General features: G+C 37.4%; 1 protein-coding gene across 1 annotated transcript; it reads right to left on the reverse strand.

Moving 5' to 3' along the window:
• Positions 1-5,326: 5,326 nt before the first annotated feature.
• Positions 5,327-58,807, reverse strand: EFNB2 (ephrin B2). The gene is made up of 5 exons (XM_036757275.1): positions 57,523-58,807; positions 31,356-31,639; positions 11,668-11,760; positions 10,805-10,918; positions 5,327-9,135 (listed from the first exon to the last, which is right to left on the reverse strand). The coding sequence occupies exons 1-5, from the start codon at positions 57,642-57,644 to the stop codon at positions 8,747-8,749; spliced, it is 1,002 nt and encodes a 333-aa protein (XP_036613170.1). The 5' UTR covers positions 57,645-58,807; the 3' UTR covers positions 5,327-8,746.
• Between the last annotated feature and the right edge of the window lie 7,232 nt (positions 58,808-66,039).

Genomic DNA, 66,039 nt, shown 5'->3' on the forward strand with positions numbered 1-66,039 from the left:
AAATTGAATTTGTTTATGAAGTGCTTTCCTCTCAACAGCCCTGTGAGGAGAGTTGTATGAATATAATTCAGTTCAGTTAAATTCATTTCTCTCTAGCTCAACTCAGTTCAGTTTAGTTCCATTCAATTAACATACATTTATAAATCATCTGTAATCAGATCATTCAAGAAGGTCCTAGGGAAGATACCAAGTTTGGATGGGGGGCTAGTTTATTGATTTTTTTTTCAGTTTGTATACTATCGAGGTTTATGTACTCATCCTTATAAAAAATTAGTCTTAAACATAACTGTTAGTCAGCCTGCCTGGTTGAGAGTGACAAGACATAGGGATGGAATCTTTTTGAGTCTTGGGATATTAGCCCAGAACTAGCAAAGCCCAGATGTGCCTATGCCTACTTTGCCCTCTGACCTTTAACAGCTTTCCTCTATTAGGGGTTTCTGAGCTATAGACCTGATAGTTTTTGTTTTGGTTTGCTTTATGCCACTGGATTAAATGCATATCATTGAATTATACCTCAGGAATTCTTCCTGACCTATCCACATTGCAAATGGCTAGCTCAAGGCCCCTGAGTAGATCTGTGACTTGTCCTCCGTCATGCAATGAAAAGCTCCAGATTCAGGAAGCTGACCTATTTTATTGTATTTTCCCTCACAAAATGTAAACTATGCTTCATTTAAAATATGCAAAAGAAACCAAACAGCACTGACACGTTCAAGCTAAACAATAAAATTCTGATTTGTAGGTTTGGAGAACATATTGTTCCTTGAGTAAAACAGATTAAATATTGTTAAATAGAATGTTCAAGTAGCCAGTTGGTAAAGGGCTGGATAGGATTAAATATTTAGTGGGGTTGGATGAAAGGTGATGTTCATAGCAGATTCTTTTTTTTTTTTTTAGCTTTCATGAAAGAATGTATGACTTTATAACATACCTGGGTACTAATACTACTTAGGAAGGTATGAGGTTAGCTAGAGCATCAGACCTGGAATCAGGAAGACCTGGAGTTTGAATCTAGCCCAGACACTTAGCAGCTGTGTGACCCTGGACAAGTTCCTTAACCTCTATTTTGTCTCAGTTTCCTCATCTGTAAAATGGGAATTGCCCAGGGTTGCTATGACTGAAAAATGATATTTATAAAGAAGTGCTTTGCAAACCTCGAAGTACTAAGAGCTGTTATTGTATTTAAATATTTTTCCCTTCCTTAAAGATGGACAAATTAGGTGTGTAGGAACTGAGAACAAAATGAAACTGGGGCAGGAGCCTTGTTACTCTAAAAATCAACATTTTAAATCTTTTTTCCCCCTTGTAATGACAAGTATCTCAAGCTTTTTTTTTTTAGGATAAAATTTACAATTAAAAAACATTAACCTAGTTCACTTATATACAGTAACAGATATAGCCTGATGACGTTGACTGTTTTGTCAGAAACTATGTGATCAGGGGTTGAAATAATATAGGATGCATTCCAAGACATCAGATAAGGAGGTCATGTTATGAAAAATCATTAAGCACTGACTAAAATAACATTAAGTGTGCCAGAATACATAATATATATCTATCTATGAGTTTGGGGATAGAAGGAAGAAAGGGCAGAGACTGGATTAAGGTTATGGGAGTTTCATGTGTGCCCACGCAAGACAGGAGTATATAATATTTAGAGGGAGGGGACTCGATGGCAGGATGACTTTTGCTAAGTCAAGGTAGATTCCAAGTTCGGGAAGAAAATAGTAATGAGGTAATATAGGCTTTCCATTTCCAAGAGCTTCTAAAATTATACCTTGAGACAGATTAGGCAGGCCACTTTCCCAAGGGAGTAAGAGGCTGGATGGCACCTTAGAGATCAGCTAGTCTAAATGACCCCTTTATAGATCATTAAGCAGGAGTCCAAAGACAACTGTGACCAGAGAGAAGGCTGTCTGAGGGACAAATTATGGGCTTCTCCTATTAGGTTCCTTATATTAGATCTTGTGTCCTTGGTCCCCATGTAACTGATGCTTCTTGAAGTCCCTAGGAGAAAAGCTTTTTCATTTAACAGTTGGAGTATAGATTCTGAAGTGGGTATCTCAGTGGCTATTTAATTCAATCTGCATCTGACCCAAAAACAAAATCCCTTTTACAATGTGCCCAACAGGTGATCCCAAGCTGACAGCAGAATATTGGGTTGAAGCAACCACTCACGTTAGTCTGAATGATTTTCAATTAAAATCCATTCGATCAATCAACAAGCATAAATGACTGGTTAGTTATGCGGTCTACCCTGTTTGGATAGAGCTGGGGGTAAATACACATAAGATAGACACTTCAGCCAGCTGAATAAGGCGAAGCAGGGAGAGAAGTACGCTGGGGACAAAAGACAAAGTTTGCAGATTTCATCACTTTGCCTAAAGTATGAGCCTGTTAATCTTCAGCCAGGGTAGGCCAGGGCAAATAGAAGCTGTGCCCTGAGTAAGGTACTTTTGGCACCCAGCTGCAAAAGCAAGCAGCTTTGTTTTACAAGGTGTTTGGTTTGGTTTGGTTGGTTGTTGTTTTAAAATGAGGCTGACTTCACATAAAGGAGCTTTTTCCCCCCAGGGGGTTCATTAATTGAGGAATAGCTATACTGGAATAAGAAAATTCTGTAGCTAACTTATACCTGTAGCCTTTCAATTATAGTTAAATGTATTTGGTCATGTAAATAATAAATAAATAAAAAAAGACAACCAGAATGATTCTTCCATCTAAATGAGTGAAATAATGTATTATGAATAGATGCATTATTATTTTTTTTTTACCACAATTGGTGATGGAGAATCTAACTGGAATAAATGACTAGGGATAAGGAATAATGTATTACTTCTACAATCATATACTACAGATCTGGTTCTCAAGTGGAGTTTATAACAAGTTATTAAAGCAAATATCAGAAACAGAATTCCAAAAAATACTCTAAATTTTTCAGTAAGGTATATTTATATTGTGACTTCACATGAGCTTTTTGCAGGATTCAGAAGTTGAAAACATACCATAAAGCCAATGAACCACATACACATAGGGCTATTCTACTGACTTCCACTTTGACCCCACCCCTACTTCCCATTACTATGCTTAACCTCTTGCTGAGATTTTTTTAAAGCTTGAATGAACAACTGTTATGCCAAAAAAAAAATGTCACCATAGGGGTTTTGAAAAGTTGAATACACCTATGACTGACTAGCTGAAACAGATACAGTGTAGTGATATTTTTAAAAAGTTGGGCTGAATGGGATGGTGTTTCCTAAAGCTTCAGATAGAAGTATGAGCACTTTGTGATCCCTCCTCTGTGAGGAGGCACTTTTTTCTTATTATATGATCAGCTCTTACTACAAAATTTAAGCAGAAATCATCAATCCCTCAAGGGCTCGTGCTTTCACCACTTAGGAATCCCTTCTACTGAGGCAGATCAAAATTTATAACTCAATGTCTCAGAGTATTGCCTGAAGCTCAGGAGGACTAAATGACTTGCTTGTGGCCAGATAGATGGTGTCTGGAGGCAAAATTTGAACACGATTTTTCTGATTTTAATCCAGTAGCCTATTCACCATACTCTAACGGCTCATGTTTAGATGGACAACTGGAAATTTTATTTTTATTTCCTAGTTAATTAAACCCATCAACTTTAATTCATACTGGGAAACTTGGTTTCAAACTGAGTGTTGGAAGCATGGACTAGGTGGTGACACCTGGTATTTACAGTAAATAGCATTTTATGGCTTGTAATTGATAGGATCACTGAGGAAAGGAGCCTCTGAGGCCCAGTAATCCAACCCTTAGTTTTAGAGAAAAGGAAACTGAGGCTTAGGGAAGTTGCGATTTACCCAGGGTCCTACAGGTAGTATGTGTCAGTGATAGGGTTGGAACTCAGATCTTCTGACCCCAGAGTTGTTTGAACTATACCCCGTTCCCTTTTACACACACTGGTTCGTTCGATCCTCACGAGGACATGGTGAGGTAGGTGCTGTTATCCCCATTTAAAGAGATAAGGGAAGAGACACAGAGAAATTAGGTGACCCGCCAAGGGCTTTACAGCTAATATCAGTCAGGATATGAACCTAGATATTCCTAACTCAAAGCACAGCGCTTCATGCACTATCCCAAGCAATCCCTCATCCCAGCAAGGAAGTAAAACTAGAAAGCGCAGTCAATAGCAATACCCAGGTATTCTTCTTTTCCTTTTTCTTCCCCTGGGGAGCCAGAACTTGGAGACAAGAAGGGATCTCAGAGATCACCTAGTCCAACATCTATTTTCCATTAGAGTTCCAGGGAAGTTAAGTGATTGGTCCAAGGTCAACAGGCATATCGAGGTCCAGGGCCCAGGCCTCCAGACTCCCAAGGCAGCGTTCTTTCCGCCACACAATGCTGCCATTGTTCGGCCGCAGATGATAGCCATAAGCCAGAGCCAGCTGATTTGATTATGAGAGAAGCCTGAGAGAAAAAAAATGCAAATCCATCACCACTGCTGGAAAATCAACTAGAACATTCCCTCATAATGGCAATTGGGAGTATTTTCTCTAAATGCACCAGGCCTTGGGTTTATGGCCTACACCAAATGCAACTTAAGCAAACTAAAGAGGGTTACTTTTTGTAGTTACAAAATGGCTCTCCAGCAAGTAAGAAGGTGCTTTGGCTGCAGTGTGAGTAAAGCCGATTAAACTCACCGCCAGGCTCCAAGCTCACCTCAAGTCCCATACAAGTAAATGTGCCTCAACAACCCAGACTTCACCTATAGGTTTACTCTTTGCCAGCATGAACCTGTCAGTCATTCCTCTCTAGGTTATTCAGGGAAGACAAATGATTTGACAAATGGGAATTATACATCGAGGGCTGTGCTTAATAAGCTGCCTTCCTTTCCCAAGTGGAAACTAAGACAATTCAGAAGCAATCGTTAGGATGACTAAGGTATCTTTCCCCTCCTTTCCCACTACATTGCAATCCCCAGCACCACCACCAAAGTGCAGTGTCTTTGTGAATGATTATTCAGATGATGCACTTCTGATTAAACTATGGGACATTTTCTGAAATGGGTTTCAGAAAACTGAAGAAGATGTAAAATTATTTTTAAAACGTGTGGGTAGTTTTTCAGGAAATGGTTGTGCGTTCATGGCTGTGCAGTTGATATTGAGGGCAACATAATGTACATGCCCTACTTTGAAAAGTTTGTACATACATATCTCCAGAGAGAATGCTACAGATAAAAATGATTAGCAATTACAGAGGAACAGACTAGGGTAAAAGAAAAGAAAAGAACCAAAGAAAAGAAAAGGAAAAAAAGAGGAAAGGAAAATACTTTGAAGGCAATTTTTCCATAGGAAAAAAATATTTTATTTTTTAAGAACAAATTCAGTTTGAAACAGACGTGGAATGTGATTTTTCACGGATTTCATTTTCTGGGGGGGTGGGGGTGGGGGGGAGGACTAACTGCGATGTGGAACTAAAGCAGATTTAAAAACCTATGACAGGCTATTAAAAAAAAACAAAGAAAGAAAAAAATATTTATAACTCAAGCATAATACTGTGTTACTTACAAATTGGACAACAAAATTTTAAATAAATATTCATGGTACACAATTACGGCACAAATATGCAGCAATTTGGCAACCTTTTAAACCATTTTTTTTCCTCATTACAGTGCAAAGGGGAAAGACACTGCCTTTAAACAAGCTGTAGCTAAATACATTGCAAAATTCAAATTTTATACAAAACATCTTGCTTAGACTTTATAAAAAACCAACATTGCTCTATGTACACAATCTGGTTAAGAAAAGCCATTTCTGTCTTGTTTTCATGTGTATTTTATTAAAAAGGTGAATAAGGCTACTGTAACACCCCAAATCCATATACAGTATATCTGAACCTATTTACAGCATCTTCACTTAAACATGATGGTGCAAATTCCAAAGTCAGGTGACTAGGGATGATAATACAAGCAAGGCATTTACAGTAACTTTCCAAAGCTGAACCAACTTCAAATAAAGGAACAGTTGGTAGATTGTCATATTCTGCACCAGACACAAAACAGACACACAGTACACATTTTCAATTGGTTGCAGGTAACTCTTCATTGACTCATCTGATTTTTCACAGTTTAGTACATGACCAAAACGTAGCCAACTGATGATACATAAATTTGATTTCGTTAAAATCAGACTCACTATTCCCAGGTTCCCCCTTCTCTTCCCTCTCCCCACCCTGAAAACAAAATTTTAATGGCTTACAAGAAAATCTTGTATGGATTCACATAAAGAAGAAAAGGGTTGGGGGTGATGGAAAGAATTACATATGTACTGTGGTTAGTCACCATGGTAACATTCCACAGAACTATGATATAGATATATATAATATATATGGCAGATATATATTATACATATATGTACACACACGCCACACACCCATTCTCTCACACAAACACGCATTTTGGACCAACATCATTTTTCAGGTTCAGGAAATAGAGAGAATTATCATTTCTGTGACAGTTCATTTTTGCAGGTACTCACTGGAGGTTTGAGAACCTTAAAATGCTGTTGCTACATTTTTTTTTCTTCCAATTCAGAAAGCAAAGTGTTACCATAGTAACAGGACCATATTAAAGATGTCTATTTTGCATAGCACATAAAAAGTAGGTTTCATGTTTACTTTTTTTTTCTTTTTTTTCCTTCAGAAGGGAGGGCGGGGAGAAGGGGGAGGGGGGGGGGCCAAAAGCTAAACTTTTAACTGGAACCCCCTCAATGTGACTTGCTGGATTCTAGCGAACACTTCAGCCATAAGGCAAGGGAAAACACAACACAGAAAATAAATGCCGGAACATCTTGTCATTGTTAAATATATGATGCAGCAACATCGATTTCCTGGTATTTTGGGGCTTGTATTTCCTAGTCTACAGTTACGTGAGATGCCTTCACAGGACTTCTGTTATTTTTGTATTTGCCCTCATTATTGTTATTTTTGGAATGAAGTTGTTTTTCCCAGAAGTAGCTGTCCAATTAAAAAAAAAAATCTTTTTTTTTTTTTTTAAAGCACTGAGAGGTCAGACCATTTAACTGCCACGAATGAATTTCACATCTTCTGGTGTGCACTCTGTGCAATCTTAAAATATATATTAGTAATAATCTTTCATTTTATATCCCTTGTGTTCTATACACCTATTATAAATAAGTCATATCTTCCTCCTCCCCCTCGACATCATAATTTATTTCAGTCTTGTGGACTCTTAAGAGGTTTGCCATATGTGCTTTACTTTTAAACAGAGCACCGGGTGAACTGCTGTGTCAGTCACAGTACCTAGACTTCACCACGCAGCAGGGACAGCACCGCCATAAACCAAAGTGTCATAAGGCTCAATCTGGGTCTCTGTGTACGGGATGGGGGAGGGGGAGGGGGAGAGATCTGACCTACCTTTTATATATGAGAATTCTTTAATAATGTCAATGATGATGGAAATTACAGCCCATTTGACCTTTGGCTTTTGAACTTCTAGGTCAGATTTGGCTCTCTGCTATTCTCCTAAATGCTTTCCCTGTGTTTCATAAAATGTGATAAGTATAGCAGCTGAGTCTGCTTTAAAAACCATCCCAAAGCAGACTAAGACTTTCCTACAGCTTCATAGCTGTGTCTTTTATTGCCAGTACCACAACAGTCCTGCCCTAATATATCATCAGCGGCCTACTATTGTCTTTCCCTCCAAGCTTGTTCATTTACTAACAATACCCCCCTTTGTTCTACTGAACCAAAAGGTACTATTTTTTTTTCTCTCCGAACATTGCTATTTGATAACAGTGAATTCCTTCAAATGCAGCCCTAATCCACTGCGTGTGGTGTTGTGTCTCCTACCTGCCTCTTAAAACTTAGCAAACCAAAGTGCTGTGCTACCTAAAAAATGTGGTTTGTTTGTTTTTTTTTTTGTTTATTTCCAGCTTTCATGTTTCAGAGGCAGCAGCATTGAACTGCAAATGCAGTCAGCCCTTTCCCCCGCCCCCACCCCCATCCTAGTCTTATTCGGCGGATGGCCTAACTTCTGGCTGGAAGGCTCCTTATTAGCAAACACAATTTCTAGAAAATGTATTACCCATTCAACTATAGCTGCTGTAGCAAATGGAAGGAGCAAAGAACTCCCAACAACATTAATGTTCCATTAGTGATGCCGGATGTGGAGTGAAAGGAAATCTTGTGTGAAGAAGAATGGCAGGGCCCTGGATACAACAGGAGTGAGTGTAACAGTGATGGACTGAAAAGCAAGAGAACTTTTAAGAGTCTTACTTAGCCACAGAGGTCTGTGGGACACATCCAGTATTCGCTGAGAGAGAGAGATGCACACACCGAGTCAGGAGACTGTATTTCAAGCTCGAGATCCTAGAGCACCTTCCCAGCATGTCTACAACTATCATCGTCCACAAATCACTCCTTCTTCCCTTGGCTTTTTATACATGCCCGAATGCCTGCAGCATCACATGGCTTAGAGGATGATGAGTGTAACAAGAGTACAGCAATCAGAATGGGCATCTTCTATATAAAGTCTTCCAGCTTCTAGTGAATGTTTATTCACCAAGACAGAAATTCTACAGACTAGGTAAGGTGTCCAGCTCGAGAAGGCTCTCTGCGAAGGGGCTTGGTGCCTTTTCCCCCACTGTGCTCTAGTCAATCCTAATGCACAATGTGTCATTAAAAACCCTCAACTGAAAGCATCTGACCAGTAAGTTTCCTCTGGGAAATCAAATGGTACCACCAGAGAGTTCTTTCAGACCTTGTAGTAAATGTTTGCTGGACTCTGTGGAGGCATTTCTTGGACTATGTACACTGGATGCCCATAATCTCCGCTGACTTTTTCATAGTGAGGGCAGAAAACACTGTCTGCAGTCCTTAAGGGGATAATAATGTCACTGGGCTCAGAGCCGTTGTTGTTACCACTGCGCTTTGGGGTGGCTAACGTACTGAGGGACAGTGTCGTAGTGTGCTGGGGTGAATGCTTCCTATGTCTTCTCCGGTACTTTAGTAAAAGAACCACTAGGGTGATGATGATGACAATGAAGATGATGCATCCTGAAGCAATCCCTGCAAATAAGGCCACTTCGGAACCAAGGATATTGTTCCCCGAATGTCCAGCACTGTTGCCATCTGTGCTAGAACCTAGAGAGCATCAAAGACAGAAAGAGAAAAACAGAATTTATCACTGCCCTGGATGCCGACAGGCTATTTTTGCAGCCCTTAAAAAAAAATGTGAAAACTAAGCAGAACCAAAGAATTAACTGGCAGCTAAACTTTGACAAACCAATTACCCTGTTCGACAGCTGAATGCAAACAGCAGAAGTCAGCAATCAATAGGAAACAAGACTTGGTGTCTCTGGGTCTTACTTTTATGCTGCTTTCAAACCACATTGTTTTCTTTTTATACATCATCATCCATCAGCAGTAAGGACTGGCAGTGACAGCCAGCTCTTGATTCATGCCTCATCTTTTAACAGAGGTTAGCTAGCCTGAGGCAGCAACAAGGGGAGGAAGAAAAAGAAAATGGCCAGTTCTCAGCTCAGGTTTTACTGTCCACACTGAATTGCCCTGACGCCTTACTTTAAGGGTGGTGGTTTCATGGTTTTTTTTTCAAAATAGCTGGCTTCTAAGGAAATGCCCCGCCTACTGGTAGAACAGCCTCAGAATGGGAAAAGAATGACGAGAACCAGGAAAGCGCTCGTTCCGCTCGTAACCCATTTTTATTTTTTGATTTGCACTTAAAATACAGTTGGAAGGCAGGAGAAACTCTCACACTGAACAGACTGCCAACCCAAATGTTAAGAGCTAAAAAAATTGCCTGGCATCATTATATGATCCATTTATCAGTTTGTCACAAGAATTTGACACATCTTGTCATAGAAAGTTAGAAATAACAACTTCCCTCCTTGACGCTTGATAAGAGATAGAATATTGCTGCAGATGCTAAATTCACATGACTACCCACTAGGCGCACAGATCCCAGAGCTCAAAATTGCTGACGTCCGCTCAACAAGTGCTATATAAAAAAATTCATTAGCATGGCAACAAATATATAGCTATTGCTTGAAGAAGACTTGAGAAAATGAAGTCAAATGACAATCAGATTTGCCTGGCAGTATTCTAAATCTCTGTCAGTGATCTGTTTGATTTTTATGTAAATTTAAAATGCAAAATATTTTTTTTAAAGTGCTCTATTAAAAAAAAGACTGAGACTGGAAAGTAATCTTTTAAAAATCCAACTATCTGAAATGTACAAAAGGATCAATTAGGCTCTTTGTGGACTAGATATAATTAGATGAGAGATTAGAGCATTAATTATATATACATTAATGTAAGATTCAAAACCAGCTTGATAATGCATTAGGAAGGAAAAAAGTAAGACTGAAAATTACTCTGCTCTCCAGGCTAGTGTTATAGACTAGCTCTTATAGCAGCTAAATAAAACTATTTTGAGATGTGTATAGCCCAAACTTTCATGGAAAGAGATTTTATTCTTATTAGAAGCAATTAATTCTAAATTTAACCAGGTGGAGCAGGGTGGTGGAGGAGAGATTATTTGTTCGTTTCACTGCCTAGAGAACCTTTGATGGGGTGGGGGTAACAAAAATATTTTAACTTGGCTGTATTCCTAAAAGATTGCCTTCAGTTGACTACAGATGACAATATTTTTAATAAAAATAATCAGCCAAACAGAAAACCCAATAATCCTAAGGTAATGGGGGTGGGGTGGGGGTGGAGGTGGGGAGAGAAGTGACCAATTGGTCATTACACTAGAACGTACCACCCCCATAACAAAATCATGCTCATCTACCTGGATTTGGTTTTACAAAAGGACTTGTCGTTGAACTTCTTCCATTTGTGCCAGCTTCCAGTTCTGGACGTCTTGTTGGGTCATTATTCCTGGTTGACCCAGAAGAACTGGCATCTATGTGAAAAACAAATGATTAATTACGGCTTAGACATCTAATGATATTAAGCTTTATGAGCTGGATATAGATCTCATGAGGCATGAATAGCTCTGAACAGAAGATTCTTTATGCAAAATACTGTGAGATACAAGAATGTAATTTTCCTTTTAAAGCAAAATGGTTATACTAGTGATTTCGGAGGTTTAGATTGTGAGGCCATCTGTGGAAACTATAGGGATTCTTGCATTTGGCAAGCAAAGCTTTGCAGATGACATTTCAATTTAACTGAGCAAGTTGATTGACTACTATACCAATTTCTAATTAGAAGAATAATTCTTTCTTTCTGCACAATAGGTTATCTATATATGAAAAGACACAATGAACAAAAACCTCTTCTGTAGTCAGAATTCAGGAACGAGCAAAACTGTAGAAACATTAGTTTTCATTTTATATCATGTAATTTTGAACCGAGGAGATATTTTGCTTTTGAAGAAAGAAAACAAAAATATTGAAATGCTGGCTTCCTGGCTAGCCTTTTCTTTTAGAGAGATCTCCAATAAAAGATTCTTATTACATTGACTTGAGGAAATCTGTCAGTAGCTCATAGTACAGTAAAATAGGCTTTGCTTTCAAAACTCAGGGGAAGAATGAGTGAGCTAGACTCTGTTGGCACACACTGGTCCACCCTATTAAAAGAAGCCTGAACTCTAAGTGTGGGGACTGAAACAGATCAAAGGGATTTCATGAAGCAGCAGATGGTCTTTACCTTGTCCAACTTTCATGAGGATCTTCATGGCTTTTGTCTGGCACACCCCTCCCTCCTGGTTATCCAGGCCCTCCAAAGACCCATTTGATGTAGCTGATTAAAAATAAAATGAACAAAAAAATAAAGAAAGAAAAATCAGGAAATCAATAAGCCAAGTTTACATGAACATGAAATGTCTGAAAACAATTTTAAAAAATAAGAATTCGCTCTTAGTCAGTCAAGTTTTCCAAAAGGGTTTGTTCCCCAAAAGGCATGAAATGCTCAAAGTCAAAAAGCAAAAGAAAACAAAAGAAAACCAAAAAAACCACAAAAAATAAAAATAAAAATGAACAAATCGGCAGGTTGTATATTTTACATAAACAGTGGTGTATGTATGTTATTAGGCTTCATATTTACTTAAGCACTTTCTTCTTCCTTCACAATTGACTGTCTAAGTATTATTATACTAGATGAAAGGGACAGTGCCTTCCCAAAAAAGCCAACCAATCAACGGTTTCAGGGATAAGTTCCAAAGAGCAAGGTTCTTAATACAGTAATTTTTTAAAGTGACAATCACCAAACAACACCTGCTTCCTTCAGTATAGATTTCCTGTTGAAAGAACAATTAGCTTGATTCTCCTCCCTGCACCAGGGAATATAAGTTCTCTGAGAGAAATATAGAGAGGGGCCCTTTTTGTTCCTCCCCTCAACCTCTCCTTACCCTTTCTCTTCCCTGGCTTCTGTATTGTATCTCAAAAGCGATTTATTCTCCTGTAAGCATGGTTACAGGTCCTGACGTCATTCTTTAAATATAGACCTCTACTTTAAAAATAGAAAAAGGGGTTTCCTGCTAGTATGCTTTCAGAGATTCACAGCCTAGGCCTTATCTTTCACAATAAGAGTCAGGTCTTGGGAAACATTGCAATGGATGGTTCGCACCCACAACATTACCGGAAGGAACATGAAGTGACTTCTTTTTAAATGCAACATGCCTCATATTCATCAATCTGGTGCATAAGGGTTGAGAGACTTATTCAAAGCCCATGGTACAGGTAGGTAGGCTTCCTCATTGTAGTCCAGCCCCCAGCACTGATACTGTTCAAAGATGGGGGAAGGGGAGAGGATTCTTTTAACTCTGTTAAATTTTTCTGTTGTTAAATGCTTTGTTCTGGCCCTTGTAGCATGAGTCCAGATGAGCTCTGTAACTGAAGGTAAGTAATTAACAGACTGGCTAGTAGGGGAAGACTTTATTTAAATAACTGGATTAATAATATCAGTTCCAGCCTCAGAGGACTAGAAGCTGCCAGAAGTAAGAGGTTCAGAAGGAGAATGTATTTCTTTCCTCTAACTACAGAGGGCAAGGAATGGAGTGTTTCATATGACAGTGGATTTTTTTTGTAATTAAAAAAAAAAGTCTCTGAAAAGCAAGAGAACTTTACATAGAAAATAGCTTATGCACTTTTGTGCAGGTAAGGGAAGAGCAAGATTTTTCCTGGCATAAATGCAGAGAGCATTTTCCAGTGGGGATACAAGAGTATGTTCCCTAACTGTGATGTCCAAAAATTAATTTCTACCTGATCCCCATACGTGTACCTAGTCCTAAAACATTGAAAGCTGATACTTTTTATGCACCAGGAGACAGCATATTTACTACTCCTGCTTTCTCGAATTCGCAGGATTCATTCTGCTTTCTGCCTAAGAAAGTAAACAGGTGTTTCCCCTGTGTCCATATTGTTTTTTGCTTTTCCCAAAGCACATTTCCCCCTGCCCCCCAATTCGATAAACTCTAGTGGCTCCCTATTACTCTAGTGACTCCCTCTCTAGGTTCTTATATAAACTCTTCCGTCTGGCATATTAAGTATGTCACTTTTTTTTTTTAAATCTTTCGAGTATTCTTACATATTACTCCCTTCGGCACACCCTACTGTCCAGTGATACCAGTCCACTCGCTGTTCCTCACATACAGTGCTAAGCATCTAGCCTCTTAACCTTTGTCCTAAAGGACCACATGATTGGAATCCAGATCCTCTTCACTTCCAACTCTTAGAATCCCTGATTTACTTTGGGACTTGGCCCAAGTGACACCTCTAAAGCCTTTCCTAAGCCCCACAGCTTCTAATACCCTCCTTCCCAAACCTACTTTGCGTGCATTTTGTATATACTCTGCATATACTTATGTTATCCCTGCTAGAATGTAAGAACCTTGGGGACAAGAATAGTTTCACTTTTATCTTTGTAGCCCCTGGGCTTAACACATTATCTGGCATACAGCAAGCATTTAATAAATGCTTATTGATCAATCGATAGATGTTTATAATCCACCCTCCAGGTTTAGCCTTTCTGCTTTAGCTAGTATTGAAATTTTTTCATTTAACAGTCCTTTGCAAAACTAAGTTAAATTCTAAGCTTAGCATAACTTCACTATAACAGGTTCCTTCCACACAAAGCTCACATAAGACCATAGATGGAGAGCTGGGTAGGACCTGAGGTCGTATAATCCAAGAGATAAGGAGACTGAGACCTGGAGATGTTAAGATCAGGCAGGTAGTGAGTGGCAGAACTGGGATTTGAACTAAGGTTCTCTACTTAAAAAAAAAAAAAAAACACATTCTTACCCCTGTACAATATAAGAGTCTCTCAGCTTGAAGGCTCTACTATTAATACCACTAAGTGCATTATTTTAGTGATATACCTGGAATTACCACAAATTCTCAAGAAATAAGTAAATTAGTTGCCATATTACTTAACAGCAACAACCCAATACTTAACAGTTTGCATGAACCTAAGCAATAAACTGAATCTTCATAGCCTGCAAGAATCCAAGTTCACAGTGTTTCACTTGAATCCTTGGTTTTTCCCTTTTTCCTCTCCCTTCATCAAACTCAAACATAGATTTGAGATCTTCTCTATTTCTATTCCATCAGTCAGTTCATTCATTAAAAAAAAAAAGCAAACAAACTAGGAAACCATGCATTTCTCTAAGTGGACTCCCATCATCTCTGTATATAGATTTAATAAGGCCCTACCTACATGGTTCAGTTCTTTACCCAAAGCTTTTTCTTCTTTTTTGTCATTTTTTTTCAAATATAAGAGGTATCTGTACACTAAAGATAAAGTGGAGAACTGTGACTCATGCTTAGATGATGACCTCACTGATTTATGTGCATTCCTCAATGCTTTACAACTTACAATCATTGGATGGACTCTGATTTTTGTTCTTTTTTTCCTTTGCCCCATCTTACATTTGTACTTCTGCTATTAGCTAGTGTTTCAATATGTCTTATTCTCCATTGGAGATATATATATATATATATATATATATATATATATATATATACATATACACCCTCATTTACACTAGTATCAAGCCCCACAAAGGGCTAAAAAAAATCAGTGCTCATGGTATATGATAAAACAAGACTTGAAGCATATTTCCATAGTCTCCCCAAAAATAATGAGAAGAAATATGTGCTTTGTTTACATCTGAAAATGGGAGAGAAGGGAGAAATTCTGGATGTAAAATCAACCATGTGGGTGCCAAAAGGTACTTTCTTATACACCAAATGTGCCAAACTTTATGTGCCATGTGCCAAAACACAAAGGTGAGAGGAAGGTAGAAAGGAAGGATGTAATGCTAAATAGAAATAATATTTTTTTAAAAAGGTGAACAGACATGTAGGTGATGGGTTCTTCATCTTTTTTGTGTGCATCATGATCCAATTTGACAGCCTGGCCTATGGACCCCTTCTCAGAATAACATTTTTAAATGTATAAAAATAAAATACATAGGTTTATAAATGACACCAATTACATCGAAGGAAAAGCTATCAAAATATTATTTAAAATGAGTTCAGACTACTGGTTAAGAATCTCTAGTCTAGGTAGTCACTCCTGATTGCATCTCATTTGTGACTGCTTTAGATTGCCAATATTTGGGTCATTTTAAAATTTCTTATCTCCTGAATAACATTTCTGTTATATTGGAAACAACTAGATTTAGCTTAAAATTCAGTCGAACCAAACTCTCCCATCCACAAAATTAAAAATGAAAAATAAATAAATAAAACTAGTACCAATTAGAGAGGTAGCTTGAGTTAACACTCCAGGGCCACCAGAAGAGAAGATGGTATGAGGAAGGCAGCTCTATCTCAGCAGTGTTACTGTGCAAGACTGACAAAACTACAATGAAGTTGATGTGTTGTGGTTTTTTTTTAATGAGATGAAAATAGTTTTTGGGGTGTGTGTGTGTGTGTGTGTGTGTGTATGGGGGGGGAACAGGGTTTGGGACTGTTTTTTTTAACCGCTGCTAAGGCCAGCTTTTGAGGCATTGATACTGGATGAATGAATCTTCAATAGAATCCACTTTTCCTGCCTTCCAATGGTTCTTCTGAAGACACAGGATATTGCTTAGAGCCAGGGACTGGCTGCATACTCTGAGAAATGACTTTCAGAAAAGAACTAGGCTCTGCTCCTCCCTTTAATTAAACTGATAATTAGCCAAGGTTACTTGAGGAAATTATTCGCAAAAATGTCATTAAGACTGTCTAAATATCACCTGATGTATTTGGCTATGGAGCTGTTTGGGTGGGGGTAGCTGAAAACCCACTTCTTCACAGTGATGAAGGACTTCCATTTTATAAGGGAGGAATCATCTCGGATGTCAAAGAAAACACTGTTTCAAGATGTTAATACTTGTTGAAAGCTCAGTGTACAAAAGTCAAACATAATACCAAGTGCAAAATATTCCTGAATGTTTTCAGCTGGTTTTATATTTGATCCTCGATGCAAATTATAGCTGCCCTGATCCAATCATCCCTTATCCCCAACCTATTATATGTTCGTCTGGGGAAGGGGAAGGGGTAACCATAATTCTGTAGCCCTCTTACATTGGCTTTGACTACAGCAAAGATGCTATAGCATCGAGATTTTTTTCACTTTGTGGCTTTGGTTTTTTTGTCATTATTGGTAGTTAGTTTTTTAATGACAGTTTCAGTTGAAGGCATGAACAGTTATGAAATCATGAAACTAATTGTCTGCATTTGAAAAGAGAAATTAATATTCTGAGTCGTCTTCCCAGCAACAACCACCGAGAAACCTTTAAAACAATGTGATTCGCAAAAAAATAAATAAATAAAATAAGAGACATTACCCAGGAATAAAGCTTCGTAATAAAATTTTAGGAGCACATGATCTAATGATTTTAGCATTTGCTTTATTTTTTTTAAGTTATCCTCCTAAGAAAGCAAAAATACATTTATTCATTAATCTTCAATAAAATAATGGCACCAGCAATGGCAAGTATTTCTAGATTATCTTCTTCATCATAACCTAAGGAAGCCACAAACATGAGATTGCTAAATGGATGAAACTATATTTACTCAATTAAACAGGAAGAAAAAAAGCCTCATTTTGTCATAACTGAGCTTCTGGTGAGTGGCAAATCACTATAGGCTCCAAGGGAAAAAATAATATATCAGATGGAAAGTTGCCATAAACAGTTTTCCATCAGGCAGATTTCAAAGCTTGATTTGCAGTAAGTAAAGATCATTATTCAACCAAAGGTATCCAGAGTCCATATTGTTTAAATGCCCCCAAATGTTTCTGAAAACGACACTGATCCGATTTTGAGTTTTCACCGTTCTTTCTGTTACACTTACTTGCAGCCCTTGCTAACCATGTGTGTGCTGCCCTGGCTATCAGTACGAAAAAAGGCAACCCGAGAAAACCAGAATAAGCAGACAAGAGTATTTCTGGCTATGATTTTTATACAGTCCCCACGGAGAGGAAGTAATATTACATTTTAATATGTCTTCATTTGATTGTTATTACTCTGCTTCCCAGGAGGCTAAGCTGCTGCATGGATCTTGGCTGTGTCCGGCCCATCACGTTGGTAACATTGCTCTAATCAGATGGAGAATTAAGCTGCTGGATTTGTGCCTATATATGGCTTTCCATTCACAAAGAAATTAGAAAGGATGGCAAGAATGCAAAATCAAGGCTGTTTCACTCTAAAAACTAAAAAAAAATCCCTACTACCTTCATTATTTAAAAAAAAAATATTTAAACTATAAAACTCGTGAAAATTCCAGCCTGGCCTATACACTAAGCACTATTTCTTATGTTTAAATTACTTTTAAGTATAGATGAGCAGAAGGAGAGGATTGAAAACAGTTTGGTATCCCAAATTCAATAGAAGTATCCCTCAAAAAAGAAAAGACCAATTAAAGAGAGAGAGGAACTGAATAACAGTTGAAACATTTTCTATAGAAGTAAAAACTTGGACTTTGTGAAAAGCAACACTTATTATTATCAATTCAATCCCATTTGATTGATATAATAAATGATATAATAATCCCAATTTCATTTAACTCTAAAGCAAATTCATGATTAAGGACTGGACTAGTGATTTCTTTGGTACAGGGAACAAGTCCTGGGTGAAGAAATGCCTTCTACCGATGTAGGCCAGCATCTTCTCTATAGCTTAAAGCCTTAGAAAGTTGCCTAAAGCACAGAGAGGTTAAGGTTAAGTGACTTACCCTGGGTCACACAGCCTAGCTTCAAGGCTAACTCATCTACTATGCTGCATCTATGTGAAACAACTTACTTAAAAAAAGAACAATAACAAATCAAATCCCACATGGAGTCTATTCTATGCTTGCTCTTCTCTTCCACCATGCTATGATGTACACCCCATGTGAGGCTGAGGTTTCTTAGGTCCACTCCACCTCCATACAGAAATGCAGCCTTTCAAGACAGATTTCTGACATCTCAATAGAGGGAAAAGGAATAAGCATTTAATAGTGCCTTTTATGTGTTAGATACTGTGTTAAGTGCTTTTTACAAATACCATCTCACTTGATCATATCAGAAGACTTTTATGTAGAAAATGAAGAAATTAACACAATATAATCTATAAAGAAAGGGAGGTAAAGTGATTGTTTAAAATGCACATGAAATATAAACTAGATTATGCTTTTCCTTTTTACAAATCTTTGGGTTTCCACTAGAAACAAAAATGGAATGAGTTATGCCAGCCACGGAACACGTAGGTGGATAGATGTTAGGTTACTTAATATGAAAAGTATTGTGCAACAAAATCAGGATACATCTATCTTAACTCACTGTCATCAAATGTTAACACATTCAAAAATATACTTCAAGAGATGAGGACCAGAAAAAGAGTCAACTTCTAGGCACCAAACTGAAGCGGTATGATGCCTCAGTCAGCACTAACCACACATGGCTTCCCTTTGAAGAGAGAGATAGTGTGGTATAAAGAGACAGCCTTGTAGTGAAGCTAGACCTGTGTTCAAGTCTATACTCTTAACACGTGCTGACTATGTGATACAGGTCCATGCATCTCAGCTCTAGCAAACTCTCCAAGACTCCACTGGGGAGAAGGTGTCAACTTGAATGTCATGACAGATGGAATTTCCTCACCTGAGAGTTTCCTACACCAATGTCTACTTCCTATTCCATCCTTTTAAGGCAGCTAAGGACTAAACATGGTCATGACCAAAGACATGCATTCAACCAAAGACAAACGTTACTTTTGCTTTGTAGCCAATTAAGGAATTTCAGGGAAAGCATGGGACAAGGAAACAGCTAGGTGCAAAAGCAGCAAAGAGCTTTCTGAGAGCTTTTGGAAAATGCCCTGAATGAAGAGCACAGCATGACTTTCCAAGAGGGTTGCTAGACTAGTCTGTCACTAAGAACAAGAGTCATCAGCATCCTTTCAAAACTCTACCTAGGAACTTCTTCACATGAAAGCCAATTTCACCTTCTTTTGAAGCAAACGCTGTGGATGCTTCTATGTATTTTCCCTTTGCAGCAGTAAAGAATCAACTGGTACAAGAACAAACCTCTCCATGAGGAAACATGCAATTCAGCATTTCTTAACACTCCTTGATTTTTCTTAACTCTCCCATCCATGTTTTATTGGTTTTTCTTTACTAAAATGAGTAGGTTATTTTCACTTGTAAAACATTGTACCATGTTTGTGATTTTTGCATCTATGAAAATCTCATACAAGATCCAAGTGTCATGTGTTCTAGCCATTTCAGGCCAAAAATTCAAAATGCTAATAGTTACTTTTTTGAGAGGTAAAACTAAACCATATAAAAAACTGATTTAGATGGGATTATACTTCACAGCTGAAAGGACCTTCAGGGTCTTGTTTTAAAGATGCGGACTTGCCCAGTGTCACCCAGATGGTAAGCGTTACAGGCAGGATTTGAGCCCAGGGCCCCTGACTCCAAGGTCTGTGCTGTCTACCATATCAAACTGCCTCTAGAGGAGCAAGTTACAATTTAATCTTTTCGACCTGTTTAGTATTTCCCACAAATACCAAAAGGCTACTGCATATACATTAATTCTGAAATAAAAGATAATATGTAATGGCTTACCTTCTCTTCTAGTTTGCAATATGCATTATGTGTAATAATCTATTCTACAAATAGATTGGAAAGGAAAAGGATGGGAATTTGGAGATTTAAGATTTTTAAAAAAGATACTTCGATTTGAACATTAACTCAGATCTTTTCGTGACACTTACTGTTCCAGCCATCCTTGATGAGAGAAAAGGAAGTAGTGCAGATCTGATTGAAGAAGGCCAACACAATGCATGTGCCTTACCTACATATCCCTGGGTGTCAATCTCAAACGTACAGGGATTCAGAAAACAACAAATTCCACCTCCTCTTACTCATAGATTGTCACAGTCTTTTAAAACCACACAGAATATTTACAGCTCAGACCACTTAATTTAATCAACTTGCATTCCAGAGGCCATCATTAACTTTGTTTAAAAGACAAACCTTGACTGTCACTTCCTAGTCCCTAGAGCAAAACAACAGAGTCCAAAGTACCTTGCCGAGCTCCCTCCAACTCATCCTTCTTTCCCAGGAAGATCAAATGGTCCTTGCCATAATAAATTGTCTGCCTTTCTTCAACTAGAAGTATGCTAAAATGCATGAAACTTAGTATGGTGGAGTTTATTTTATTCTCTTCTCCTATCAAACACTCTCCCCTTTGCCCTCCACCTCAAAAGAAAACCCAACAAACTCTCTAGCTAGACCCATCACTGTATTCCCCGTATAATTAAGTTCTAAGAAAAGAATTCTACTGGGGTGGAGAATCCTTTAATAGGCCCCAAATTCTATGGCTAAAAAGTTATGAAGACTCATGCTCATTAGGATAAGTTCCGAATTGATTTTATAAAAAAGCTGCTTTAAGAGATCTTGTCTTATTGCCACAGTGATTCAAACAAGGTAAATTTACGGAAAGTTTGAATGTCAATAGTATAAAGAGATTATGCCATTATGCACGTAAGAGGGAAATTTTATTATCGACAAAAAGCCATTAATTAAGATGAGTTGGAGTTTCTTTAAGAAGGTAACTAAATGATCAGTTTCAACTGAAGTCAGTAAACATTTTACACAGTTGGCCTTCTTCAGACAGCAAGAAGAGCTTCATTATACACAAACAAATATAAATAGAGAGAAATGCTTCCCTATTGCCATGATGAGGTCTGCTTAACAAAACTAATGGGATTGGTTAACATCCAAGTGACTGTTATTTTCTCTACTGGCAGTTTGGAAGGAAAAAAAAGGAATATATGAGAGATATTATCTGAGGAAGCATTTTTTGTACCCTCCCCTCCCCATTCATTTCTGACTGAATCTGCTGTTAAAAAACAAAACAAACAAAACCTCAGCTTTTGTATAACGATGGAAATGTCTGGTTAAGAAAGGGTTATGGTAAAAACTTCATAATGATTGAAAAAACCCAACAACCAACCAACAAACTCACGAACCTCTTGCTCATTCTACTGTCACTAATTGCATGCAATGATATTAATGACCCAGTAATTGCCAGACGAGTGGCACTGAAGTGGAAAACATCATTTTGAGGCAGAGTTCATCTCTAGGTGGTAGGACATCACCACTGACTGAGTTAATGTCTACTGACAGTTTAGAATATAACACTAGAGATGAGAAAATGTGCCCCTGTGATGGTATAATAGTTTAGATGGACATGACGTTATTTGCTTTGACCATCTAGAGACCAGCAGTAACCCCAATAAAGTGCTACTGTCTGAGTTTGCCCTATAGATGAACCTAATTCCTTTCAGGGGAGATGTTCTATACTATAACAATCTAGAGCAATTTTCCACATGTTTGCTTCAATAAAAGAATACCTTCATCTCCTGATTTTACATCAGGCACAACAAAACTGGGCTTCATTGCAAACACAAAAAGTTATTTACAATCACATAACTATCCTTCAGTAACACATAGTTTGGCACCTCTGTAATTTGATCAATTATGATACTACCGGGGGATTTGCCAAAAACAGTAGCACTTTTACTTGGCTAAGCTAGTCAGAAGTTTAATACGTATGTGAATACGCATGTGCACTTAGGCGTTGCTGTTAGGAAGATGTAGATGGCGTTTGTATAAGAATTGTATCCTACAGCATCTTTCATTGGAGGGTTTCACAACCTTTTATAACGGCACAGGTCTCTTAAAGAAATGGAGGTGCATCCAGTTAAGTCACATGGCTGAGCTCCCCAAACTGGTTACTAGGATGACTGTGAGAATCCAGATCTAACAGATTGCTGACTAAACCACAATAGCAGGGTACTTTCTTGCATCTTTCTCCATCATTTAAAAGTAATAGTTTAATTAATTTACCTTTTGTGGGGTTAAGATCTTTAGTTAGCTACCAAATGATGCCAGGGACTAGAGGCCCAACATAATATAACCATGGAAGTCATTCTATGTTCAGTCTCTCTCTCCCTTTCTCTTTCTCTGTCTCTTCTGCCTCCTCCCCACATAAAATGACACACATATACCCACTATGTGCATACATATAGATATATGTGACTATGTATTCCCAAATCTCCAAGTTTATGTTTTTTACCTGTTTTCTGTATTCCTAATATGTGAGAGACAGGGTAATGTAGTAGATAAGAGGGTTGGACTTGGATCTATCAAATTGGGGTTCAAATCACGCCACAAATACTTTTTAATCTGTAATTATAGGCAGTTCACTTCATCTCAGTTTCCTCATTTGTAAAATAAAGATAATATTTGTGCTACTTGCCTCATAGTGTTGTAAGGAAAGTGTTTTGAAAACCAAAAAGATAAGTGTAAGATGTTCTTAATGCTATATTGTTATAAATAGATGCTATTAATGAAGATCTCTTTGAAAAAAAATGTGTGAATACACTATAAAAGTTCATTATAGGTAACAGCATGGGGTTTTTTGGGGCATGGGTGGTGGGGTAACATAGCTTCTGTCTGACCAATAGAGACTTTAGGCACATCCCTGAAGAGGAATGTTTTCCTCAACTGCTTTAATTCTTTAATTCAGCTTCTTTTAATTCTTATAGCGCTGCCAACTTTACTACAGGAAACTTGGCATGAGGACTTGGATTTAGGGAACAAATATGTGTGGCTTCTTAAAATTATGTAAATATGCCTCCACATAGTAATAGATATTTATAATGTCTTTCTACACCTATGTTGGATATTCCTTTTTAAAGCATTTCATTTTGCTTGAGACTTGGATCTTGATGAATATTTAAAGGCTAAGAAGAGAATTTGTTTCCTTTTTTGTGTTAGTACTGTATCTCCAGTATTGTTAAATCATTTATAAAGCTAAGTGAACTAAAAAGGGCTATAAATAAATAGTAGCTTAGATATTAAATTGTATCTTATGAAATATTAAAAGTAGTTTCATTCTGAGCAATTCCTAAATAATTTTTTCCCACTAAGTAATCATTCTTCATTTTCTGTCTGCTTTCACATCTATTTTCCATATAATATTTTTAGTTTCTCTTTGCTCACCAACCCTTCAATCCTTTTCAAATGATCTTGTGCTTTCATTTGCTGCCCTTGGGAACAGAGAGGTGGTACTTAACAGATTTCCTGAGATACTACCTCTGTCTGGCTTTAAAGGAGATAAACCATCACAACTACCCAGGTAATGCCACTGAATGTGAACAAATACCATCAATCTATTTTTAGCCGTATTCTCTTCCAAGCCCTGTGTAGTCACAGACAAAAATCCCAATGGGCCACAATTCCATTAAGCCCTGGGGCCACAGACTTTGTTTAGCCACTAGAAGTTATGCAGGCATTAAGATTTTCCTTCCCTAATAACCTAACTTTTATGAGCTTTATTTATCTTCAGCTCAGTAAGTAGTTTTGCTGGTACACACCCTTTTGAGACCAATTCAGAAAGTGACCTTCAAACTAATCACTTTACATTACAAAATGATAGACATAGTTTATCTAATATTCTGACAGAGGGGAAAATCTGGGTACTAATGTACTTCCTGGCTAGTCACATCAACAAGACGGCTTTTAAATACTTAAAAAAAAAAATCTACAGGAGACATTTCAAATTACATTAGACCACTCCTAAATTTTCAATTGCTACAGTTTTCTTTATGTTAAAGGGATGAGCAAAAACTTCTGACTTTAGAGTTAGATGGAAATACAAGGTGGGGAGGAGGATGATTACACATATCTGGAGATTCCTCCCTGTCTGTCTCTTGTAGGTATTAAAAAGGATCTAACATGCTTGGGCAATATCGGGTACCAGAGGATTCAAGTGAGTGTTTCTTAGTAACAGGAAACAGAGGAGAAAAGTACTTTATAATAACCAGAGAAAATGAGTAAGGGAGGGCTTATAATTGGATCATAAGTTACTGAAACTTATAAACTTCTTCATGTTTTATTTTATAGATGGTTTTCAAATGAAAAATTACAGGTTTAACAACCCACCTTCCCTAGGCTCTCTAGTTTTTGCAAAAGGACCATTGTGCCTTTGATTCTACAGAAAATATGGCACTCTTTAGGCCACAAAGTCTGGGGAATGATGGACTCCTGTAGACATGCTGGTGGGCCATGGGTGTCATTTATAAAAGTGACACATTTTAAGGATAAAATCAGAAGAGTTAACAGTAACATCTGGAAGTAACCTAGTACTTAAAGGTTTGTAAAGGACTTTATTATATTGCTTGAGACTCACTACAACCCTCTTGGGGGTTATTAGTACCCCCATTTTACAGATGAACAAAGTAAGGCTGAAGGAGGTTAAATGATTTGTTTAGGATCACACAGCAAGTGTGTAACTGTGAAGTAGGATTTGAACTCAAGTCTTCCTGAGTTCTCTATGTCTCTAGTCTGGTGCTCTATGCACTGTGACTCTTAGCTGTGTCTGTAAAAAGGATCATCGATTTACAAATGATCCATCAGATTACAACAACAAATGTATATTTCAGTTATTGTTAGTAAAATATAACTACAACTGGAACCATTACTATTTCTTTATCTAGCTGCCTCTTCTCATTAAATTTGGCTATTTGAAATACTGGAAAAACATTTGATCACAAAATATATACAGTATGGGGTTTGGAGGTTTGGGTTGTTGGTTAGTTGGCTTTTTTGTTGTTGTTGTTTTTTAAAGCATATAACCATTTTACTTAGACATATGACTATGCTTCTAGAAATCATACAAAAAAGAAAAATTTGAAAGGTTAAGTTATTAAAGCCAGATTACTTAGGAAAGAGGTTACGGAGTATTTTAGCACAAAAGAAAAGTAAATTCATGCATACTATAACAAGGAGACAGGGATATCAAACGCTCTCCTTTTTTGGTCTTAATACTTTAAATGTACTATAGTATCCATTTAATAATTTTCATTCATTTTGCCATTCTGAATAGAAAAAAAAATAAACTTCTAAACTTCCTCTGAATCCTACCAATTTTGTAAGCTGGTATGAAATACCTATTCTGGAGAACTGAACTAACAAAGGCCTTTAGAATGTCTTATTCACTTAGGCAGTAGTGTTTCTTCAAGAATGTTTTACTAGGGTATGGAATGTTGCAGTGTGGCTCTGGGAAATACCACACCCATGTATGAATTTACTGGGCACACCTCAGTATATACTTTATAAAAAAGAAAAAAAGTTCTTAATCAAACATAATCTTTGGGGCCTAGCTTTTTAAACTATTCTTTCAGATCAGGAACTTGATGGTTTCTAACAAGACAGTGCAGCAAATATAGAGGCAGCTAAAGCCCATATAAAGCCAAACCAAGATCTAGTCTCTTAATAGAGATTTCTTTGTCCACCCAACAGCTTTGTCACAGCTATTATTCACTGACTTAATTTTTTTTAAAACTAATAAAGTGGCTTCTACTTTTAATGCAACCTCTGACTCATGTAATGTTGGTCATACAATGAAAACCTCTTTATAATCCTTTCACATGTACTTTGCCTGGCTCTTTTAGGAGGTTGGATGGCCAATCCACAAAACCATGAAAGGGTAGGTGTTCAGGATTGCCAAATCACCAAAATGCTGATTCATTCAGCTCTGGCTTACCTCCTTGAAACTCAAAATTTAAACCAGGCATGCAAAGTGTCCAAACAGAAGCTCTGTAGCATAGTTATAAAGGAAAACACCACATTTTCCTAGAAACACTTTGCCAATATTAGTTTGAGCACTAAATCAAAAAGGATTTGCTTGCCTTTGGAAGACGGGCTGCTATTATGGCACACAAGTAGTTTCTTTTTCACAACTAACACAAATGTGCATTAGGTGCAAGAGAAAAACTATTACATAGTTACATAAAATTATTAGTTTTAAATCCAATGAACATCTTATTCTATTAAAGAGTAGGGGATCTTTGTAGGACCAAAGAGTAATAAAGCACTTCTTCAAACTCAAACACTCCGTGTTTAATTTAAGACCAAAGCCAATCATTTAGGCAAGTCATTTGAAAAAAAATTGATATTAAATATTTTTTAAACCACACATATTCCATTTTGCTGGATGTCAAAGCAAATGTTCTTCTAATGTAAGCTACAATAATGTCTCCACATAGTTTTTACAAGGCTTTTCCTAAGGTGATAGATACTTTGTAGGTCTAATAGTGTAATTTCAACTAATAAAGATTTACTTTTAGCCTTCCAAAATGGCCATCTGTGTTTTAAGATTTGGTGACACTTTAAATCAAAGGTCTTAGTTATTATACGCCAGAAAATCTTTAATAATTTCACTGGAAAATGTAAAAAAAAAATCTCATGTTTGCATTTTTACATTTCACTTGGGGGTTGTTGCATACGGATGAATTAATCAATTGATATTTTGAATTACCCCCATACCATGCTAATCATACTCTCCTTCAAACTCATTCCTCTTCCTTCCTCTACTGTAGAGAGAGCACAGTGCTTTTCATTGTTATGGTATTTAAAACCTTGTTATTATGAAGAATCATATAGAGTTAAGTATATACAGTACTTCCCTTTTCATAATGCTAAGCATATTAAATACTCTTTGAATGAATTAATTAATAAAAGATCCATGGTTTTAAAAGTTTGCCTACTTCTAAAATACAGAGTATTTGCTCTCTAAGCATCATTAAAAAAAAATGCTAGTATAGTACCATTTTGTGAGTGTCCTGATACCAGAAGTAATAATTTCAAAACTTTAAATCACCTGGGTTTCTGTGGAAAGAAATAATTTCTTATCTTAAAATTCTCCTCCTATTGCCTTGGAAGAATATGAAAAGGAAAAAGAATTAGCATTGAGATTTAGACTAGAGTTTTAAGTTGTTTTCCATCCTGTCCCCCATTTCTAAGAGGCCTACATAAAAACCAGTTCTGTGGGGCTTAAGAGGAGTTTTCTCTAGCATCTCAAAACAGAACTCAACAAACTCATGGTATCTAGAAATCTCATCATGTTGCCTAAGCTCTTTTCAACAATGTATACATGTACAGATTTCAATATTAAAATTCAGCCATACTGAAATTAGACATTCAAAGTATTATATATAAACACAGTTCTTTCTGGAAGTAGAAGAAAGGAGGCATCAATAAGAAGCAGAGGACATTCTCAGTATCCAACAGCTGGACCTCTTGGGACCCCGGGCGCTAGAGGAACATATTGGAGAGATACATTTCTGAACATATCAGGGCTCCACTGAGACCAGTTACAGACCACATCTTGTTGTGTGCAGATCCCCTGCTAGAGCTTCTCCCCACACGGGCCCCCATCAAAACCACATACAAATGTTTGTAGAATAGACCAATGAATGAATTTTAATGTCTTCTGCTATTATGGTTGATCTACCTTGTAGTATTTTTCCCAAGGCAGCATTTAAACAACTGAACTTATTCAAGTTCAACTAAAATCCGGTATAGTAAAGATATTACATTATGCATTAGAGTTACTAGCAAACAGACCTATCTCTCCTTCCTTCCCCCAGAAAGCAGTGAAACTGAGTCAGACATGTACCTATAGCAACAACTTCTGCTTTCTAACCCTTCTCTGTTACGTCTTCCAACTCACACAGTTACCTCTTCCCTACTCTCCATCCATCTTCCTATAAGTTACTTGCTCAAAAAAAAGATGTGGGCTCAAAGCTTGCCCCTTCTTGGATAAAAGTTCTACCTATCTATCTTACTGAATGGTAGAGGTAGGGAGAGATACAATTCTTTTTATTTAGGGCAAATCTCAATCTTTACTAAGGTTAAATTTTGCGATTATTTGTGCTGAAACCTTAAAGCCTCCACCTCTTTCTCCACCTTTCTTTTCTCCTTGACTGTCTTCAAGGGGATTCAGGGGGAATGCACTAAACTATACTTGCCCATTTGAAAGCACTTTTTAATGACACTTCCCTATGAAATTAATGTCATTCCTTCCTTTTGTGTCTGATTTCTAGATCTGGAACAAATTTTTGAGCCCTGTCTTAAAGCTTCAGCAGTTCTGTAAAATAGTAGTTCTCACAATCTTATAAGAATAACAATGAGATGGGGGAAAAGCCATAAGAGAATATAACTTTCGGTTGCTTTAGCTTCTTGGTAAACTTCAGAGCCCAAGATACCTTCTCTAATTATTTGATATACATATTCTAAGGGGTGCACAAACAACCCTTCAGTTATTTAAACTAATTACTATGACCCCCCCACCAGGTTAAGAAATATTGAAGCCATGTTATTACATCATTTTTATAGGAAATTATCACTGTTCACAAGCCAATCACGCAGATACCACCACCGAGTCATAAAATGTGTGTGTGTGTGTAATTCCTATGATTTAATAGCTCAGTATAAGCTATTGATTCAAAAAGTGAAATGCCATTGGTGTAAGTGGAACCCCATTTTCACCATGTTAATAAAAACTGTGCAATAATACTCACTTTTGCAGACACTTGGGTGAACTAATTTTATGTACTTGAATCCCAATTCTGCTACTACTATCTATGTGATCTTGGGTAAGTTGCTTAACCTCTCTGGATTTTTTCTTTATCAGCTAAATAAGGGAGTTAGACTAGATCATCTTTAAGGTCCCTTAATATTTGCTCTAAATTCTATGACTCCATAAGTAACATTTCATGTAATTCAGAGCTTTATCTCTCTTATTAAGTAATAAAGCTCATATAAGGGTTATCTACCCCAACTAAAAATCATCCATAACAATTTTACTCATTTATTATGACTCAAAGGTCAACTGGAGAATAATATGTCTGTTGCTTTCAAGTTCTATGGGTCTTGTAAAGGAATCAGAGTAATCACAAGGGTCATTTCACTAAGTATTAATCCCCCTACTGGATTGTGAGCCATCATTGATCCATAGTGCCTTCATACCAGAGTGGGAACTCATTACATGTTTGTTGAATGAATGAATGGATGGATGGATGAATTGTGATGTCTTCTATTATAACTGGTCTGCTTTGAACTATTTACCCTGAAGCAGCATTTTTAAAAACTCTAAATTTATTCAAATTCGGCTACCTTTGGAATCGTAAAGGATGTGACCCTGTACATCTGAACCACTTACTAACAAACAATCTTATTCCACCACCCTGCCAAAAGCAAACTGAACCAGATTCAAACCATCAGAGTCCTAACAAATCTCATTTCTGAAGTATAAGTATTTTTACTTACATAGTAACTATATCTTACTTTTTTAAATTAGGAAAGAATCCCTTGATGTTACTTTTATGTTTCCTCCTTAATCTGATTTTCTGATCCCTTAGATTGACTTTCATTTTCTTTTTTCATAATTGTCCCCTTACCTACAATATCACTTTGCCCACTTTTTTATTTTGTGTGACTTATTCTGAATGTATCACTCTGAATTAACTTGGTTTAAAAGCTGATTTGTAGTTATCTGTAGAGTTCCAGGTTCAAGAAAAGGCCAAGAGACAATGATATGAAGTCGATTTTAGTACTGTTTCTCATTTCAGTGAAAAATGTTTTGATGCTTTTGCTTTGATTAGAATGAAATATATTAGGAAATATCTATTACGTGCCCAGATAGTCCCAGTAGAAATTAGAGTAACAGCCTGTAAAGTATTAACTTAGTGTAGTAAAACCTGGTAGCTTAGTGGAATGAGACAGCCAACAATAGTTTCCAAATTGATTACAAAAAGTAGTTTAAGTACTGGGAGATTCTGATTCAACATCCTCTATTTCAGAGGCATTATGATACAAAAAGAGAGAGAGAGAGATAAAGAAAGGTGGGGGGGGCATGGTAGAGTACAGGTTAAGAGCCAAGCTGAAAGCAGAGAAGACCAGGGTAAAGGTCCTGCTTAGGACACATCCTATATGATCCTAGGCAGGTCATTTATGCACTTACTCAATTGTTCCCTATTTCAATGAAATCACAGGCCTAGTCCCTATCCCTTTAATACAAATAGAACCTTCTACACAGTAAGTTCTCAATTAATATTTGTTGATTTCATCAAAAGATTTGCTAAGAGTTGAGAATAAAGACCTATGTAAATTTAAAATTTAAATAATTATGTGTACCTGTCAAATCAAAAAAATTTTCAGTATTACAGGAATTCTCTACTCCCACCTCTGCCAAAAAAAAAAGTCTCTGGATAATTGTATCATTTCACTTTGTCAAAATTCCACCTAGTTCAAATCCTGGCCTTCCGATACTATCTTCTTATATATACTGATTTCAAGCACCCAATTAATACATGTTGATTTCATTAATTAAAACTTATTAATAAAAGCAATATCTGACCTGACCCAAGGATGCAAACATTCATACTATGTGTGATCTCTCAAAGACTGCTCCATATGCAATATAGTTGACATTTCTGGGTTGCTATGATTTGTACTGCTTGTGTATAATTCTCCCAACAGTTGTTAAGGCCCAAAGTGTGTCAACAAAAATAAAATGAATTATCATAAAGTCTTAACTCTAGCTCTTCATATCAAACATCTTAAGCCAGTTTTAACTAAAAGATAATCATGATGATCATGGTCAAAAGCAACCACAAGGTTTCTAAGACAAAGTCCCACCTATTTTTTTTCAAGGCAAGATATAATTTGCGTGGGATACAACTATCAAAGCTTCATAGGCAATCATTAAAATAGATTTTGTTAGTGAGAAAGCAAAAATATACAAATGTTTGAAGTAGCTACTAGTTATTAGGCAAACCCTTTTCTCATTTTATGCATGTATACACACAATCTTTACCTAGAAATATAATGTGCATTTAGCCAATATCATTATTATACTGCAATAAACCGAGTTGAGTTTCAAAGTAAGCATTTGAACACAGATATCCTCAATGAAACAGATTTACCAAGAAATCATTTTATGAAAGCATACAAACCCATTCAGCTTATCTTTAATATTATAAATCAGTAATAATATTTGCATTTTGTACTTACATATAATGTAATAATCTTTGTTTTTTTGAAATTCTAAACCCCAGAGGTTAGGGCTGAATTCTTGAAACTTGATGGTAAATTTAACATCTTGGTCTGGCTTGGCACAGTTGAGCAGAGGTGTGTTTTCCTTTTTAATAGTGCATTTATCTGCTTGGTCTTTATCAACCATATAGACTTTATAATATTCATACTGGCCAACAGTTTTAGAGTCCACCTTTGGGCAGATTATATCCAGTTTGTCTCCTATCTGTGGGTATAGTACCAGTCCTTGTCCAGGTAGAAATCTAAAAGAACCAAAAACAGAAAAGAGATGTCATTTGAGTTGAACTGCATAATGCAATATTTCTACAATTTCCCACTGGGCCGCTCTATACCCTCAATAACCAAATTTGTCCTCTATCACATCACCCTACCAAGGGATGGTCTACCACTAAGAGCTTAGAGATCAAGATTTAAAGGGGTGGAAGGGGAGAGGAATAAATAGACCCTTTAAGAGAAGCAGTGTGTTCGGTCCTGCTCTAATTATTTACCCACCCCCTCAGTCATAATGTTTCAGTGGTTCTTTGTTTAACTCTGCAAGAAATTTTCCTTGGTGGTGAGTCAGACCTTCCCACCTGTTTGTTTTGTATGTGTGTATGTGTGTTTAAACGAATTGGCAGCTTTCATGTATTGGGAATTCCATACAGAGATCTCATCAATCTCAGAGAACAGTGGATGTACTAACACTTTGTGGTCCTGTTATTTTCCATTTGCTGTTGATGTTAATTAACAGACAAGTTTCATCAAGAATGTTTCAAATTACTTATCATAATTAGTCAGTCACTGATCAAACAATAGGTTTTTTATATACTGAACAAAAGAAATGTCTTACAAACCCATAAAAGATAACTAGAAATAATTAGTTGTAATATTGATTCAGCTGCAAGATGAAGGGCCCTCCTCTTGCAGGGACAACAGCCACTGTCCTTCTGGACTAATCTTTTTTTTTTTTTTTTTTTTGAAGATGTATTTGCTCCAATTACTGCACAGAAGCAATGCTTTGGAATGAAGGCTACTGATACAATATCCCCTAATGCCTGAAGCTAAAAGCTTCCCGCCCCTCTTTCTCTTTCAGGCCCTCCATGCTGCTGAAAGATCTTTCTTAATGGAGTTTCTTTGAGAAGCTGAAACAAGAGCTTCCTAATGAACATCCTTCTACAACTGCTAACATTAAACAACACACTTAGAAATCCCAGCTCATTCGTAGGCAGCCAAGCCTGCAGGCTCATTAAAATATTAAAGCCTGAGAACAAAGCCCTAGGTTTTGAATCCTTCCAATACAATCCTTTATTTAACTGAAGAAGCCCACCAGCTATGATTATTATTGGGTCATCATTCACTGGTGAATATGAAAAAAAAATATGGTTTAACACCCCCAATTTCAAATCCATATGGGGACTTGCTTGGTCCCATAAGCTTATGATTTATACTAATGAATGGCATTAATTTTCTCTTTAAGTGCATTATGTTAGTTCCGAAGCAGCATGTAACATGACAAAGAGAAATTTAATTACAGGTTTATTTTTTTAAAATGCCATTTTATGGCAGGAAAAATGTATGTTGTATACTACAGTATGCCATTCTCCCTTGGGCTTTTTTTCATTTTAGAGCTAAAAAAAACAAACAAACAAAAAAACCCCCAAAACCCAACAACCCAATTTCTCCTTTAATGGCCCCCTTTGTAGCCTATTCATATTGTCAGAAGTAATCCAGAAGCGAATCTAATATAAAAGCCCTCCCTAACGTAAAAATCAAAATGTCTATTTGGCTATTATACCATCACTATACTAGAGCTGTAAATTAGAAACGACTTTCTAGTTGTACCCTCAAATTAACCCATGGTTTTTCCAGAAGTGTTAATGATATAGCTCATCACAGTATCTTCTCTATTTTTATTTGTTGCATATATGGTATTTTCTTTGGAAGAACCAATAAACTCAGTCCCCACTAGTTGACTACTTGGGATGGTGTTCCAAGTACATTTTCTTATGAGAAACCTGAGTCCTAGAGAAGTAAGGGACTTGAACAAAGTCCTACTGCTAGTAAGTAGCTGAACTTGGATTTGAACCCTCCCACCCCCAGTTCTTTTACTCCACATCCAGCACCCTCTCCCACTCCTCACTGCTCCATAGCTTTGACGTCCACTTTCCGCCTATATGTGAGGAATCCAGGTAATTTCACCTACTCTGTAAAGGAATCAGCAGTCTATCTGTCTACCACTAAACTTTTCTTCTGAAATCTGGCTCCTTGTAGCCTATGGTATAATAATAATAATAATAATAATAATAATAATAATAATAAAATTAGTATGTTCTGAGCACTTTGTAATTATTATCTCACTTAATCCTCACAACTCCAAGTGTGTGTGTGCGGTGGGGTGGGGGGGGGGGGTTAGACGCTATTATCTTTCCATTTTACAGATGAGGAAACTGAGGCAAACAGAGGTTAGGTGACCTGCCTAGGGTCACGCAACTTCTAAGTGTCCAAGGCTTGATTAGAACTAAGATACTCCTGACTCCAGGCCCAGCACTCCACTCTTTGTTCCACCTTCTTCTGCTCAGTGTGGTACCTTACTGCAAACTCAAATTAGCAAGATAGACATAAAACTGTTCTCTTCTCTACATACCCATTCTTTTGTGTTCTGTTTTACCATCAACCTCCTCAGGAAGCAGGAGGCATGGAACATGCCACTAAGCTTTCTTTCCCTTTACATTAGCAAAATTCACTTCTTTTTTAAAAAAAAATCTCCTAGCGCTGCCTTTTCCTTTCAATCGCTGGAACCACACACACACACACACACACACACACACACACATAACACTTTTGTTATGCTTTTCTGAGGAGTCCACAGGTTTCAAGCCGACTGCAAAGAGGGTCCATGAGACATGAGGTCTATGATCTTTTCCCAGACCGCACTCCATTTCTAAACGATGCTTGCCACACTCTCCCTTTTCTTCTTCATTTAAGAAGCTCCTGAACTACCCATTTCTTTATGAGAATTTTCCTGAATAGGTGAATAGGTGGAGATTTTCTCCTTCAGCTTACGTAGGCCTACAACTCCTGTGAGTTTCTGTATTATCCACTTGACAAGAGTATGGTTTGCCTTTTTTTTTTAACTTAATCCATGTTTATGCTACAAAAGCAAAATGAAAAACTAAAGCAATTTTCTAAGTAATTTGAGGGTTTTTAAAATTGCTTTTAAACTTTGATCACTTTTTTTCCTTTTTAAAGTTTTATTGATGTGTATTGTTTTTACATTACATTTACGGATTACGCCCACTTCTTGAGAGGTCTCTTGTAAATAAGCAAAACGGTTAAGTGAAACAAATAATACAGTGACCTCATCTGAAAATACATGCGATATTTCACATATGCAATACTCTCCCATTTTTTAAATGAACAGAAACCTATTTTTTCTTTCTCACTCTCTACCCCATCAGAAAAAAAGAAAAAGATTTCCTGTAAAATATCTAACAAGAAAAATAAATTCCCTCTACATGTGTATATAATTGTATGTCTCCATCTTAACCCTAAATCTATCACCTCTTTGAAATGACCCCAATGACTTAGATACTTGGGGGAAAGCATGGGAGGTGGGGGTGGGGATAGGGTATTCCTTATATCATCTAAACAACTCAATTTTCTAATTCATTATGCAAAGGTAAAGCTAGACTTGATTAATATTTTAATAAATTTATCTATTCAATGTTTATTGAGCATCTCTTAGTTTAAAAAATTAAGCTCACATAGGGTTAAGATCACATCAATTTATCTATCTTTATATGGGACCCAACATGTGAAAACAAGTGTTTTATAATTTCAAAAAGTAATAATAATGGTAATCATGAAAATTAATAAAGCCAGCATCAATTTACATTTTAAAAGGCATGAAATAAAAAAGTAATGTTTTAATATATCAATTATCCAGTGTTAGCACTCAAAACTGAAAAATGTGTCATTATGCACTTCTTTTATTTACTGTTGGAGAAACTGGGCAACAGCTTAGTATGCTGGTCTAAAGTAGTGATTAAACAATTCAGTAAAAAAAATAAGTAATTTATCTACCATTTATCAGTAAGATAAGATCCAATATCTTACATGAAATGATCCAAAGAGTTTTACGAAGTATTAAAAATCAAAGCAATCACAAATTTCCATAAGAAAACTAACCCACTTGCTTACTATACCACAGGTATATCAGAGAAATACATAATCTCTGAGTTTGAAGGACTTGAGAAGTCATCTAATTCAATTAGTATAAGGACAAAGAATTGGGAACTCAGAGCTGAGCCAACTCATTCTTTTTTTGAATAGCTCTAATGGTTAGGAAGTTTTCTTCAAGCCCACAAATGAGAATTCTCATGCACTGAAAAATAAGTGATTACTCAATAGTCTATGGTTGTTATAAAACTAAAACAGACTTCCTGATTCTTCTTCCAAAATTCAATCTACTATATATGAAAAAAATTTAAAATTAAACATTGATCTATTATTCACTGAACGTAGATCTCTTTTCCAGGCAAATTTGTATACTCAGACATAGACGGGTCCTCCTATCTGTTAGGAACAAGGAAGCTGGGAGAAGTATGGCAAAAGAGCAGGAACTAAGACAAGATTCCAAAAATTCATTATCAATAATAGCAACAAATATTAAATGATTAAATGACTGTTATTCAATTAAGTTCAAATTTTATTGACCCCCTACCATATGCAAAGCATAGTTCTAGGCACTTTTGCAAACAATGAGGGCGAGGAAATTCACCAACAAGTATAGTGTGTGTGTGTGTGTGTGAGAGAGAGAGAGAGAGAGAGTGAGAGAGTGAGAGAGAGAGAGAACAAAATAAATAAATGCATAAGCATTGTGAGGAAAACACTGAAGATGGTCATAGACTCACTGGCCCAAGGCAACAGAGTTACACTAGAACCCAGGTTTCCTAATTCTCAGGTCAAGGCTTTCCCTACACTATTTCACTCTCTGCTGGCTCCCTTCTAAAAGCTTATCATTTATCTAGGAAGTAAGATACACAGAAACGCTACACACTAGAAAGCAGAGTATAAAGTCTCCAATGGGTGACGCTGGTGGTAGGAATGAGAAGGAATGATCATTCTGGGATGGTGGTTATCAAGGAAAGGCAAATATGATGGCAAAATCTGAGTTGTACTTGAAGGATGAGGGAATCACAAAAGGCTGAATTGGGGAGGGAAGGCTTTCTAGGCCACAGGAGAAGTTTGGCTGAAACCTCCCATCTAGTACTCCACTCCAGCAAGATTTAGGGAATAGTAAGGAGAAAGGATCTCTTCTTGTCCACACATCCTCCTAAGATGGAATTTAAGGTATAATCTCCTCCACCAGTTTATGGCGCATGCACATAATGAAGAAAACTGCAAAATTAGTGACAAATATGATAAGTTCAGTTCAGCCCAAAGAGTCCCTTCTCTGTGAACTGTCCTGTCTAGGCTGCTTTGTCTTAAATTTAGCATAAAAAAAAAGCTGCTTCTAATTTTAGGAGGTTTCTGAATGCACTTTTAAAGCTATAAAATGAAGTAAAGGAAAGTCAAGAGAAAGGAAATATACCACAAGGGCTCACAAGTGTCACATTAAGAGCCATGGGGTGTAAAGCTTCAAGCCGAGAGCACATTAGCTGTGTCTAAAGCCCTGAGGCTTCTTTTAAGGTAGACATCTGAGATTGTAGGATCATAAAACATTGCCACCTGGTATGTATACCTAGCCCCACAGGGGCCTATAACCCCAAAGCGTGAATAAAGCAGACTAACTGCATGGTTTTCTTTTTTACACAAAATTATAATTGATATCCAAAAGCAAACAATCTCTGTTTACCAATGAGGGAAGCTGAATACACAGGCAAATAATGGCAGTATACTTTTTCTTAATAACAAAGCTGTTTTAGATCATAATAGAGGTATGGTCCTTGTGTTCTTAGCATGTTGTTAATGGGGTCCTTGGTGTTACTATAGGTCTGTTCTAGGGCTAGGCCTCCAGAGTTAAACCTGCTGTAGTGGAAATGTGTATTAAAGGCAAGTCACTGATCTATGTTCAAATCTCAAATGCAATGGTTATAAGGTAACAAGAGGTCAAGCTAAAACGGATCTCGAGAGTTCACCTCCTAGTCTGACCATTTCGTTTTCCAGATGGTGAATTTGCTGTCTGAAGTCACAGAGGTATCAGACCCAGGACTGAAACCCACATCCTGACTCCAAATCTGTTACTCTTTCTACTACACTAGCTTTGTGATCATGGGCAAGCCACTTACTATTTCTTAGTCTGTTTCCTTATCTTTAAAATAAAGATAATAATATCTGTACTACCTCCCTCCCAGAGTGGTTATAAGGAAAGAAAGCACTTTGTAAAAATTAAGGTACATTATATACTGGAACTTTAATTATTTGTGTATTTTTTGCTACCTATGAATCATATATATGTGTGTATACACACATATGTGTGTCATATTATTATATTTTTGACAAATAAGATTAAATAATTTATAAAAATATACCGTTATTGAAACAGAGGATAATAGCAACAAAAAAATCTCTGCCTTTTGCAGTGTCTGTTCCCCATTATGCCTGTCCTGTCCTCTAACCTCTACCTCATGGTTTCCTGGGCTTGCTTCAAGATTGCCCAAATCCTACTTTCTGCAAGAGGGCTTTCCCAGCTGCCAGTGCCTTCCTTTGAGATTAATCTATGCCAATAACTATTACGTGTATATGTGTGTGCGCATGCATGTGCACACACACACGAGTGGATGATAGATAAACATACATGCAATGTATGTCCTTATAGAGATATCTATCATCTATCTATCTATCTATCTATCTATCTATCTATCTATCTATCTATCTATCTATCTATATGTCTGTCTGTCTGTCTGTCTGTCTAACCTATCATCTATCTCTAGTTATTTGTATTTAATCTCCCTTGTTAGACTGTGAGCTCCTTGAAGACAGTGACTTTTTTTGGCCTTTCTTTGTAGGCACTGTGCTAGTCCCTAGCACATAGTAAGCACTAAACAAATGTTTATTGGGTGACTGAAATTTACATAGTGCTTTAGGATTTACAAAGCCTTTTATATACACAGTCTCATTTTGACACACACCCTGCCCAGAACCCCTCAACAACCCTGCGAGGTAGGTGACACTTTACAGAGAAGGGGTACTGTCTACAGTAACCACTTGGTCAGTCACATAGCTAGTGACTCTCTATGGGGAAATTCAGAGTTCAAGTCTTTCTGAATCCTAGACCAGTGCTGTATCCACTACATTGTGGATCTGTTAAGTGCGACCCAAGCAATACAGTACCATCTTTCTCCTCCTATCCTTGTTCTCATTAGAGATGAGCTGGGCTATGGAATTAAAAAGTATACCTTTTGAAAGGGGAAAACCGTGTTTCAGCTCAGGCTCAGGCTCCGGCTCCAAAATCATAAAGGGCTAAATCACCCCCTAGATAGGGAAGGCCATTCGTCCTGCTTCCCATCTTCTCTAACACACATGGCCAGCTAGATCCTTAAACATTTGTTCAGATGGAGCCAATCAAGACAGAAGCATTTACCTAGTGCCCACTTATATATAGCAATACACAGTGTGGATTACAGGTTCACAGATCGAGAATCAGAAGAGGTCTTTAGAGATCATTTCATCCGACCCTGCCCTCCCCCCATTTTACAGATTAAGAAACTAAGGCCCAGAGAGGTTAAATAACTGGATGAAGATGATATAAGTAGTAAGTAGGAGAGCCAGGATTTGAACTCAAGCTGTGACTGCAAGTTCACTTCTTCCATATGGTCACACTACTTAAGAGTCTGGAAGGAGAGGCAACTCATACATGCAAAAGGAAGCCATTTTAAAACACTTAAAAAAAAAAAAGCAAGGTGCAAACAAGGGCAAATTAGTGTAGTGTAAACTGCATACATAAGTACTAAAATAGCACAAGGTATAAGCAGTGACAATAAATAATAAAGGAGTAACGAACTTCTTTGCCTGGCCTTTCAAACTTAGCTGACTGTTAACGGCACTTCCTTAAAACTGGAGAGAAAAAGTGATGGTGCTTCTAGAAAACAAACTACAAGAACATCTTACTTTAAAGAGGCCAGTTTCTCAGTTCTTCAACTATTTCTCTATTTAATTGTTCGTGTGTGTGTGTGTGTGTGTGTGTGTGTGTGTGTGTGTGTATCTAGCATGCAGCATTCACCTGTGAAAGGGGGACCTGTTAATATAATAGAATGAAAGGAAACAGAATGATACATTTTTGTTGCAATAAAAAACCATAAAAGCAAATTAAATATGTCATTGAACTTTATCAACACCATTCACTTCTAATTTATTTTGCAGAACTTGGTTTGAAACCTATAAAAATATGGCAGACTTCTATATGTTACACAATAAAAACTAATTCTGATCTCAAGTCTGGTATTCTGAAGTCGGCAAAATATTTAAACACATTACCAAAGTTTTTTTGCAATTAAATTTTGAAATATAAAGAGTACAAATTGTATTTTATTAGTATTGATTTTGAGTCATTTAAAAACATTCCCTCTATTACAATATTAAAATGCTTTTGGCCAGATTTCTTGCCATCATTCAACTCCTATTTTTCTCATTGGAGACCAGGGAAAATACCAGATTTTCTTGGTATAAATAATGCATTTCAAATATTGCATGATTCAAATTTTCAAAAGAATTATATTTGTTAGACCTGTTTTAAAAAAATTACTCATATGGTCTGTATTTTCAAAGAGACACACTAATGTGTACTTCAACTTCAGCATACTGTGGGTCTTAAGAATAATTACACAGAATATTGAAAATGTCTGTTCACTTTTAAAGTTTGGGGTGCTATCATTTGGTCTGCAATTTAATGCAATGAAATTACACCCTTAGTAAGATTAGTCCACAAATTCCTGGAACCGCAAAAGACATGATAATGCTGGTTGTTCTCAATCAATTTGTTGTGTTTGATCTTTATACTCTCTGAAGAGAGGAGCTGGGTAACATTTCTAGGAATTTGAATAGTCACTTATACACTTCACACCCCTAGAAACTAGTAAACCAAAAATATATCCAGTCATGGATTTATACGCTAGCAACCTGTATATGTATTAAACACGCTTCCAGCTTACTATGTTTCAGAAGAAATGTATTTATTTCCTAAAATATTTTCCTTTTTTCTTTCTTCTTTTAATTATTAATTGCCAATGCCATGGGCTACTGGTTAGAACCCAATCTTCATAAACTATTCCAAAATTTCTGAATGAGAAAACACTCTGAAGGCTCACTGCTATTGGCTATTTTTTTTTCCTAGTTAACTCTTGATAAATGATGCATGCTGCTCTGGATCAAAGCCCAACTCTTGACCTATGACATTACCACACACTTTGGTACTTCAACTAGAAACCTCAACCTTAAAAGTTTTGTTTTGTTCTGGTTTTTCTGCAGAGATGTAATTACATTCATACAGAAGGAAAAGGAGCTCTGTGTTCATTGGGACCACAGATTATTTTAGGGAACATCTTAAGTAGTTGAGAACTACATAAATACTTTTGAAAAAAGATTTAGGTATTTAAGTCCATACTTCCAATCTGATGGCCCATTTCCTATATAGGCAAGATATTATGTTTTACATTGATTTAAATGCTAGATTGTTTAATGATGCAGTCTCCAAATGCCAAAAAGAGAAAAAAATTCTTATTTTAAAATGAATAAATAAAATCAGAGGCCCAAGCATCATTACAGCCGTATTGGCTGTATATAAAAAGAACCTTTGAAAAATATTTCCATTTTTGTGGACAGCCCTTTACTGCCCCCTTTTGCGCTCTGACATTAGAACAGGTTTCTGCAACTTATAGTGGAAGCAGGAGAGACAGTGGGGTGTAGCTATGGGGTATTAGGTTTATACTGAATTAAGTTACCAGATATGACTCTTGGAGTATCAAGCAATTACCTTAAAGCTTCAAGCAACCAGCAACACTAGATCTTCTCCTTGGCTCTAAACTGCCAAGAAGGAAGGCAGAAATTGGAAGCTTTAACTGACATTTTCTATAAATGTGTATGTGGGTTGGGACAATTGCCTGTTTTCACAGGTGCCCCTTCTTTCACACTTTTCTAAAACAAAGATCATCTGCAACTTGAACCTAGTTTATTCAAGGAAAAGAAAAGAGGCAAATCAGGGGTTTCATTTGATTTGGGGCCATTAAAGTGTTATGAATCTCAGAGCTAAAAGTGGGGGCAGGGGTGTGCATTTCAAGCTTCACACCAACAGCAAGCACAATCTTTTTTTCCCAAAGAAAGATGAGAACCTCAGGGAATCCAACGCACTGTAAGCATATGGGCCAAAAACCAGTTCAGCAACTCTCCAATGCAGTTATAAATGGCATGGATGCATCTGTGTACATGTCATACGTACATACATATATACATATATATATGTATATATATATATATATATCTTTGAGAAAAGTAATAAATCTACAACCCAGAGGCTACTTATTTACAAAATACTAATTCATAATGACAGAGCCAGAGGGCTCTCTTTTTGCTCCAATAACCTAAACTTCCATTTGACAGAGTCCGTGTGCTATTGTGTACACTTACATTTAAACTTAATCCATTTCCCTCTGTCATTCTACAATTACTGTACAAGTCACAATAATATTAAATTTCACTGCCTACAGCACTGTACAATCGAACCTTTACTGTAATGAAAACTGACTCCCTTTGATATTAATGTTGGTGTTTTTCCTTATTTATTACACAATGCTTAAAAAACCTGATGCTAAATTAAAGCTTTATTTTTAAAATGCTCCTAAGAAGATTATAATAGTTTTTTCCCCTTTCTCCCAGAAAAAATCCAATTATTTATTGTTTTTCTTTATATATGTCTTGATTACACTGTAATAAAAACCTGTTCCACAAGGAGGGTGGTCACATATACTGCAAGCAGAGGATGAAAAACATATCTCCTGCTTTAAAAGATACAGAACTACAGTGTGTTAATCGCCTGAAAACAAAGCAGACAAACTAAACCCATGTGTGTGATGTACATGAGATGTTTTCTCTTTACAGGTTAACATGGACCAGCTGGGAGAGTGAAGCAGACCAAAACAAAAAACCCAACCCCATTACCTCTCTTAAAATGAGAACTGAGGCATTTATCTGGGCGATTCTGTAGTCCCATCCCCCTTAAAAAAAACCCAAACACACAGTTTTTAAAGTTTCTGGAAAATCCAGAAATAATGACTGAAAAATTGGGGGTGGGGTTTAAAAAATGATCGATATACAGGACAAGGAGATGGGGGATGGGGGAAAGCAAATGGATGATTTCATTCATACCATAAGGTACTATACTGGCTCTACTGACTCCCTTACTGAAACAAATATTTCATAACCCATAGACAAAAAAGAGTTTAGAGTCTTCTCTTTCCCAACTGTAATTTATTCTCACCTGCACAGTCTTGTTGTAAGTTATGCTCCTAAGCAAAAGTCTATAAAAGAGGGTGGGGACTCTGGTTATTTATAGGTGAAGCACTAGACAACAGTGGCTATTTCTTATATTTATATACATATAGATATGTAAAGAATATTTTCAGCTGGTTTTAAGGAAACTGCAGAGATGAAAGAATTCCTAAATAATCCAGTTAGAGACCAGGTTGTATCACTTATTTGAGAAAGTAAAGAAATGGGATAGATGGATAGATAGATAGATAGATAGATAGATAGAAATAATTATATTACAACCTAGAACTGAAGTGATGTACATTTTCACATCACCTCTGTCCTCTCCACCCATAATTAAATATTTTTTCCAATTCTGAAGCTCTTAAATTATACAAAAGCAAACATTCATGCCACTTAGATTTCTGTCTTTTTTTTAAGTAAGTAATTAGAGTTCCCTGTGAACCCAGTTCAAAAGAATGAATGCAAGGGATCATCTTAGATTCTACTCTTGAATATCGTCTCCATGTGAGTTGGTATTATAACCCTGGCAAGTTTTCCAGGGACACGTTAAAACTGGCACAATAAAGGTGCTGTATGGAAGAAGGTATTAGCAGTCCTTCATAATCAGATAAATGGCTGCTATGTAACCAGAGAATTCCAGGTCAGGCATCTTCCTCTTGCGCTCTCTCTCTCTCCCTTCCTCCCGTACCACCCAGGCTATCTCCAGTTTAGGTCAGTGGCTTTATACTCAAGCATGACAAGGAAGGCACTCTTTCCTTTGTAGTAAATTCATGGAAGTCATCCCTCTAAAGGTTCAAAACAGCTCACTGTTTACTGAAAGTAGGAAGCTAAAGAAAAAGAATATATACACACATAGATTTCAAGATTTGGTGTTATCCACAAAAAAAAAAATGACCATAGTGGAACAGTGGACAGTATCCTAGGTATAAAGCCACAAGCCCTAGGTTCAAATCTCACCTCTTTGATTTACTGTGTCCCCTTGGACAATTAATTTAATTCTCCCTCAGTCTCCTTATCTGCAAAATGGGGTAGGGTTGGACCAATTAAATCTCTAGGATCAAATTAAAGTTCCTAATTTAGTGCCTCGCACAATAATGGACATTTAAAAAAATGCTTGTCCCCTTTCCCTTCTAGCACCCTTCCAGGCCCTAAACCTATGATCTTACTATGGGTAATCAATTCGTGGTTAAATATATATTTTCTACTAAATATATGCCCTTGAAAAATATGATATGTGCTATAAAGCAATTTTGTGGCCAACATAGTTTTTCTCTCGCTCAACCACCCTGAGCAGCCAGCCTACAATTACCTTGACCAAAAAAAAAATGTTAAGTGATGTGGGGTGATTAAAACAGGCTGCTATTGAACTAAACTGAAGTTAATTGAACATGAAGAAAGCAAGTGAAGTGCAGACATTGAATGCAGTTGGGCTTCAGGGCCCCAAAAGGAGTCAAGATGTTCCTGACTCCAAATCTGCACTTTTTATCCAATCAGGTATAGGGACCCTCTGCTGCTCAGTCAATAGGTAAACAGATGGCATGCACCAGTGAATATGCAAATTCAAAAAGAGGCACCGTCCTAGCCTCCAAATTACAGCAATATATGAAGACGGATAGGTTCACCAGGATTCACTGCATAGCTTCCTTAAACAAACTGCTCCAAACTTGTAGAGCATCAAAAGCCAGATGGGGTACATTGAATCAATCTACAGGCAAGAAGCCAGGATTCCAGTTCGCTGTAGAAATAGGCCTGGGCTTGATTTGAGTCTTCTCAGCTCTGACAAGCTGGAAGCTGGCAAAGATCCCAAAATCCAAAATAAAATGGCATTTAATTGTGACTAGATTTTAAAAAAGATGTCATACTATCTTCTTAGCCTTTATACATACCCAGACTCTAAGCCAACCCAAATCGCTGCTCATGTGACCTCCTTTCTTTCCTCAGAACTGATGAGTACATAAAACAGATGCCTTTTAATAGACAAAAGAGTAATGTAAAATAAATGTATTATTATCATGTATTATAATAAATGGATAGTTACCTTTTAAGGGACTGTAGTAACTGCTTCTGGTTTCATGAGGCATAACCTTGTTATATTAATAATTAGAAAGAAACTATTGGGAAATCACTATACATATATATATATATATATATATATTACAAAAAACTCTTTATGAATAACATATATAAAAATGATTAACAAAGCAACAGAGGAATTCTATCTACCTTTCAAGTCTTGTTTTGATCAGTGTTTTAACCACAAGAAGTTTAAATTGGCTGGGTTGCAACTGACATACCCACATATTGAAAGTCTCAATGGGTATTGGTCGAAGAAGTTTTCTAAACAAGAGGGTTAATGCAGTAGAAATTAAGTACATTTTCCATCCCAAAGACTAGCTTCCATTTAACAGATTACTTAATTTTTCAGTGACAAAGAGTGGGGTAATCATTTAGTGTTTGTCCTTATGTGAAGGTGAATTAGAACATGACACAGTTAGGTCATTCATTTCTGATACACTGGGGAAACCAGTGGTGGAAGCTAATTAAATCATGTGATGAAAGGGTGGGGGGCAGGTAGAAGGAACAATGGATTTGGAGTCAGAACTTGGTTCAAATCCTAGCCCGGCCACTTACTTATTGGGTGACCTTGGAGAGCTTCAGTTTTCTCATAGTAGAAAGGAAAGAATTTGACCACGTCTCCACTGTCCCTTCAAGCTCTAAATGTTATGTAATCAACTGTGCCAGGTTTTATTTTCTTCACATATGCAAGGATAAATTTACTCTGACCAGCACTATTTTGAAAAACTTTTTAATGCGTTAGAAGCAAATCTCACTGTTAAGTTCCTAAACTCTAATATTCTCAATAATTTCCATCATTGTTTATACGGAACTAACTACTCCCTAGTTCCAAACTTTATTTTGCCTGTAATGTTTTCACAGACCCAATTAACAATATTCAGCGGGGTTAGGCCTGTGGGTCATATCACTTATCGTTAAATCTCCACCCTTTATTGTTTGGATCCTTTCAGCAATGTCCCACTCTCCATGACCCCACAGGGGGTTTTCTTGGCAAGGATATTGGGGTGGTTTACCATTTCCTTCTCCAGTTCACTTTACACATGAGGAAACTGAAGCAAGCAGGGTTAAGTGACTTGCCCAGGGTCACACAGATTTGAACTCAGGTCTTCCTCAGGCCTGGATTCAAGAAGACCTGAGTTCAAATGTGACCTTAGACACTTACTAGCTGTGTGACCCTGAGCAAATCACTTAACCTGTTTAAGGAGAATAACAGTACTGACCTTGCTTAGCACAGTATCTGGCACATAGAAGACTCCGTACAATGCTCTTTCCCTTCTTCTACCTTCTACACAAGTCCTTTCTCTTCTACTCATTGCCCTCCACATGAATAAATTCCTTGAAGTCAGGGACTATTTTTGTCTGGGTATTGCAAGTGCCTTGCTTAGTGTTTATTGAATTCAATTTCTGCCGTAAGTTTCCTGAGGGCCATAATCTAGGTGTATAAGGTAGCACAGCAATAAGTTTATGGACGATAAGTTTAGGGATATGGTGTCCCTAAAGTGTGGACACACAAGAATTGATGGCAACGCAGAATTATTGCATCAAGTTCATGTGAATCTTGCAAAGTGTATCAACCTTTGCATAACAAAGATGCTATTTGTTAATATTCCAATTAAATACAGTGTTGTTGAAAATTTCATTCATTTCATTTCTTGAAAATGCATAATACCTATGTGTCCAGAGTTTAGAAACACCCTGTACAATACACATTTACCTGCATAGCCTATGTCCAGGTTAAAATATTACCACTGTTTTCTCACTTGCCTCATCTATGTTTTTTTTCTTTTCCTCATTTCTTACATTTACCCATGATTCTCCACTAAAGCACTACTCAGATTCCTCACTGCGTTACACAAATGACATTGTGCTGTTGGGGGCTAAGCTCAGGGAACGTAAACTCCGGCAGTTTGGAAAATGAGGAAGCTTTCAAGTATAGGTCCAACGAGTATACAGCCATCACTTGAGGAACAGCCTAGGTCGAGTCTAGAGAGAAGACTGGTTACAAATTGGCCACAGGGCAATTAATTTTTAAGATATAGCAACTTTAGAAAAAGTAATACCTTGTAATTATATAGTGTTCCAAAGTTTACACAGCACTTTGCACATATCACCTCATTTGATCTTTAGAGGTAGTTGCTATTATTAACTCTCATTCTATAGAGAAAAAAAACAGAGCTTCAAAGACTTTAGGTGAGTTGCCCAGGGTCATACTGCTAAGTATTTAAGATCAGATTCAAACCCATGTCATCCTGCCTCCTACTACCCTTTAGACTACTAGTCATCTTCTTATCAAATCATAGAGGTTATATCGTGTGTCAATACACAGGCTGAAAACTGAAATCGGTTTCTTGAAATTGTTAAGTAACATCTACACATAAGTGACAGAGATTCACAGAATGATAGATGTAGAACTGGAAGGGACCTTAGAAAGCCATCGAACCTAGCCCCCTCAATCTACAGAAAAACTGAGGCACAAGAAGACAAAGAGAGTGGCCCTACATCACACGGTTAGTAAGTATATGAGGTAGGATGGGAACCCTTGTCTTTCTCACTCCAAGTTCAGTGCCCTATTCCACTACTCTACAAGAGCAAGAGCTGGGTTTTCCCACTGCTTACAAACTTTTTCTCAAGAATATGATATATAATAATTGGCTATGCGTTTAGAAGTGTTAATACAAAAGTTAGATCTCTAGAAATAAATTTGGTATTTATGCAATTTAGAAATTCCCATTATAATGAATAATCTTCTGAACACCCCCTTTTCACATTTGTTTGGAATTAAGCCCATATTTTCACATATAAACATACCATAAATTGGGAGTTCCCAGGAAAGCCCTCTATATATATTTAATACATAATGGGCCTGCAACAAAGCTGTAATCTCACTATTTCAGGTAACCCTTCCCCCAAAATTATTTATAACACTTTTTTTGTGGGGAAAATGTATGCTGGGAATGGTATTATGAGTTTTCAGGAGTATACAACAGATATGAAACATTAACATTAAAAAAAGTCCTTTAACTTCCCCAGAGTTTCTGAATTGGAAAACACACAGGAGAAAGACTCTACCCACATAAATCATTTACTTATATTCTTTTCCCCATCCCCCACAAACATTGATCTTAATCTCAAATATGCAGGTAAATGTCATGGTTTAGTGGAGAGAACACGGGACTAGGAGTCAAGATGTCTGAACTTTCTAGTCTTAGGGCTGCCACAGTGTGACTCTGGGCAAGTCATTTAAATAAATCGATGATGATGATGACGATTAATGATGAAAACCATACCCACTTCCAGACCAGCCCCAACAACCATCATAGAGGGGAGAAATCATTTCAGAGAAGGGGCCTACCTTCCTCATTACCACCATCAACAGCTGCTAACCAACTGCCACCAATGGGTGGAAGAGCCTTGGGAGTGAGAGCACCCTTCAGACCACCATTTCTGCTTCCAGCCTAGCCCTCACAGCACTATCCAATGATTCAACAGCAGAAACCAAGATTTTATCAGAGGAAATGACATTGAAGGAAAATTACCATCTGCTTTGCCTCTTCGCCCTAAGGACCATGGGCCATTTCCACCTGACTTGCAGCTGAAACCTTCCCTGTTTGTAATGTTTCCCCTGAGCTCCTTAAGAGCAAGGACTCTGACTTTTCTATTTCTAGGCCCGGCATTTAGCACAGTGCTTTTTGCACATAGCACTTAATAAATGCCTTATTTGTTTATTCATTCATAGTAACAATTCATTTTTGTAAAGCTTTGCGTTTCAAAGCACTTTTGATATATTGTCATTTGATCTTCAAAACTGGCCTTGTACGGTGGGTAGTACACGTGTTATCATCTCCGTTTTACAGAAGGGTAAACTGAGAGTTAGAGAGAGGTTAAGTGACTTTCAAAGTGCCACACAATTAGTAAGGACCGCTTTCCAAATACTGTGCTTTTACCACCACAATAAGATGCTTTGGGTCTCAGCTTCCTCCCCTATAAAATGAGGGAGCTGTATTAACATTCCCTTACAGCTCACATTTTAAAAATTCTGTAAATCTGGGCAAGAGAAGCAAAAGTGGGTGTGTGAGAAGGGTTTTTGTCTGAAGGGCATGGATAAAATGCCTCAGGTCTAATGCAGACCTGGCTAGTGAGAACTAGAGGAATGTAGCACAACCTCTAATTAAAATTGGCTGCCACAGAAGTAAAGCAAAGGGAGAATGTGGGTGATTGTTTTAATTAGAAAGAGAAAATAGAAAGGTTCTCTAGTATTGAAATACAATGATGGGCTTTCAAATCAAAATGGTGCAGGACACCTATGAAGTGTTCATTTACTTAGAACATTCATAATGTGTACCTGCCACTTAACTATTTTGAAAATCCACATATTTAGTAGTTTGGAGAACAGGAATAGCGAACCAATTAACACTTCATTATTACCGTTTCCCCATCATATTTTGTTTAGAAAACTACTAAGAGCAGGACAGACTTGTTTTTCCATAGAGGGACTTTCTCATATTATGTGTTTTTATTTGCAATCAGCATGAATGTGTTCACCAACTGCAAAATTCTCTGGACGCTAAGTATACCCTCAAATTTATATATAAAAATGAATAATATTTTGATAGTGTAGAACCTACTGCTGATTCTCTGTAGGAGCTACATAAATAGGCCTACCTGGCATTCAGTGTATAGAAAATAGTTCCTAAATGATCACCTACTCTTTCCTATGGTTTACTAGACAGATACTCTACCCTCATCTATAATATTTCTGAAATGTGTCATGGCAAGTAGGTTGGGAAGCTAAATGGTGGATAATGGTAAGCAAACAAATGAGGTTGCTTTTTTGCATTATTTCTTTAATCACTTTAACCCTAGTTCTAACTGAAAGCATAAGGCCAGAGTAATTCAGCTACTTCTTTTGTCATTTGCCTGCCATAAATATGCACCAGTCTGGATTTGAAAAGCTGAAGGAGGCCGCAAGCTTGCTGGACATTTATCATGCTCTGTTCCCAGTTAACAAGCAAATACTTTAGTTGAATGGCCCATTAGCAATCATTGTCAAATGCAGAATGCAAGGTGCTTGGATGTGACCAGCCTGTAAATTAGAAGTGGGTATTCCTTGGCTTAGCAAAGTCTGGATAAATGAAAAAAAAAAAGATCTTTTGATATAGACTATGGAAGGTTAAATTAGGCAAGGAGGTGGAATGCATCAGGACTCCACAGGCACTGTCTATTTGTTTGTGTGACATTCTGTAAAACCAAAAACATCCCAAAAACAAAACCAAGAAGGGGAAAAAATTCCTTAAATTCTACTAAAGAATAAATATGATTATCAGCAATTCAGATGTGTCTAGGGATAAAAAACTTCAATAGAAAATTGAGGGTCAAATTAAGATCTTTCATAGACTTTCATAGGCCAAGTGTAGAAACTTAGAAAGCTGCCATAACCAAGGCTCCAAGAACACACCACTTAATTCCACTTTGTCCAATACATCTGAAATTTGCTCCCTCCATCAAGATACACCTTCAGTATTTTCTTAGTGCTTAAAGTGTAGGCTCACTCAAAGTAATGGTAAGATCTTTCCTAGCAGCACAAAATGATAGACAATAAAGCAAATATTTCCTTTGGGGCTTGTTCCTATAGGATGTTAACTCTGCATGGTACGTAATGATACGTTCAAAGGCCTTTTTTTTTTTAAATGACTAAGTTGTAAGTGTGGAAGGCAAAAAGAAAATATCAATGACTTTACAAGGCTGCTCAGAATAGGTGCAATAAAAGATCTATGTAGAAAAAGTATGTTGGATCTTCTCTTACTTTCACAGCTACAGACTATTAAAATTGTTTCTTATGAAATCTTCACAAAGTCAAGTACAGCCTGTCTTCCTTAACCCAGAGATTGATTTTGACATTTCAGAAGTAAAATATCACCTGGATTAGCCACATCACTTTTGGCATATTGGATTTACTGTTAATTTGAATTAAAACTGGATTTCCCCCTTTTATTTTTGGGAGGGTGGGAAATGCAAAAATGGCAGAAGAATGATCTTGCTGAGGGAGAGGGACAATGTGTAATGTTTATCTTTGCCTCTCCCGTGCAGTGTGAGAGTGAGACCAGTCTGAAAGATGGCTGAAATCAAAAGGTCTCTGTTTTCTTTTCAGATAACCCCAGCCCTACCTATCCCCTCTGGTCTCTGTTCCTTCCCAGCATGTCCCTGCCTGAAGCCCAAATAGATTAAGGAAACAAACTCAGAGTGCGGCTAATCCTACAGAATGGCTGCTGCTGTTAGGCCAGGAGTTAAAAAGGAAAATCTTCCAGAGCCTAACAACTGCAGCGATCTGAAGTTTTAATCAGCCCAAATCTCCCCCAAAAGGGGGGGAGGGGGAGGGAAGAGAAGGGGGGAAAAAAAGGAAAAAAAAGGGCAGTAAATGAAATCTACCTTTACCATATTATACACTACCAATGAGCAAGAACTGAGCAGCTTTTCTTCACTTCTTTAACCATCCCAGGCCACAAGTAGGCCTTTCATACTTTCTAATCCTAGTTTCCAAGTTCTGTGCACATAATACCTAACAGCCTCGAGCAAGGACCTTAGTTTTCTACACCCTTTTCAGAGACATGTCATTTTTAACATCAAGCTAATCTATATGTTGCCATGGTATCACTCTTTATCTGCCTTTACATCTTATGAACTGCATGGATTTACCACATTAGTTTTATCTGAAAGACAGAAAATGGTGGTTTTATTGCCATACAATCAGATTACTGCAGCTAGTTTCTCTATGCCTTTTTACCATACTTCAATCAAAAGGGATCAGTTTCTTTATACTCTGCCCTTGATTTACATTACATCTGTAAAGACCTAGTCTGGGTTGTAATCCCCTTATTAACTATGACCAGGGTTGATTTGCCTAAAAATAAAAGCAAATTGTGTCAGACCCTTTCACTTTGTTTTTGATTCGGAACTACAAAATGGATTACTAAAGAAATCTTCAGAGTTCACACGGCTGGTATAGTGCTGAATTTAAAATGAGAATTAAATAAGTTAAGCAGGGGAGCCGTGTCAACGGTTTACATTTTCCATCATGGGAGAAGGGCTGAATTGCTTACGTCTTTGTATTCTCTGCCTTTATAGAGACAATGAAGCCACAGGAGTTTTTCCAAGCTGTTCTAACGCTGTCCCATTTGCCATCCTTCCTTCTTTGCTTTTCATATATGCCTTCTCTCTTTTAATTCTCCCCTCCAAAAAAAAAAAAAAAACTCTCTTCCCTGAAAGAACTAAGTCCTGGCTAGAAGCTTATAGTTCTATGGGTTCTGCATATTTTAATCAAAATATTTTAAACAGTTGAACACTCCCATTTAAGTCTCCACAAGGCTCCACAAAGGGTGAGCTCATAAGCAAATCTACGTAGATGTATGATAAGTGACCTGAAAAACTGGTTCTTTATGTCAGCAGCAAAGGAAGGCAGAGATTAGCCACACATGAAGGCCATTTTAATCATGATTTTTCTCAGAGGACCACTTTTCCTAATTTGCAATTAAGAATTATAAGAATAAAGTTTTCATTAAAAAAAAAAAACTTTTTAAAAAAGTGATTAGGGCCTATCATATGTGCTCCCTTTCCTTACCACTCCCATTTCTGTGACTCATCACTGCAGTCATCCAGGGATTTCAAATAGTTTCTCATCAGGTGAATGTTCTGTGAAAAGGTGGCTCTAAGTTATGGGTCACATTAAGGCTCAATGAACTCACTAAAATATATCAGTGGAGAGTAGAGGCCAAAAAAAAAAAAAGAGAGAGATTTCATCACTTTCCTGCCATGCCAATGGAAAGGTAATTACTGAAGTACCCAACTGCTTGGCCTTAGTAAAGTTTACAGATAAGAGGCTTTTCGATAATTACTATAAATAATATGCCAATTATACTCCAGTTGATCCTGCTCATGCAAGGCCAGAGGAAAGCATTCCAAAATTCTGCTCTTGCTGGTCTAGAAGTCTCTTGCTAATTCACCTGCACTAATAATAATGCCTTAGAATAGGTGTCAGGAATACTTATTAGGGTTGGAGGCGCTATTCGAATTTCTTTGCATTAGCATGGCAAGTGTCAACAGCTTGGCTTTGTGGAAGATTTAAAACCAAGTGCTTAACCAGTCAGTTTAACCTCTAGCTCCTATTTCTGAAGCTTGAAGTTGTAATGGCTTGAGGTTAAAAAGTGCAGTCCCAAGACGCAGGATTCCCAAATAAATTCTACCCTGAAAAGAAGGCAACCCAACATGTTGTGAGATATCGCTTTAGCGAGTTCTTTGTGCTCTAGTTGGCTCAGTTGTCCCATGAAACGACGACTGTCCATTACCTACAGTTTATCATCCTGACAAGATGTGAGGAATGTGGATGTGAAAGCCTGAACAATTCCCACCCCCGGTGCTTTGTCCTTTTTTTCTCTATATTAAAACCCGACAAGATTAACCCAAACTCAAACTGCAGAGCATAGTTCAAGGGGCTATTCAATCAGCAGTGAATGTGCATTTGTTTACTTACAAAAATAAGAATTTCGGATACAATGGTTGGGGGGGGGGTGGCAGGCTGGCTTATATATGCTACTGAATAGACTGTTTAAATAGGACTCTCCATTATAGTTTTAGTTTATCAATCTCTGACAAGTTAGTATTTATTCAGAGGCAGACTCTAGCAGAGTCCATGTATTATAGGTTATCTGCCAATTATTCAGCCACTCTTTGTTTTTCTTGAGTCAATCAATATCAGGAATAGAGCATGATGTAGAGAAAGATCCCATGGAGAAAGGAAAATGCTTTGTTAACCTGACATGTGGTGTATAGGGAATCACAAGCTCAGACACAAAAAAACACTTTTTCTTGATAACTGGGCTACTGTAACGTTTGGCCAAAATCTCAATATAGTGAGCAGAATTCATTCTGAAAGGTAATAGGAAGGCACTGCCATTTCCTGTGAATGAACTTGTAGAACAGAATTGGGGTATACCATTTAATTTGAACAAAAATCCTGAATTGGGGGGTGGTGGTGGTAGTGGTGGTGGTAGAAATAATCCTTGACTTAAGCGTGTTAATGAAGTAATAGAAGCTATGCTTCCAAAGTCATTCTTGAATTCCCCAAAGGAAGACTTAATAGCCTCAAATGCTACCATTTACCTAAGTCGACTATAAAAGGTAGCAATGCAATTTATATAATTTTACAGGGTAGTTACTATGTTTCATTATGTGACATTCCTTTTCATTAATTCCTGAATGTCCTGGGATTTGGGGGGGGGGGGGTGATAGTGTGATGAAAGTAGCTATGGAGACGGTGAATTTGCAAAGGATTTTCTGGACCCTGTGTTCAAACAGCTGCTGCATGCTCCCTATGCCAACCACCTGCTAAAAAAGATGACCTCCAAACTAAACAAAATTGATTGTATTTATATGTGTTTCAGGATAAATCCATGATGGCATACTTTATATTAACCTGAAACATTAAATTTCAATGTATTTGACTGCTTCCTGTAACACCAGACTAGCCAGTTGAAACTTTTCATTGGAAATGAATATGCAACTTCCACAAATAACCTGCTTGACATCAAAGGGCTGCAATTATTATATTAAGGCTAAAAAGGGGTCCTTTAACATCACTATCTTAGTTTCAGGTGGTGACAGGAAAAAAAAATTCTAATTTCTCAAGTTAGGACTCCTCTTATATTCTCTGTGAGGATGACCTTTTCCAAGGGAAAAATTATTCAGGATCCTCTGGGCAAACAATTGTGACAAGAATTAGAAAGAAATTTTTCTCTTGAAAAGTGGAGCAAACACACCAATAGCTGTATCAGTAACGTCAGCCTCTTTCAAAGTATGGGCCTCCAAGTGGCCTATAAATCAATGACCCCCCAAAATAGAAAAAGACCAATTTTAATAGTGTGCTTCTTCACAATGGTGATGACCCTTCAATGGCTCACTCATTTCATCCCAGAACACATTTACATAAATGAAAAGAACAGGTTTCTATAATGTTTGTTTAAATTGAAAAAAAAAGCATTAAATATTATCATCTGAATTTTTTTTTAAGTGGGACCTTTCCAAACCCCAAACCACGAGGACCAAAAGAGTGTTAATGCTGAATCAAAGACACAGTTTAACTCTGAAAGAACTTAAGTCAGAGGAATGTAAATATATTCTAATAAGGGTTAAATATAAACATTTCCATCATGAAAGGAAAAATCAACACCTAAGAAGGGCCTGTTAGTGAAAGTGAGAAGGGCAGCCTAACCAGGCAGGGTAGAGAAGAGGTCCATCCTGCTGAGAGCATTACGTATTGGAAGAGTGACCTCTGTAGGAATAAACTGCTCACTAGCTCCAGCATACATATTCATTCCTCCAGTGTCTATGTGCAACTACTCAGCCACAACAGGCCTACCAGTGCATCCTGTTCCTTGTACCTATTAAGCTTTTGCACTCTATTCAACTGGCACATTGCATTTTTGAAGTGGTAGGATTTTTAATCACTACTTTCTAAGTCAAGAAAAACATAGTAATTACCATATGTTTTTAAAGAGCATGTCCAGACAGGTAGGCTAAATTGAATCCTTATATTAACTTCTAAATTGCACAAAATGTTTAAAATATTATCTCATAGCCCTGAAGGTTTTTGAAAATTACTAAAATCATTTTTTCCTTTTGAATATAGAATACTTGGGAAAACTTTTTTGGGTGAACATCCAATCTTAATATTCTAGAGAACGACTAGAGAAATCTGTAATAAATTTTCTTCTTGAAAAGAGTGGAAGGTAAAGTCTTTAGTTGGGAACATTATTTCTAAGCCAGCCTGATATTTCTTACACCCTTAAATTTAATCCAAACTTGCTTTAGACCCGGATTAGACAGCACAGATCTGGCTGGTAGTACATAGCTCCCTGATTCAAAAATCAGTCTACATCACTTAATCTTAGGCTTCTCCTACTTGTCTTTACGCTGGGATTTTATAAAATAAAAGTTTCACTGGAGCAGGAAGTGATATACATCCCTAGAATGGTTTAATATACAATATTGAATTTATATGTAAACACATTTGCCGCGTTAGTTCTGGCTATTATTCTTGAAAATGTGTTTCATTTAAGCCTCGGTTTATTGTAATACCCATCACAGAAAGTTATTCTTCACAAGAGCTCTCTTCCAAATAGCCTAGAAATAGAGGTGGATAGGGTTCGAAGGTAGTAGGGAGGTGCTGGTAAAGGAGGAAGACGTCATAAAACCACCCTTTTTCTAAATAAAACTTTGTTTAGTTTTGATTTAATAAATACAACCTAGATTGAGTTCTTATCGACATAAAACGCATCTGAACATTGGACCTTCTAAGGAAGCCGTCATCACAAAGGAATCCTTTCCAGAACATCTGATTCCTTCTATCTCAAAATTCGAATATTTAGGATGCAAACGCTTGTAAACCCCCTAGCTTTAAGTAAGACTCTCTGAATAAAAAGCCCCGCTATTATGACCACATCTAGCTCTCTTCCATGGCTTGTTAACGAAGAGAAGCACAGCGTTGTGTAGAAGCAAAGATGCGTATATGCAATTTAAAATTCGATTTCTCTGGGGGATGCGGGGTAGAGGTGAGAGGGAGATACAAGTTAGCCGCCCAAGTTCTATCTTTGGGTTCGCAGTAGTAGCTGTCTGCAATCCCCATGGTTAGTGTTGCCCCCGGTTGGCTGTCCAGAGGAGGTAGTGCTGGGTTGCCCGTGAGAAGTATCGACGCTTAGAAATGGGGAGTGGGGGGTGAGAATCAAATGGGGTTTTTGTTTGTTCATCCCTGGGGATTTCTTGATCTTTCTCCTTTCCACCTCACACCACCACCCCATCACACGCACTCGGGAGCCAGCTATCACGCTTCTTAACTTCACCCTCACCTTGCAACCAAATCAATTCCTATGGATAAAAGAAATCTTTCCTGCCGTTCCCCAGCCTCTCTCCCACTCCCCGCCCCTCCGTCCCCTCCTCCCCACACGCACTCCCACCTCTTCAACGCGTAACATTTGTTGTGACCAGGGTGCCCCCCCTTAAAGAATTGAGGATCAGGTATAGATAATCTGACACCTTTCAGTGGAGTGAAAGATGAAACCAAAGGCTTTTAGCACCGGAGAACGCTTTCTTTGCTTTCCTTTGGGGGATGGGAAGAGGAAAGGGTTTTTTTTTTTTTTTTGTGGCCCAGAAGCTAGGGGATGCCGCTGCTCTAACAGAAGGCTCTAAACCAGAGGAGGGAGTCTCCACCTAGTGAAAAGTGACTAGAGAAGGAAGGTTGGGGGCGGGGAGAGGGGAAAGGGTTAAGGCTCGGTGGTTAGATTAATAAAAAGACGACGTGATCCGAGACGGCGGTTTCAGCGGCGGCCGTGGCACTTTCCTCTGGGAGAAAGCACTTGAGAATACCGCACCAACCCTGGTGGAGCATACACAGTGCCACTGGCGAGGGGGAAAGTGCGCTTTGAATCTCTAATTCCGTTTTTACGATGTTGACACCGATAGAAATAAGGGAGCTGGCCAGAGGATGCGAGAGGATGGAGGAAGGGAAAAGGGAATTAAATGGGCGAATAAAACTTACTTGGAGTTCGAGGAATTCCAATATATCGGTTCTAAAACTATCGATCTGGAAATTGCAGTCCTGAATAAAACCATCCAAATTCCCCAACAGTACTTCCAAACGGAGTCCCTCCTCACAGCCATGCTCGAGCCGCTCCAAGTCTCTTTTTGCAAAGCCTCTCCCAACTCCTTGAGATTTCCGTACCTGAATAGGACCAAGTATTGCGCCCGTAATTCCAATTCTTCCGATTAAAAAATAATAATAATAAAAACCTAAAGCAAAAAAAAATGATCTGTGCACTTGGTGATTGCTGCAAGCCAATTTACTGAGTCATCTGAGTTACAGTGGACCTTCGAGCGCTCCTCCAAACGAATGATTCCAGAATCCAGCTATCCCCCAAAGCAAAAACTCTTTTGGAGTCCCCCCACCCACCCCCCGCCGCCCGCCTGCTATCTCGGGGCTCCGGAAAACAGCTCAAGATGTAACTCAAACGGCAAACTCCCGTGGGGATCCAGTGTGCCCAGGCACATTCACGGCGTTTGATCTTTGAAGGTAAAAAAAGGAAAATTAAAAAAATAATAACAAAAGCTGTAGAGCGCGCGAGTGACCAAAAAAATAGGTAGAATCTTCTGAAAGGCGTCTCGCCGTCTCCAATTTTCCGTCCCACCCACCCCCAACCAAGCTTGCACCGTGTAATCCCCAGAGGACCGGCCCGGGTAGTTGCAGGGCTCTTGAGAAAGGCAGCTTCGGTCTATAAATCCAGGGGGAGGATCAGCGCCCGAAGTCCATTAAAGCCACATTTACAAGATTCCATTTCTCTTCCTGGGAGCGGGGTTCGCTGACTCTGCTGAAGAGGACGGAGAAAATGGGGGGTGGGAGGGAGGCGACCTGCGGGAAGACTCCCAAATCACATCAAAATCTTTCCACCGTTCTTCCTCCTTCTCAAGCTTGCAAGCAGGACTTGCGGAACCGTGGACCAGCAAACAGTGTCAGGGAAAAGAAAACGAGGAAGAAGGAGCCTTCCTTTGCTTTGGGTGTGGGTTTAGCTTGCTACCCCTGCCGCCGTTGCCTCCGCCGCCGCTGCCGCTGCCACTACTGCCCCGGCTGCTGCTTGCCTGGTGTGTATATGTGTGTCTGTGTGTGTGTGTGTGTGTGTGTGGGTGCGCGCGCGCGCGTGTGCGTGTGTGGCTTTGTGTGTGCGCCTGTATGCGAGAGACCGAGTGCGAGCAGCAGCAGCCTCTTCCTCCTCACTCCTTCAGGCTCTAAAGTGGCTACTGCTCCGAGTCTTCAGTGAACGAAAGTAACCGCTTCCAGCTCGCTGTCATAGCAATATAAACTCAGCCCATCCGCCCCTTCAAGCGAAGCTCATAGGGCTGCTGTCTTAGAGCTTGGCTCTGGTTGGGTGCCGCCCGAGTCCATCACACACCTCCAGCCGCCGACATTCGATCTCTGGGTGGGGCTTGCTGATGTCTGACAGGTAAATCCCCCACCCCCACCCCACCCCCACGCCCCCAAGCACCGCATCCCCGGTCGTAGCGTTAATAAACTGGACCACAGTACTTGTAAATTGGAGGCCACTGGGAAAGAAAGCATCCCCAGTGACATTTATATTCACGTAACGATAATGGTTTCAACAATGAAATACACCCTGCATTTTTCTTCCGACTCCTATGTGATTTGGGAGAAATACAGAGCGGAGAGAGCGAGCGGGAAAAAAAGAGGAGAGGAAAGGAAAGAGGAAGGAGAGGGGAGGGAGAGAGAGAGAGAAGGAAAGACACACACACACACACACACACACGCACGCACACACACACACACACACACACACACGCACGCACACACACACAGCGAGAGAGCGAGAGCAAGAGCGAGAGAGCGAGAGAACCTATTAATGTAGAGGGATTATTACCCTTTCTTGATCTTTCGAGACCCTGCCTCCCACAACCGTTCCTATCCGTTTCATCCTCAAAATGAAACCATGCTAGACGTCTGGCATGCTCTTTTTTTTCCTGCAGAATTTTCTGCGTAAAACTTTTATGTATATAGCTAATATCAGAAAGGGAAATCTTACGCAGTTCCGGAAACAATTTATGATGAACCGTTCCGTAAGTATCTTTTCCCAAGGTATACTGAAACCTCAATTCACCGAGGCACCTTGTCTCTATTGTTACTTGGCTCTCTCCAATATTTCCCACGATGCCTCTTAATAATGGGTTTCAAAATTTATTTTGTAACAAAACAATTAGCTAGGGGCCTTCCTAAATAAACAGGGCATGGAAATGCAGAGCAACTTCAAAAGGACGCGACGCCTAAATATGCTGCAGATAATTAGGGGGCTCTCAGCTTGGGTGTGAATTTCCTCGCTCTTCCTAGTCTGTCAGAGTTAGTGCCACTTTCTCCCCTCCACACATTTCTTGTGGGCGTTTTTCTCTCTCCAATTCCTCACTTTTTTTTTGGGAAAACAACACACTGTAACTTTTCCCTGCAAACGAAAACTTGCCTTAGCGTTCTTCTTAATTAGCCTCTCTCTAATGTGAGACTAACACATTTCCAGAGGTGACCAGGAAATTTAACCAAGAGGATGTAAGAGAGATAATACGTACATTAGAAATGCAGAGACTTATTAATAGAGATCGAGAGGACCCAGGTGAAGAGGTGGCAGGAAATACTTCATGACTTTCATTCCTAGTGAATGTGTTTGCAGGAAGCTCAGTTTTGAAACACTCCTAGGGTCCAGAACACTCTCTCAAACTCGCTAGAGCTCATTTCCACGGAGCCACAGCGCCCACTTGCGGCCATTTCTCACTTTCTTGTAGTTGGGTAAGAGGGACTTGTCTGTTCCCCTACCTACCAGGGCTTGGTAAACTCGGTGGAATCCAGTTGCGGCAGAAAGTCCAAAGTATTTTAAAGCAAGTTTGCTAGCAAGACGCATATGGAAAGAATAAAACAAAGTGAGTTTGGAATGATCCATTGATCTAATTTTTAAAAAGACTGGACAAATATCATACGCTAGAGATCTATAAAAAGCTTTTTAAAATGGGTGATGTACTATCCACAGAACTGAAATCTTCAACATCCTAAAGAACTTTAACGGTACAAATAAGACCCCAACTATATTACAGCATATTGGTTTTCTTATTTGTCACCTCATTTCATAGGGGTAAAGTAGTAGTAAGACGTTCAGTTTTGAAACTGTGGATAAAAGGGAATTTTTCTACACCTCCTCCAGTGAAACATTAAACAGGAGATAAAAGCAAAACTTCCTTTTCCTTAAAGGCTTTTTAAAAAGAAGTATCGCTTCTGTTATGTCTTTGTACATTTTAATTTGGAATTTAGAACAGAATGAACAAAAACGTAAAACAAAATGCTGTAAATTTAAATAGTGGCGATGATTTATTACATTCAATCTAAATAGTGCTTTGAACGTTATGTCTTGAAGGGTAAAGAACTGAAACGCTCCCGTCCACTAATTGAAAATAAACTTTTGATTTAATTTAAAATATAAGGGACTCAGATCTACCGCAATTGTTTAGGGTTAATGGGCAGATTTGGCGATGCGATCTTAGAAAGGAAAGAACTGTGTATCACTCAGGGTAAGGCACACCTAACAAAAATAACTTCTCAGGGGTAATGGAGGAAGCAGTTGTTGAATAAACTTTTAAAGATGTTTTAGGAATTCACTTGAAATCTGATATCAACAATGAGTCTGATTTAACTTTTCAAAAGATGAAGAGATTCGTAAAGACTAAATTGCCTCCATTTCCCCATTATGCTGTAAATTAATTTCTGTGAAAATGGTTAGGAAGCACTGTTTTCTAAGAGTTGTGAGGTGTAACCTCTTAGCTCTCTACGTCCTTGTTTTAAATAACCAAGAGGAAACGAGACCCGTATTGTCTGAAAACACTTGTTTCTAAAATTTTTTTTTAGTAAATCAAATGTTTTAATATCCATCAGTAATTATTCTACTACCTTGATGAGTTAAGTCTTCTGACGTCACCCCCCCCCATCTTTTAAGAATTTAAACTGTGGACACATTTCACAAGTCATTTTTTTTGTAGCCTCACTGCTTAGCATAGTGCCTAATAAGTGCTCAAAAATGCTTTATGACTGATAGTGAAAGGCTGTGAACTGCCATAAATGGGATATGGAGTAATTCTTGAACCACAACACAGCTGAGAAAAAAATGATGAGAATTAACACAACTCCAAGTTGTCAAAATTTTAACAGCTTCTAAAAAATGTACATTTAAATCTTAAAAGTACAACCTTGAGCAGATTGCTTTCATACACCTTTTACTCCTATTTACAATTTTGAATAGATTTTGCCAGAAATGAGGCATCCTTTTAAATCTGCTACAGATATTTCCAGGTCCCCTGATAAAAAATAGAAAAAGTGTACAGGACTAGAAGAGGATGTACTAGGAAATCCCTTAGTAGTGGTTTTGCTTATTTTTTTTACATCTGAAATGCAAAAATAACTACTTGGTCGACTTATTTTGGTTACTTTCTGTAATTCTTTAATATCCACAAATTTCAAGGAATCAAGTTTAGCGAAGTCCATTTCTGAGGAATCTATTCATGCCAAGTTTGAGAATTTCTGAAAAAAACTGAAGCTTTTGTTCATCTTTGGGATGGAAGTGACAGAGTACATACGGGCAGTGGAGAGGTTATCTTTCCAACGAAATAAAAATTAAGAACCAAATTCTGGTTAAGAAAATATCCTTTCACAATACAATATAGTGAGAAACCAAGGGGGTTTTTTTGTTTTTTATTTTTAAACAAGATATATGCTTTGAGACTTCTGCCCATAGACACCTTCAAAAGTTTTCTGAAAAAACTACCTCAACATTGAGGTTGAAGTGATGTGATCAAGGTCACACAGCTAGTATTATCAGAGGCAGGACTTAAACCCAGTTCTTCCTTCAGGACTAGCTCTCAATTTACTCCACCAAGCTGCCTCAGTAGCTTTTCTTAAAATTCTACTTTCAGAACTTCCTCTCCTCCCACTCCCACCCAATAGTTTCCAAGGTCTTTTAAGGAACTTTCATAGAACTCAAATAGGTAAAATCACTTACATAATTTACTATAGATAAGGAATTACATAATTGGATGTCATCACATTCTTGAATCCCTCAACAGAGCTGTCCAATACAGCCCGAACCCCTTACTAAACAAAAAGTGGTTATCTCCTAGAATAAAAACTGGGAAAACATACATTTTTCCACAATAAGTTAAATATTAAAAATACTCCAGTGACTGTCCTGGGACTTTTATCATTGTCAATATTTACTGAAAAGGCATTGTGGTATAGTGTATAGTAGAGAGAGTGATGGATTTGGATTTAGAGTTGGTTCAGAGGGTTGGCTGCTTTGTGACGATGGGTGAGTCATTCTAAGCTTGTTTACTGTCTGTAAGAAGATAATTCTTACTTGAAATACATCACAAATTTGCTCAAAGAAACTTTGGGTAAACTTTTAAGTTTAGAAATGTTAACATTCTTATTTGTAGCATATTTAATTCTACTAGATTATAAGCTTCTTTGGGAGCAAGGAGCCCATCTTATTCACCTACGTCAATGCACAGAAAAGTGCTGAACTCAAGTCAGGAAAGACAGGTTTGAATGTGGCCTTCCACACTTATTATTGTAATTCTCTCATTAAATCTGCAAAAGTGATAAACATACTACTTATGATTTTGATGTGAGGCTCACATGAGATAGTACGAGTGCTTTGGAAATCTTCAAGTGCTACATAAAACTCAATGCTCAGTATCATTTAAATCAAAGTTTTGGCAAAACATTTTAAATGGATTAGAAACCCTGTGGTGAAAAATTAAAAAAAATTTTTTAAAAGTACCCTCATTTCTCAAATTTAATTTTTGTATATTGAATTTTTTAAAAAAATTACATAACCTCTTTTAAAAAACCTGGTAGGTGAAAATGTTTTATTACTTATTTGCTATTTGTTAGTGGTAATAAAGGTCATGTTTTCATATGAAATACTAACATGTTAACTTTTTACTCCAGATATGCTAATTCTTCAAGCTTTTCTGCTTTTGGCTCAGCAGGTGATCAAATTTTCAGGAATGCTAAATTTGGCTTAAGTCTATTTTATAAGAGAAGTTGATCTTCTCCTTAGGTACAACCTCAACTGACAATATATATACCCAAAAGAAAGTAAGCTTTTTGAAGCAAGAGGATTTTTTCATGTCATCTTTCATAGAAATGCCAAGCATAGTTAAGTACTTAATTCTTGATGCAGTGAATTCCAGAAAACTAAATGACATTTTTATGGCCTAAGAGCAAAAGGCCTTCAATTTCAATGACCAACAAAATCTTCAAGTCTCTTAAGTTCTTTACCATTTCAGTCATCCACAAGCACCAAAGTAAACTGAAAAACAAAAACAAAACTACATTCTGGTTTCTCATTCTCTAGAATTTACTCAATTTGAAGAAGCGATGGCAATGTACAAATAAGCATTACTTTCTAAATGGATTATGTATAGCAGCAGTAACTTTGCCCAGATCTAACTCCAATGGGCCATTATTTTAGAAATGAGTTACTTTGTTTCATATGAGAATTTGTACTAGTAATAACTATTCCATGTATTTAGATAGTTATCCAGGAGCAAAAAGTGCACGAATGAGTGACAGATGCCAAATCAGTAAACTTGTTAAAAAGGTATTTTACATATATGTCTGCCCTAATGCTGCTAATATACAACAAAAAGTGTGCTTAGAAGAGCAGGCTCATCTTCTTTCTTCTCATCCATTCCATATGAAAACTTTTTATTGATACAATAGTAATTGTCTTAATAATATCAGTATTCTATAATTCACTTAAAATATTCAAATAAAAGATAGATTATAACATAGTTGCACAAAGGTCACCAAACCAAGCACTGATACTGAAATAATTTTGCACAACCACAGCAAAGATCTTACTGTTTAGAGAAGTTGGGCAGTCAGTTCTTGATTATCTACATACCACTGATGGTTTATGGATTACCCTAAATTATTTAATCCCAAATCTTTTACCATTTGTTCTCAAATGATCCAGCTCCCCAATTATTTAGTAAGTGTGGGCTCGGAACACTGATTAAATATTTGAAGCCAAACAATTAGGAATGCAAATTTACTATAAAATCACATTCTATTACAACGTCAAGTTAGAATCATCTTTTGGAATACCTACAATACTGATCACTAGTATCAGCAATGAGTAATTGAGAAGGCAATAAATACTTTAAACTTCTAAAATATACAGAACGCATTTCCATCTTATCCAAATAAATTTTAATTGCTTATAGGAAGAGGAAAGGAAGAATTAAATTCACAGAAGAGGATACAATGAGGTGTAATCCCCATTCAAGGAGAAGACCATATTAGTACAGCCAGTTGTGAATTACTGTTTGGAAATCCAGTTTGAAAATTACTTAAGAGACCTGTTCTTTTACTATTAGCAAGCTCTGTTAATGTTTGTTATATGAAAACTTCCAGATGATGCTCAAAACTAAGATTAGCCAATTTAGTGATGTTGATAGCTCTAAACTCTTGACTGTAAAAGTGAGATACAAGAGGCTGTGTAGAATTCCATTACCTATGTTAAACTATGTCCATTTTTTCTCAAATATTTGTTTACAATTTTTGCATTTTAAGAAATACTGACACGGTGAAAGGCTGAGTATGTTAGCAGCAAAGTATGTTGCATCATATTCACTAATACCTTATAATGAGCTGTTTGGCTAAGGTTAGAAAAAGCATATAGCTTGCTCTACCAGACAGGAAACTAAAATGACAAAACTTCAATTCTAAGTCAGTGGTATTAAAAGAGGAAAAAGACTCTTTCAGACATTAAAGAGTCTTCACACCAAGCTAATTTGAAGGTTTTCTTTATACAACTGGTATTGTGCAAACTTCATTTTATGTAAATAGCAATGGCATTTAGTGTATTTAAGACATTTCAAATTAACAAAATAAACAAAAACTCATAATCAAATCATTCTAGGATGCGCTGAAACTTTTAAAAACAAGTTCTAAATTTAAAAGACCAGACTGAATCATTATTGTACATTCTTAATTGCAAATAAAATGTGATATAATTTTATAATACTTTCAACAAAGGCAGTGGATACATAACTATAAAGGAATTACTACATGGTTGCAGCACACATAAGGACTTAGTATATATTACTTAACATTTATCACATTCTCTTCCCTGCAGCCTGGCAGAGAAGCAGTATTTTTTTAATGAGCACATGAAATATTTCAAAACCTATAGTTTCAGATGGCGAGCAGTTATAATACAAATAGACATTTGTCAATACGCAACTTACTGTGATTTGACCATATCACTTGTTGCAGTAAGAAACAAGATCAAAAAAAGGCATGAAAAACTACCTATGATAATGTGATCCTAAGCTATCTCATTTTATATATAGTGCTGTGAAAATACATTTGTGACTAAAAGCAAAAACAGTCCCCAAAACCTAAACACAGAACTTTACAGCAATGAATCTGCATAAAAAGATTGTGTAGACA

The sequence above is a fragment of the Trichosurus vulpecula genome, chromosome 4 (genome assembly GCF_011100635.1).
Source record: "Trichosurus vulpecula isolate mTriVul1 chromosome 4, mTriVul1.pri, whole genome shotgun sequence".
Classification (NCBI taxonomy): Eukaryota; Metazoa; Chordata; class Mammalia; order Diprotodontia; family Phalangeridae; genus Trichosurus; species Trichosurus vulpecula.

Coding starts and splice junctions, on each gene's coding strand:
- EFNB2 (XM_036757275.1), bottom strand. CDS start 57,644: ATGGCTGTGAGGAGGGACTCCGTTTGGAAGTACTGTTGGGGAATTTGG. Junction 11,761..31,355: donor CAAAGATTATTACATTATAT/GTAAGTACAAAA, acceptor ATTTTTAATCAG/CTACATCAAATGGGTCTTTG. Junction 9,136..10,804: donor TTTTGTAAAACCAAATCCAG/GTAGATGAGCAT, acceptor GATGCTCTCTAG/GTTCTAGCACAGATGGCAAC.